The following is a 69477-nucleotide window of genomic DNA, read 5'->3' as shown; positions in this document are numbered from 1 at the left end:
TAGTAATATAATGTGGAGGCTGTAATATAATGTGCAGGCCGGTAATGTAATATGGAGGCTGTATTATAATTTGGAGTCTGTAATGTGATGCAGAGGCTGGTAATATGAAGGCTGTAATATAATGTTGAGGCTGTGATGTAGTATGGAGGCTGTAATGTGGAGGCTGTGATGTAATATGGAGGCTGTAACATAATGTTTATGCTGTGATGTAATGTATATGACGGTAATATAATGTGGAGGCCAGTAATGTAACATGGAGGCTGTAATATAATATGGAGGCTATAATGTAATGTAGAGGCTGAAAATATGAAGGCTGTAATATAATGTTGAGATTGATAATACAAAATGGAGACTGTAATGTAAAATAGAGGCTGTGATGTAATGTGGAGGCTGGTAATATTATGTGGAGGCTGGTAATATGGAGGCTGTAATGCGGAGGCTGGTAGTATGGAGGCTGTAATATAATGTGGAGGTTGATAATATATTATAGAGGCTTTAATATAATGTAATATGGAGGCTGGAAAATGAAAACCACCAGCACTTCTGAGTTCAGCCAATCAGAGCGGGAGGGCGGGGCCTGGTGTTCAGGCACAGCCCCGCCCCCAGAAAGGCGGCCTCTCCGTGTAGTTCTCCTCCAGGTCCGCCCATGCTCCATATAAAGGAGGGCTCTGGGCTGAGCAGTCACTGCTTTATGCTCACTCCTAGAAGATGTCTGGTCGCGGTAAAGGAGGGAAAGGGCTCGGGAAAGGCGGCGCCAAGCGGCACAGGAAGGTGCTCCGTGATAACATCCAGGGCATCACCAAGCCTGCCATCCGCCGTCTAGCTCGCAGGGGAGGCGTCAAGCGCATCTCCGGCCTCATCTATGAGGAGACCCGCGGGGTGCTGAAAGTCTTCCTGGAGAACGTCATCCGGGACGCCATCACCTACACCGAGCACGCCAAGAGGAAGACCGTCACCGCCATGGACGTGGTCTACGCACTCAAGCGCCAGGGCCGCACTCTCTACGGCTTTGGGGGTTAATGCTGCCTCGTCCTCACAACACAAAGGCTCTTCTCAGAGCCGCCCACATCTTCCCGGGGAGAAGCTACAATTCCTTCTGCGCTCAGCGACTGAGGGGTTAACACCGCCCGCACATCAGGGATCGGAGAGCCGGACAATTGTCCGAGATCAGCGACGCCCTGTGCTCAGTACAGCCGGAGCTCTACAATACAGAAAGCCCCAGTAATCTAAATCCCGAGTCCCGAGTGTTCTCCACCGCTCCTGTCCCCGCAGCTACAAGACGAGCTGTGCTCGGAGACTAAGAGGTTAATCCGTCCCGGAGCTGCAGAGACAAAGACGCCAATGAGTGGCGCTGGTACGGGTCACATGACCGGCTCCTCCTGTAGATCAGCAGCTCAACTATAGGCGGGAAATTCAAATGAGCGACGAGATCCTGAGCTCTCCCAGCCAATAGGAGCAGAGCTCTGGACCCCTCAGCCGTTATGTGCCCGTAAGAGCGGAGCCTCGTCCTCCTGTCCTGAGCGGCCGCACAGCCTGTCCCCAGGGAGCGCCACACTGAGAAGGATGATCGGAGTAGTGAATGGGCATGGAGGAGGATGATGGGTGTAGTAAATGGGCATGGAGCAGGATAGCTTGTATTGTAAATTCCACTAGCGTTACCGCATCTCATCTAGCTGACAGTGAGGGAAACCGCAGCCACTGTGAGAACGGGGAGACACGGGAGCAGCTCCGCTGGAGACAGGGTGGGGGCTCTGAGAAGAGCCTTTGGGTCCGGAGAGTGGGGGGCGCTCACTTGGCGCTGGTGTACTTGGTGACGGCCTTGGTGCCCTCGGAGACGGCGTGCTTGGCCAGCTCTCCGGGCAGCAGCAGGCGCACGGCGGTCTGGATCTCCCGGGAGGTGATGGTGGAGCGCTTGTTGTAGTGAGCCAGGCGGGAGGCTTCCCCTGCGATGCGCTCAAAGATGTCGTTGACGAAGGAGTTCATGATGCCCATGGCCTTGGAGGAGATGCCGGTGTCGGGGTGGACCTGCTTCAGCACCTTGTAAACGTAGATGGCATAGCTCTCCTTCCTGCTCTTTCTCCGCTTCTTGCCGTCCTTCTTCTGAGCCTTGGTGTCGGCTTTCTTGGAGCCCTTTTTGGGCGCTGGGGCGGACTTGGTTGGCTCGGGCATGATGGGAGCTCGGTTGTCACTGCTGCCGGAGATCAGTAATGAAGAGAAGCCCCGCGCAGCTCCTTTTATTGCGGCCGCAGGTAAGGTGGGCTGGAGAGAGACGGCTTCCTATTGGTGGAGAAGAGGGGGCGTGCCCCCAGTGTCATTTCCAGATGATCCGCTCATTGGCGCTGATTTCTGGTTCCCTGATGAAGAAATTCAGTAATTTCGAAACGCGTTGGAGGTATTCTGGTCCTAGAGAGCATCCATCCTGAGTGTGACGTCGCACGAAAGCAGCGTCCTCGTGGATCACCAGCCTGGGTTCACCTCACGTGCACGCGTCACCGTCCGGGACCGTGCGCGTTCGTAAGTGGAAACCTAAAGATGCAGCTATCATAACCACCCTTCGAGAAGTTCGGCCAAACTTCCCGGAAATGTTCAGGATCCGAACTTCGTCCCGAACCCTATTGAAGTCAATGGGGACCCAAACTTTCCAACACTAAAAAGGCTGTAAAACAGCCCAGGAAAGGGCTAGAGGGCTGCAAAAGGCAGCAACATGTAGGTAAATCCCCTGCAAACAAATGTGCATAGGGAAATGAATAAAAAAATAAAATAATTAACCAATATCAATTGGAGAGAGATCCCATAGCATAGAATCATGCTTCACGTCACCCACCACTGTAACAGTCCATTGTCATATATTTAGGCCCAGGCACCCAGGCAGAGGAGAGAGGTCCTGTAACAGAGAATCTGGCTTCATGTCAGCAGAGAATCAGTCTTCATATCATAGCAGAGAATCATGCTTCACGTCACCCACCACTGTAACAGTCCATTGTCATATATTTAGGCCCCGGCATCCAGACAGAGGAGAGAGGTCCCGTAACAGAGAATCTGGCTTCATATCAGCAGAGAATCAGTCTTCATATCATAGCAGAGAATCATGCTTAATGTCACCCAACACTGGAACAGTCCATTGTCAGATATTTAGGCCCAGGCAGAGGAGAGAGGTCCCATAACAGAGAATCTAGCTTCATGTCAGCAGAGAAACAGTCTACATGTCATAGCAGAGAATCATGCTTCACGTCACCCACCACTGTAACAGTCCATTGTCATAAATTTAGGCCCCGGCACCCAGGCAGAAGAGAGAAGTCCCGTAACAGAGAATCTGGATTCATTTCAGCAGAGAATCATGCTTCACGTCACCCAACACTGGAACAGTCCATTGTCAGATTTTTAGGCCCAGGCACCCAGGCAGAGGAGAGAGGTCCCGTAACAGAGAATCTGGCTTCATGTCAGCAGAGAATCAGTCTTCATATCATAGCAGAGAATCATGCTTCACATCACCCAACACTGGAACAGTCCATTGTCAGATATTTAGGCCCCGGCACCCAGGCAGAGGAGAGAGGTCCCGTAAAAGAGAATCTGGATACATGTCAGCAGAGAATCAGTCTTCTTATCATAGCAGAGAATCAGGCTTCACATCACCGACCACTGTAACAGTCCATTGTCAGATATTTAGGCCCCGGCACCCAGGCAGAGGAGAGAGGTCCCGTAAAAGAGAATCTGGATACATGTCAGCAGAGAATCAGTCTTCATATCATAGCAGAGAATCATGCTTCACGTCACCCAACACTGGAACAGTCCATTGTCAGATATTTAGACCCAGGCAGAAGAGAGAAGTCCCGTAACAGAGAATCTGGATTCATTTCAGCAGAGAATCATGCTTCACGTCACCCAACACTGGAACAGTCCATTGTCAGATTTTTAGGCCCAGGCACCCAGGCAGAGGAGAGAGGTCCCGTAACAGAGAATCTGGCTTCATGTCAGCAGAGAATCAGTCTTCATATCATAGCAGAGAATCATGCTTAATGTCACCCACCACTGGAACAGTCCATTGTCAGATATTTAGGCCCAGGCACCCAGGCAGAGGAGAGAGGTCCTGTAACAGAGAATCTGGCTTCATGTCAGCAGAGAATCAGTCTACATGTCATAGCAGAGAATCATGCTTCACGTCACCCACCACTGGAACAGTCCATTGTCAGATATTTAGGCCCCGGCACCCAGGCAGAGGAGAGAGGTCCCGTAACAGAGAATCTGGCTTCATGTTAGCAGAGAATCAATCTTCATGTCATAGCATAGAATCATGCTTTACGTCACCCAACACTGGTACAGTCCATTGTCAAAAATTTAGGTCCCGGCACCCAGGCAGAGGAGAGAGGTCCCGTAACAGGGAATCTGGCTTCATGTCACAGGAGAATCAGTCTTCATGTCATAGCATAGAATCATGCTTCACGTCACCCAACACTGGAACAGTCCATTGTCAGATATTTAGGCCCAGGCAGAGGAGAGAGGTCCCGTAACAGAGAATCTGGCTTCATGTCACCAGAGAATCAGTCTTCATGTCATAGCATAGAATCATGCTTCACGTCACCCAACACTGGAACAGTCCATTGTCAGATATTTAGGCCCAGGCAGAGGAGAGAGGTCCCATAACAGAGAATCTGGCTTCATGTCAGCAGAGAATCAGTCTGCATGTCATAGCAGAAAATCATGCTTCACGTCACCCACCACTGTAACAGTCCATTGTCATATATTTAGACCCAGGCAGAGGAGAAAGGTACTGTAACAGAGAATCTGGCTTCATGTCATCAGAGAATCAGTCTTCATATCATAGCAGAGAATCATGCTTCACGTCACCCACCACTGTAACAGTCCATTGTCATAAATTTAGGCCCCGGCACCCAGGCAGAGGAGAGAGGTCCCGTAACAGAAAATGTGGCTTCATGTCAGCAGAGAATCAGGCTTCACGTCAGCCAACACTGGAACAGTCCATTGTCAGATATGAAGGCCCAGGCAGAGGAGAGAGGTCCCGTAATTGAGAATCTGGCTTCATGTCAGCAGAGAATCAGTCTACATGTCAGAGTAGAGAATCATGCTTCACGTCACCCACCACTGTAACAGTCCATTGTCATAAATTTAGGCCCCGCCACCCAGGCAGAAGAGAGAGGTCCCGTAACAGAGAATCTGGCTTTATATCAGCAGAGAATCAGTCTTCATATCATAGCAGAGAATCATGCTTCACGTCACCTAACACTGGAACAGTCCATTGTCAGATATTTAGGCCCAGGCACCCAGGCTGATGAGAGAGGTCCCGTAACAGAGAATCTGTCTTCATGTCTGCAGTGAATCAGTGTGCATGTCATAGCAGAGAATCATGCTTCACATCACCCACCACTGTAACAGTCCATTGTCATAAATTTAGGCCCCGGCACCCAGGCGGAGGAGAGAGGTCCCGTAACAGAGAATCTGGCTTCATGTCAGCAGAGAATCAGTCTTCATATCATAGCAGAGAATCATGCTTCACGTCACCCAACACTGGAACAGTCCATTGTCAGATATTTAGGCCCAGGCAGAGGAGAGAGGTCCCTTAACAGAGAATCTGGCTTCATGTCACCAGAGAATCAGTCTTTATGTCATAGCAGAGAATCATGCTTCACGTCACCTACCACTGTAACAGTCAATTGTCATAAATTTAGGCCACGGCACCCAGGCAGAGGAGAGAGGTCCCGTAACAGAGAATCTGGCTTCATGTCAGCAGAGAATCAGTCTTCATATCATAGCAGAGAATCATGCTTCACGTCACCCACCACTGGAACAGTCCATTGTCAGATATTTAGGCCCCGGCACCCAGGCAGTGGAGAGAGGTCCCGTAACAGAGAATCTGGCTTCATGTCAGCAGAGAATCAGTCTTCATATCATAGCAGAGAATCATGCTTCATGTCACCCACCACTAGAACAGTCCATTGTCATAAATTTAGGCCCCAGCAACCAGGCAGAGGAGAGAGGTCCCGTAACAGAAAATGTGGCTTCATGTCAGCAGAGAATCGGTCTTCATATCATAGCAGAGAATCATGCTTCACGTCACCCAACACTGGAACAGTCCATTGTCAGATATTTAGGCCCAGGCAGAGGAGAGAGGTCCCGTAACAGAGAATCTAGCTTCATTTCAGCAGAGAATCAGTCTACATGTCATAGCAGAGAATCATGCTTCACGTCACCCACCACTGTAACAGTCCATGGTCATAAATTTAGGCCCCGGCACCCAGGCAGAAGAGAGAGGTCCCGTAACAGAGAATCTGGCTTTATGTCAGCAGAGAATGAGTCTTCATATCATAGCAGAGAATAATGCTTCACGTCACCCAACACTGGAACAGTCCATTGTCATAAATTTAGGCCCCGGCACCCAGGCAGAGGAGAGAGGTCCCGTAACAGAGAATCTGGATTCATTTCAGCAGAGAATCATGCTTCACGTCACCCAACACTGGAACAGTCCATTGTCAGATATTTAGTCCCTGGCACCCAGGCAGAGGAGAAAGGTCCCGTAACAGAGAATCTGGCTTTATGTCAGCAGAGAATCAGTCTTCATATCATAGCAGAGAATCATTCTTCACGTCACCCACCACTGTAACAGTCCATTGTCAGATATTTAGGCCCCGGCACCCAGGCAGAGGAGAGAGGTCCCGTAAAAGAGAATCTGGATACATGTCAGCAGAGAATCAGTCTTCATATCATAGCAGAGAATCATGCTTCACGTCACCCAACACTGGAACAGTCCATTGTCAGATATTTAGGCCCAGGCACCCAGGCAGAGGAGAGAGGTCCCGTAACACAGAATCTGGCTTCATGTCAGCAGAGAATCAGTCTTCATATCATAGCAGAGAATCATGCTTAATGTCACCCACCACTGGAACAGTCCATTGTCAGATATTTAGGCCCAGGCAGAGGAGAGAGGTCCCGTAACAGAGAATCTGGCTTCATGTCAGCAGAGAATCAGTCTTCATATCATAGCATAGAATCAAGCTTCACGTCACCCAAGACTATAACAGTCCATTGTAAGATATTTAGGCCCAGGCACCTAGGCAGAGGAGAGAGGTCCAATAACAGAGATTCAGGCTTCATGTCAGCAGAGAATCAGTCTTCATATAATAGCAGAGAATCATGCTTCACGTCACCCAACACTGGAACAGTCCATTGTCAGATATTTAGGCCCCGGCAACCAGGCAGAGGAGAATGGTCCCTTAACAGAGAATCTGGCTTCATGTCAGCAGAGAATCAGTCTTCATATCATAGCAGAGAATCATGCTTCATGTCACCCACCACTGGAACAGTCCATTGTCAGATATTTAGGCCCAGGCAGAGGAGAGAGGTCCCCTAACAGAGAATCTGGCTTCATGTCAGCAGAGAATCAGTCTTCATATCATAGCATAGAATCAAGCTTCACGTCACCCAAAACTATAACAGTCCATTGTAAGATATTAAGGCCCAGGCACCTAGGCAGAGGAGAGAGGTCCAATAACAGAGATTCAGGCTTCATGTCAGCAGAGAATCAGTCTTCATATCATAGCAGAGAATCATGCTTCACGTCACCCAACACTGGAACAGTCCATTGTCAGATATTTAGGCCCCGGCACCCAGGCAGAGGAAAGAGGTCCCGTAACAGAGAATCTGGCTTCATGTCAGCAGAGAATCAGTCTGCATGTCATAGCATAGAATCATGCTTCACGTCACCCAACACTGGAACAGTCCATTGTCAGATATTTAGGCCCCGGCACCCAGGCAGAGGACAGAGGTCCCATAACAGAGAATCTGGCTTCATGTCAGCAGAGAATCAGTCTGCATGTCATAGCAGACATTCATGCTTCACGTCACCCACCACTGTAACAGTCCATTGTCATATATTTAGACCCAGGCAGAGGAGAAAGGTACTGTAACAGAGAATCTGTCTTCATGTCATCAAAGAATCAGTCTTCATATGATAGCAGAGAATCATGCTTCACGTCACCCAACACTGGAACAGTCCATTGTCATACATTTTGGCCCGGCACCCAGGCAGAGGAGAGAGGTCCAGTAACAGAAAATGTGGCTTCATGTCAGCAGAGAATCAGTCTTCATATCATAGCAGAGAATCATGCTTCACGTCACCCAACACTGGAACAGTCCATTGTCAGATATTTAGGCCCAGGAAGAGGAGAGAGGTCCCGTAACAGAGAATCCGGCTTTATGTCAGCCGAGAATCAGTCTTCATATCATAGCAGAGAATCATGCTTCACGTCACCCAACACTGGAACAGTCCATTGTCATAAATTTAGGCCCCCGCACCCAGGCAGAGGAGAGAGGTCCCGTAACAGAGAATCTGGATTCATTTCAGCAGAGAATCATGCTTCACGTCACCCAACACTGGAACAGTCCATTGTCAGATTTTTAGGCCCAGGCACCCAGGCAGAGGAGAGTGGTCCCGTAACAGAGAATCTGGCTTCATGTCAGCAGAGAATCAGTCTTCATATCATAGCAGAGAATCATGCTTCACGTCACCCAACACTGGAACAGTCCATTGTCAGATATTTAGGCCCCGGCACCCAGGCAGAGGTGAGAGGTCCCGTAACAGAGAATCTGGCTTTATGTCAGCAGAGAATCAGTCTTCATGTCATACCATAGAATCATGCTTTACGTCACCCAACACTGGTACAGTCCATTGTCAAAAATTTAGGTCCCGTCACCCAGGCAGAGGAGAGAGGTCCCGTAACAGAGAATCTGGCTTCTTGTCAGCAGAGAATCAGTCTTCATATCAAAGCAGAGAATCATGCTTCATGTCACCCACCACTGGAACAGTCCATTGTCATAAATTTAGGCCCCGGCACCCAGACAGAGGAGAGAGGTCCCGTAACAGAGAATCTGGCTTCGTGTCAGCAGAGAATCAGTCTTCATATCATAGCAGAGAATCATGCTTCACGTCACCCACCATGGGAACAGTCTATTGTCAGATATTTAGGCCCCGGCACCCAGGCAGAAGAGAGAGGTCCCGTAACAGAGAATCTGGCTTCATGTCACCAGAGAATCAGTCTTTATATCATAGCAGAGAATCATGCTTCATATCATAGCAGAGAATCATGCTTCACGTCACCCAACACTGGAACAGTCCATTGTCAGATATTTAGGCCCCGGCACCCAGGCAGATGAGAAAGGTTCTGTAACAGAGAATCTGGCTTTATGTCAGCAGAGAATCAGTCTTCATATAATAGCAGAGAATCATGCTTTACGTCACCCAACACTGGTACAGTCCATTGTCAAAAATTTAGGTCCCATCACCCAGGCAGAGGAGAGAGGTCCCGTAACAGAGAATCTGGCTTCATGTCAGCAGAGAATCAGTCTTCATGTCATAGCAGAGAATCATGCTTTACGTCACCCAACACTGGTACAGTCCATTGTCAAAAATTTAGGTCCCGTCACCCAGGCAGAGGAGAGAGGTCCCGTAACAGAGAATCTGGCTTCATGTCAGCAGAGAATCAGTCTTCATATCAAAGCAGAGAATCATGCTTCATGTCACCCACCACTGGAACAGTCCATTGTCATAAATTTAGGCCCCGGCACCCAGACAGAGGAGAGAGGTCCCGTAACAGAGAATCTGGCTTCGTGTCAGCAGAGAATCAGTCTTCATATCATAGCAGAGAATCATGCTTCACGTCACCCACCATGGGAACAGTCTATTGTCAGATATTTAGGCCCCGGCACCCAGGCAGAAGAGAGAGGTCCCGTAACAGAGAATCTGGCTTCATGTCACCAGAGATTCAGTCTTTATATCATAGCAGAGAATCATGCTTCACGTCACCCACCACTGTAACAGTCCGTTGTCATAAATTTAGGCCCCGGCACCCAGGCAGTGGAGAGAGGTCCCGTAACAGAGAATCTGGCTTCATTTCAGCAGAGAATCAGTCTTCATATCATAGCAGAGAATCATGCTTCATGTCACCCACCACTGGAACAGTCCATTGTCATAAATTTAGGCCCCGGCAACCAGGCAGAGGAGAGAGGTCCCGTAACAGAAAATGTGGCTTCATGTCAGCAGAGAATCAGTCTTCATATCATAGCAGAGAATCATGCTTCACGTCACCCAACACTGGAACAGTCCATTGTCAGATATTTAGGCCCAGGCAGAGGAGAGAGGTCCCGTAACAGAGAATCTAGCTTCATGTCAGCAGAGAATCAGTCTACATGTCATAGCAGAGAATCATGCTTCACGTCACCCACCACTGTAACAGTCCATTGTCAGATATCCCTTGACTGCGGAGACAGGAGATGACTGGCCGTAGGAGTTTGGTGAAGCACAGGGGGCCGAAGAAAGTCCGAAAGGTAGACATGTGAATCTCCATATCTCCGAGCCCCAGAGAAAACGAAGAAGATCCCTGGACGACTCGGCTACCGGCACTGTCAGGTAGGCATCTTTCAGGTCTAGTTTGACCATCCAGTCGCCATTATATCATAGCAGAGAATCATGCTTCATATCATAGCAGAGAATCATGCTTCACGTCACCCAACACTGGAACAGTCCATTGTCAGATATTTAGGCCCCGGCACCCAGGCAGATGAGAAAGGTCCCGTAACAGAGAATCTGGCTTCATGTCAGCAGAGAATCAGTCTTCATGTCATAGCAGAGAATCATGCTTTACGTCACCCAACACTGGTACAGTCCATTGTCAAAAATTTAGGTCCCGTCACCCAGGCAGAGGAGAGAGGTCCCGTAACAGAGAATCTGGCTTCATGTCAGCAGAGAATCAGTCTTCATATCAAAGCAGAGAATCATGCTTCATGTCACCCACCACTGGAACAGTCCATTGTCATAAATTTAGGCCCCGGCACCCAGACAGAGGAGAGAGGTCCCGTAACAGAGAATCTGGCTTCGTGTCAGCAGAGAATCAGTCTTCATATCATAGCAGAGAATCATGCTTCACGTCACTTACCATGGGAACAGTCTATTGTCAGATATTTAGGCCCCGGCACCCAGGCAGAAGAGAGAGGTCCCGTAACAGAGAATCTGGCTTCATGTCACCAGAGATTCAGTCTTTATATCATAGCAGAGAATCATGCTTCACGTCACCCACCACTGTAACAGTCCGTTGTCATAAATTTAGGCCCCGGCACCCAGGCAGTGGAGAGAGGTCCCGTAACAGAGAATCTGGCTTCATTTCAGCAGAGAATCAGTCTTCATATCATAGCAGAGAATCATGCTTCATGTCACCCACCACTGGAACAGTCCATTGTCATAAATTTAGGCCCCGGCAACCAGGCAGAGGAGAGAGGTCCCGTAACAGAAAATGTGGCTTCATGTCAGCAGAGAATCAGTCTTCATATCATAGCAGAGAATCATGCTTCACGTCACCCAACACTGGAACAGTCCATTGTCAGATATTTAGGCCCAGGCAGAGGAGAGAGGTCCCGTAACAGAGAATCTAGCTTCATGTCAGCAGAGAATCAGTCTACATGTCATAGCAGAGAATCATGCTTCACGTCACCCACCACTGTAACAGTCCATTGTCAGATATCCCTTGACTGCGGAGACAGGAGATGACCGGCCGTAGGAGTTTGGTGAAGCACAGGGGGCCGAAGAAAGTCCGAAAGGTAGACATGTGAATCTCCATATCTCCGAGCCCCAGAGAAAACGAAGAAGATCCCTGGACGACTCGGCTACCGGCACTGTCAGGTAGGCATCTTTCAGGTCTAGTTTGACCATCCAGTCGCCATGGAGTAGCAAATCCCTGAGAAGGTGAATGCCCTCCATCTTGAAGTGCCGATACCGCACGAAAGCGTTTAGGGCCCGAAGGTTGATTACGGGGCGCATTTGACCTCCTTTTTTGGCCACCAGGAACATACTGCTTAGGATTCCCTCCGTGGATACGGGAGCTCGCTCTATGGCACCCTTCTGACATAGCGCCGTCAGTTCCTGATGTAACAGCCTGCGCGTTAAGGACGGGAGGACTACAGGATGTGGGGGGGGAATTTGGATCTGCGAACAAATCAGTTCTATGTGGAATCCCCGTACAGTAGAAAGAACCCATGGGTCGGCCGTGATGGTTGACCAGACATGGGAAAAAATACGGAGTCTGCCCCCTACCCAAGGGGTCAAAGAAGATGTTGGAAGTTGACTTACCGAAAGGTCGTCGGTTAGATGAACCCCTGGCTCCGCGGGAACGCCAAGTTGATCCTCGGGTGGGGAAGAAGGCGGGTGGCTGTCGGAACTCTTGAGTGTAGTGACGATAGGGGAAGGAGCCTCGACCCGAACCACGGGTCTGGAAGGAAGAACGGCCGGACAGGCGGCCCCTGGAGCTGCCGGCCCTGTGAGAGACCCTGCCCTGGAATACTCGTTTCATCGAGGTCTGAGCCTTGTCAAGGGCAGTGAAGGCTCCTACGAACCGGGACAGGTCCTTTATAAAGGAGTCCCCAAACAGTAATCCCTGGGCCTCTTTACCAGCCTCTGTGAGGGCTAAATTGGAGAGTTTGGGTTCTATTTTGAAAAGAATCGCCTTTCTTCTCTCTATGGATAGTGACGTATTAACGTTGCCTGTTATGCACACAGCCCGCTGAACCCATCCCCGGAGTTCCTCCGGATCCACCAGTGAATTCTGGGATTTGGCTGACTCAGCCATTTCGAAAATTTTTGTTAGTGGGCCCAATAGGTCTAACAGTTTGTCCTGACAGGACTTTAAGGCCGACTCTAAACCCTTCTTTGGGTTCCAGCCCGATTTAGCGAGGAACTGACACATTTTCGGGTCAACGATAGGTGTCTCACATACTTTATTTGGAATTATGGGTCTGGGGCACTCAGCTTTCATTTTATTGCGCGCCTCCTTAGAAAGAGGCTGGCGCACTCGGGCTACTAGGTACTTTGCCACATGTGAGGACGGGAGCCACTCTGCAGACCTTGGGTGATGTAATGTATCGGGATCAAATAGGGGTTCACCCTCGGGATCTAAAATGGCTGAGGATTCTATAGGAACCTCCGTGGAAGCAGACCGTGGCGTGATAGATCTGGAGGATGGACCTGGAAGGTCCGAATCCAAAAGATCGTCCTCCTCCAAGTCCTCAAATTCAATAGAACAATACTGAGCCTCCTCATCTGAGTCGGGTTCAGAGCCCGAAACATAATCTTGTAGCGCTCTAGTGCTTTTCCACTGCCTCGCCTTTTCTGCCTGGCGGGCATAGGCTCTTTTGCGTGAACGGGGCACGCCATCTTGGGTGGCTTCAGTTCCACCAGTCTTAATGGTTCTGGAGGCAGGTAGTAAGGTCTCAGATGGATGGGACCTAGAAGTTTTGGAGGAGGAGGGGCCGGCCATAAGGGCTTCAGAAATTGATGTGGATATGGCCGTGGACATAGACCCCATGGCAGCCTGGATAGCTGCAGTCACTGAACGCTGAATAGCCGAAGTTTGTGCCTCTACAGACATGGCGGCTTGTTCCTGTGTATTAGAGGGCACCTCTACAATTTCAGGGGAAGATTCACACCCACCCATATTCACTTTGGACATTGTATCAAAGACAGGGTATTATTAATAGAGCCTAACGTGGCTTATCAACCAAGGGCTAATATTAATCGGCTAAAATTAATAGGGCCTAATGTGGGTTATAAGCAGTCTAAGAATATAGCCCAAAGAGCGACAAAAAAACCTAAATTCTAGGTATCTATGAGGTAGCAGATATACTCTGATATACTCTGATGCTCCTGCAGCTCTTCTGAGGAGAATCGGCGCAAATCTCGCGAAATCCCGCGAGATCACGCTCGATTCAGAGGAGAGAGCGGGATGCGCGCGAAAAGACGTCGGAGGTAAAATGGCGGCCGAAATCTCGCGAGATCTCGGCCGCCCAGAAGGAAGAAGCAGCGGAGCGGTGCAGAGGTGGCGGTGGGTGACGGGAGAGTTTTGGAGCGGCGAAATGGCCGCACAGGGAGTGGGGACGAACCCAGCAGCGCTACAGGTGGGAAAATGAAGCCTAAAAAGGGAAAAACTTGTGCCTATGGGAAAAAAGCAATAAGGGCAGAAAGGAAAGGGTGGGAAGGAATGACACACCAAAATGAAGGCTACCAGGCATAAAATATATATATCACATATAATATATAACATATAATATATAACATATACCTAATACCATAATACAATAATACTAATAATCCTAATAACGCTCAGCCCACAGACAATAAGACCACTGTACTTATCTGTGAGGAGAGCAGCAAAGAAAGAGGAGGAGTCGACAGTGACTAGGACTGTTATACTGGCACAGTGGGGAGGAGTCAGTTGCCATGGTTTCCACTTTGATTGATTTGTTCGTTTTTTGCTGCTATACGATTTTAGTAAAGAAAGAGATAGCAATAGGAGCCTCCGTGTCATGTAATAAAATCATGCTTAATGTCACCCACCACTGGAACAGTCCATTGTCAGATATTTAGGCCCAGGCACCCAGGCAGAGGAGAGAGGTCCCGTAACAGAGATTCAGGCTTCATGTCAGCAGAGAATCAGTCTTCATATCATAGCATAGAATCATGCTTCACGTCACCCAAAACTATAACAGTCCATTGTCAGATATTTAGGCCCAGGCACCTAGGCAGAGGAGAGAGGTCCAATAACAGAGATTCAGGCTTCATGTCAGCAGAGAATCAGTCTTCATATCATAGCAGAGAATCATGCTTCACGTCACCCACCACTGGAACAGTCCATTGTCAGATATTTAGGCCCCGGCACCCAGGCAGAGGAGAATGGTCCCTTAACAGAGAATCTGGCTTCATGTCAGCAGAGAATCAGTCTTCATATCATAGCAGAGAATCATGCTTCACGTCACCCAACACTGGAACAGTCCATTGTCAGATATTTAGGCCCCGGCACCCAGGCAGAGGAGAGAGGTCCCGTAAAAGAGAATCTGGATACATGTCAGCAGAGAATCAGTCTTCATGTCGTAGCAGAGAATCAGGCTTCACGTCACCCAATACTGGAATAGTCCATTGTCAGATATTTAGGCCCAGGCACCCAGGCAGAGAAGAGAGGTCCAATAACAGAGATTCAGGCTTCATTTCAGCAGAGAATCAGTCTTCATATCATAGCAGAGAATCATGCTTCACGTCACCCAAAACTGGAACAGTCCATTGTCAGATATTTAGGCCCCGGCACCCAGGCAGAGGAAAGAGGTCCCGTAACAGAGAATCTGGCTTCATGTCAGCAGAGAATCAGTCTGCATGTCATAGCTTAGAATCATGCTTCACGCCACCCAACACTGGAACAGTCCATTGTCAGATATTTAGGCCCCGGCACCCAGGCAGAGGACAGAGGTCCCATAACAGAGAATCTGGCTTCATGTCAGCAGAGAATCAGTCTGCATGTCATAGCAGACATACATGCTTCACGTCACCCACCACTGTAACAGTCCATTGTCATATATTTAGACCCAGGCAGAGGAGAAAGGTACTGTAACAGAGAATCTGTCTTCATGTCATCAAAGAATCAGTCTTCATATGATAGCAGAGAATCATGCTTCACGTCACCCAACACTGGAACAGTCAATTGTCATAAATTTTGGCCCGGCACCCAGGCAGAGGAGAGAGGTCCCGTAACAGAAAATGTGGCTTCATGTCAGCAGAGAATCAGTCTTCATATCATAGCAGAGAATCATGCTTCACGTCACCCAACACTGGAACAGTCCATTGTCAGATATTTAGGCCCAGGAAGAGGAGAGAGGTCCCGTAACAGAGAATCTGGCTTTATGTCATCAGAGAATCAGTCTTCATATCATAGCAGAGAATCATGCTTCACGTCACCCAACACTGGAACAGTCCATTGTGATAAATTTAGGCCCCCGCACCCAGGCAGAGGAGAGAGGTCCCGTAACAGAGAATCTGGATTCATTTCAGCAGAGAATCATGTTTCACGTCACCCAACACTGGAACAGTCCATTGTCAGATTTTTAGGCCCAGGCATCCAGGCAGAGGAGAGTGGTCCCGTAAGAGAGAATCTGGCTTCATGTCAGCAGAGAATCAGTCTTCATATCATAGCAGAGAATCATGCTTCACGTCACCCAACACTGGAACAGTCCATTGTCAGATATTTAGGCCCCGGCACCCAGGCAGAGGAGAAAGGTCCCGTAACAGAGAATCTGGCTTTATGTCAGCAGAGAATCAGTCTTCATATCATAGCAGAGAATCATGCTTTACGTCACCCAACACTGGTACAGTCCATTGTCAAAAATTTAGGTCCCGTCACCCAGGCAGAGGAGAGAGGTCCCGTAACAGAGAATCTGGCTTCATGTCAGCAGAGAATCAGTCTTCATGTCATAGCATAGAATCATGCTTTACGTCACCCAACACTGGTACAGTCAATTGTCAAAAATTTAGGTCCCGTCACCCAGGCAGAGGAGAGAGGTCCAATAACAGAGATTCAGGCTTCATTTCAGCAGAGAATCAGTCTTCATATCATAGCAGAGAATCATGCTTCACGTCACCCAAAACTGGAACAGTCCATTGTCAGATATTTAGGCCCCGGCACCCAGGCAGAGGAAAGAGGTCCCGTAACAGAGAATCTGGCTTCATGTCAGCAGAGAATCAGTCTGCATGTCATAGCTTAGAATCATGCTTCACGCCACCCAACACTGGAACAGTCCATTGTCAGATATTTAGGCCCCGGCACCCAGGCAGAGGACAGAGGTCCCATAACAGAGAATCTGGCTTCATGTCAGCAGAGAATCAGTCTGCATGTCATAGCAGACATACATGCTTCACGTCACCCACCACTGTAACAGTCCATTGTCATATATTTAGGCCCAGGCAGAGGAGAAAGGTACTGTAACAGAGAATCTGTCTTCATGTCATCAAAGAATCAGTCTTCATATGATAGCAGAGAATCATGCTTCACGTCACCCAACACTGGAACAGTCAATTGTCATAAATTTTGGCCCGGCACCCAGGCAGAGGAGAGAGGTCCCGTAACAGAAAATGTGGCTTCATGTCAGCAGAGAATCAGTCTTCATATCATAGCAGAGAATCATGCTTCACGTCACCCAACACTGGAACAGTCCATTGTCAGATATTTAGGCCCAGGAAGAGGAGAGAGGTCCCGTAACAGAGAATCTGGCTTTATGTCATCAGAGAATCAGTCTTCATATCATAGCAGAGAATCATGCTTCACGTCACCCAACACTGGAACAGTCCATTGTGATAAATTTAGGCCCCCGCACCCAGGCAGAGGAGAGAGGTCCCGTAACAGAGAATCTGGATTCATTTCAGCAGAGAATCATGCTTCACGTCACCCAACACTGGAACAGTCCATTGTCAGATTTTTAGGCCCAGGCACCCAGGCAGAGGAGAGTGGTCCCGTAAGAGAGAATCTGGCTTCATGTCAGCAGAGAATCAGTCTTCATATCATAGCAGAGAATCATGCTTCACGTCACCCAACACTGGAACAGTCCATTGTCAGATATTTAGGCCCCGGCACCCAGGCAGAGGAGAAAGGTCCCGTAACAGAGAATCTGGCTTCATGTCAGCAGAGAATCAGTCTTCATATCAAAGCAGAGAATCATGCTTCATGTCCCCCACCACTGGAACAGTCCATTGTCATAAATTTAGGCCCCGGCACCCAGACAGAGGAGAGAGGTCCCGTAACAGAGAATCTGGCTTCGTGTCAGCAGAGAATCAGTCTTCATATCATAGCAGAGAATCATGCTTCACGTCACCCACCATGGGAACAGTCTATTGTCAGATATTTAGGCCCCGGCACCCAGGCAGAAGAGAGAGGTCCCGTAACAGAGAATCTGGCTTCATGTCACCAGAGAATCAGTCTTTATATCATAGCAGAGAATCATGCTTCACGTCACCCACCACTGTAACAGTCCGTTGTCATAAATTTAGGCCCCGGCACCCAGGCAGTGGAGAGAGGTCCCGTAACAGAGAATCTGGCTTCATTTCAGCAGAGAATCAGTCTTCATATCATAGCAGAGAATCATGCTTCATGTCACCCACCACTGGAACAGTCCATTGTCATAAATTTAGGCCCAGGCAGAGGAGAGAGGTCCCGTAACAGAGAATCTAGCTTCATGTCAGCAGAGAATCAGTCTTCATATCATAGCAGAGAATCATGCTTCACGTCACCTAACACTGGAACAGTCCATGGTCATATATTTAGGCCCCGGCATCCAGACAGAGGAGAGAGGTCCCGTAACAGAGAATCTGGCTTTATGTCAGCAGAGAATCAGTCTTCATATCATAGCAGAGAATCATGCTTCACGTCACCCAACACTGGAACAGTCCATTGTCAGATATTTAGGCCCAGGCAGAGGAGAGAGGTCCCGTAACAGAGAATCTAGCTTCATGTCAGCAGAGAATCAGTCTTCATATCATAGCAGAGAATCATGCTTCACGTCACCTAACACTGGAACAGTCCATGGTCATATATTTAGGCCCCGGCATCCAGACAGAGGAGAGAGGTCCCGTAACAGAGAATCTGGCTTCATGTCAGCAGAGAATCAGTCTTCATATCATAGCAGAGAATCATGCTTAATGTCACCCAACACTGGAACAGTCCATTGTCAGATATTTAGGCCCAGGCAGAGGAGAGAGGTCCCGTAACAGAGAATCTGGCTTCATGTCACCAGAGAATCAGTCTTCATGTCATAGCATAGAATCAGGCTTCACGTCACACACCTCTGTAACAGTCCATTGTCATAAATTTAGGCCCCGGCACCCAGGCAGAGGAGAGAGGTCCCGTAACAGAGTATCTGGCTTCATGTCACCAGAGAATCAGTCTGCATGTCATAGCAGAGAATCATGCTTCACGTCACCCACCACTGTAACAGTCCATTGTCATATATTTAGACCCAGGCAGAGGTGAAAGGTCCTGTAACAAAGAATCTGGCTTCATGTCATCAGAGAATCAGTCTTCATATGATAGCAGAGAATCATGCTTCACGTCACCCAACACTGGAACAGTCCATTGTCATAAATTTAGGCCCCGGCACCCAGGCAGAGGAGAGAGGTCCCGTAACAGAGAATCTGGCTTCATGTCAGCAGAGAATCAGTCAGCATCTAATAGCAGAGAATCAGGCTTCACGTCACCCACCACTGTACCAGTCCATTGTCAGATATTTAGGCCCCGGCACCCAGACAATGGAGAGAGGTCCCGTAACAGAGAATCTGGCTTCATGTCAGCAGAGAATCAGTCTTCATGTCATAGCATAGAATCATGCTTTACGTCACCCAACACTGGTACAGTCCATTGTCAAAAATTTATGTCCCGGCACCCAGGCAGAGGAGAGAGGTCCCGTAACAGAGAATTTGTCTTCAGGTCAGCAGAGAATCAGTCTGCATCTCATAGCAGAGAATCAGGCTTCACGTCACCCACCACTGTACCAGTCCATTGTCAGATATTTAGGCCCCGGCACCCAGGCAGAGGAGGGAGGTCCCGTAACAGAGATTCTGGCTTCATGTCAGCAGAGAATCAGTCTTCATATCAAAGCAGAGAATCATGTTTCATGTCACCCACCACTGGAACAGTCCATTGTCATAAATTTAGGCCCCGGCACCCAGACAGAGGAGAGAGGTCCCGTAACAGAGAATCTGGCTTCATGTCAGCAGAGAATCAGTCTTCATGTCATAGCATAGAATCATGCTTTACGTCACCCAACACTGGAACATTCCATTGTCAGATATTTAGGCCACGGCACCCAGGCAGAGGAGAGAGGTCCCATAACAAAGATTCAGGCTTCATCTCAGCAGAGAATCAGCCTTCATGTCGTAGCAGAGAATCGTGCTTCACGTCACCCAACACTGGAACAGTCCATTGTCATAAATTTAGGCCCCGGCACCCAGACAGAGGAGAGAGGTCCCGTAACAGAGAATCTGGCTCCATGTCAGCAGAGAATCAGTCTTCATATTATAGCAAAGAATCATGCTTCACGTCACCCAACACTGGAACAGTCCATTTTCAGATATTTAGGCCCCGGCACCCAGTCAGAGGAGAGAGGTCCCGTAACAGTGAATCTGGCTTCATTTCAGCAGAGAATCAGTCTTCATAACATAGCATAGAATTATGCTTTACGTCACCCAACACTGGTACAGTCCATTGTCAAAAATTTAGGTCCCGGCACCCAGGCAGAGGAGAGAGGTCCTGTAACAGAGAATCTGGCTTCATGTCAGCAGAGAATCAGTCTTCATATCATAGCAGAGAATCATGCTTCACGTCACCCACCACTAGAACAGTCCATTGTCAGATATTTAGGCCCCGGCAACCAGGCAGAGGAGAGAGGTCCCGTAACAGAGAATTTGGCATCATGTCACCAGAGAATCATTCTTCATGTCATAGCATAGAATCATGCTTCACGTCACCCAACACTAGAACAGTCCATTGTCATAAATTTAGGCCCCGGCACCCAGGCAGAGGAGAGAGGTCCCGTAACAGAGAATCTGGCTTCATGTCAGCAGAGAATCAGTCTGCATGTCATAGCAGAGAATCATGCTTCACGTCACCCACCACTGTAACAGTCCATTGTCATATATGTAGGCCCAGGCACCCAGGCAGAGGAGAGAGGTCCTGTAACAGAGAATCTGGCTTCATGTCAGCAGGGAATCAGTCTTCATATCATAGCAGAGAATCATGCTTTACGTCACCCAACACTGGTACAGTCCATTGTCATAAATTTAGGTCCCGGCACCCAGGCAGAGGAGAGAGGTCCCGTAACAGTGAATCTGGCTACATGTCAGCAGAGAATCAGTCTGCATGTTATAGCAGAGAATCAGGCTTCACGTCACCCACCACTGTAACAGTCCATTGTCATAAATTTAGGGCCCGGCACCCAGGCAGTGGAGAGAGGTCCCGTAACAGAAATTCAGGCTTCATGTCAGCAGAGAATCAGTCTTCATATCATAGCAGAGAATCATGCTTAATGTCACCCAACACTGGAACAGTCCATTGTCAGATATTTAGGCCCAGGCAGAGGAGAGAGGTCCCGTAATTGAGAATCTGGCTTCATGTCAGCAGAGATTCAGTCTGCATGTCATAGCAGAGAATCATGCTTCACGTCACCCACCACTGTAACAGTCCATGGTCATAAATTTAGGCCCCGGCACCCAGGCAGAAGAGAGAGGTCCCGTAACAGAGAATCTGGCTTTATGTCAGCAGAGAATGAGTCTTCATATCATAGCAGAGAATCATGCTTCCGTCACCCACCACTGTAACAGTCCATTGTCATATATGTAGGCCCAGGCACCCAGGCAGAGGAGAGAGGTCCTGTAACAGAGAATCTGGCTTCATGTCAGCAGAGAATCAGTCTTCATATCATAGCAGAGAATCATGCTTCACGTCACCCAACACTGGAACAGTCCATTGTCAGATATTTAGGCCCAGGCACCCAGGCAGAGGAGAGAGAAACCGTAACAGAGAATCTGTCTTCATGTCTGCAGAGAATCAGTGTGCATGTCATAGCAGAGAATCATGCTTCACGTCACCCACCACTGTAACAGTCCATTGTCATAAATTTAGGCCCCGGCACCCAGGCAGAGGAGAGAGGTCCCGTAACAGAGAATCTGGCTTCATGTCAGCAGAGAATCAGTCTGCATGTCATAGCAGAGAATCAGGCTTCACGTCACCCACCACTGTAACCGTCCATTGTCATATATGTAGGCCCAGGCACCCAGGCAGAGGAGAGAGGTCCCGTAACAGAGAATCTGGCTTCATGTCAGCAGTGATTCAGTCTTCATATCATAGCAGAGAATCATGCTTTACGTCACCCAACACTGGTACAGTCCATTGTCATAAATTTAGGTCCCGGCACCCAGGCAGAGGAGAGAGGTCCCGTAATAGAGAATCTGGCTTCATGTCAGCAGAGAATCAGTCTTCATATTATAGCAGAGAATCATGCTTCACGTCACCCACCACTGGAACAGTCAATTGTCACAAATTTAGGCCCTGGCACCCAGGCAGAAGAGAGAGGTCCCGTAACAGAGAATCTGGCTTCATGTCAGCAGAGAATCAGTCTTCATGTCGTAGCAGAGAATCATGCTTCACATCACCCAACACTGGAACAGTCCATTGTCAGATATTTAGGCCCAGGCAGAGGAGAGAGGTCCCGTAATTGAAAATCTGGCTTCATGTCAGCAGAGAATCAGTCTGCATGTCATAGCAGAGAATCATGCTTCACGTCACCCACCACTGTAACAGTCCATTGTCATATATGTAGGCCCAGGCACCCAGGCAGAGGAGAGAGGTCCCGTAACAGAGAATCTGGCTTCATGTCAGCAGGGAATCAGTCTTCATGTCGTATCAGAGAATCATGCTTTACGTCACCCAACACTGGTACAGTCCATTGTCATAAATTTAGGTCCCGGCACCCAGGCAGAGGAGAGAGGTCCTGTAATAGAGAATCTGGCTTCATGTCAGCAGAGAATCAATCTTCATATTATAGCAGAGAATCATGCTTCACATCACCCACCACTGGAACAGTCAATTGTCATAAATTTAGGTCCTGGCACCCAGGCAGAAGAGAGAGGTCCTGTAACAGAGAATCTGGCTTCATGTCAGCAGAGAATCAGTCTTCATGTCGTATCAGAGAATCATGCTTCACGTCACCCAACAGTGGAACAGTCCATTGTCAGATATTTAGGCCCAGGCACCCAGGCAGAGGAGAGAGGTCCCATAAAAGATATTCAGGCTTCATGTCAGCAGAGAATCAGTCTTCATGTCATAGCAGAGAATCGTGCGTCACGTCAGCCAACACTGGAACAGTTCATTGTCATAAATTTAGGCCCCGGCACCCAGACAGAGGAGAGAGGTCCCGTAACAGAGAATCTGGCTTCATGTCAGCAGAGAATCAGTCTTCATGTCATAGCAGAGAATCAGGCTTCATCACAGCAGAGAATCAGTCTGCATGTCATAGCAGAGAATCAGGCTTCATGTCACCCAACATTGGAACAGTCCACTGGCATATATTTAGGCCCCGGCACCCAGACAGAGGAGAGGTTCATTCAACTTTGGGTTGCCCCGCAATATAATGGTAAAATGAAAATAAAAATAGGATTGAATGAGGAAGTGCCCTGGAGTACAATAATATATGGTTAAGGGGAGGTAGTTAAATCCCAGAGCTGCAACGAGATTTCGCCCATTATCACACACCACCAGGCCGGGCTTGAGGCTCACCGGCAGCAACCACTCGTCGGTCTGCTGTTCTATACCCCGCCACAACTCCTGTGCGGTGTGGGGCCTGTCCCCCAAACAGATGAGTTTCAGAATGGCCTGCTGACGTTTACCCCGGGCTGTGCTGAAGTTGGTGGTGAAGGTGTGTGGCTGACTGGATGAGCAGGTGGAAGAAGAGGAGGAGGAGGAAGCCGAGGAGGAGGAGGTGGCAACAGGAGGCAAAGAATGTTGCCCTGCGATCCTTGGCGGCGGAAGGACGTGTGCCAAACAGCTCTCCGCCTGGGGCCCAGCTGCCACTACATTTACCCAGTGTGCAGTTAGGGAGATATAGCGTCCCTGGCCGTGCTTACTGGTCCACGTATCTGTGGTTAGGTGGACCTTGCCACAGATGGCGTTGCGCAGTGCACACTTGATTTTATCGGATACTTGGTTGTGCAGGGAAGGCACGGCTCTCTTGGAGAAGTAGTGGCGGCTGGGAACAACATACTGTGGGACAGCAAGCGACATGAGCTGTTTGAAGCTGTCTGTGTCCACCAGCCTGAATGACAGCATTTCATAGGCCAGTAGTTTAGAAATGCTGGCATTCAGGGCCAGGGATCGAGGGCGGCTAGGTGGGAATTTACGCTTTCTCTCAAATGTTTGTGAGATGGAGAGCTGAAGGCTGCCGTGTGACATGGTTGAGACGCTTGCTGACGGAGGTGGTGTTGGTGTTGGTGGTACATCCTCTGTTTGCTGGGCGGCAGGTGCCAACGTTCCTCCAGAGGCGGAGGAAGAGGCCGAGGCGGCAGCAGCAGAAGAGGCCGAGGCGGCAGCAGCAGAAGAGGCCGAGGCGGCAGCAGCAGAAAAGGCCGAGGCGGCAGCAGCAGAGGCCGAGGCGGCAGAAGAGGCCGAGGCGGCAGCAGCAGAAGAGGCCGAGGCGGCAGCAGCAGAAGAGGCCGAGGCGGCAGCAGCAGGAGAGGCCGAGGCGGCAGCAGCAGAAGAGGCCGAGGCGGCAGCAGCAGAAGAGGCCGAGGCGGCAGCAGCAGAAGAGGCCGAGGCGGCAGCAGCAGAAGAGGCCGAGGCGGCAGCAGCAGAAGAGGCCGAGGCGGCAGCAGCAGAAGAGGCCGATGCGGCAGCAGCAGAAGAGGCGGCGGCGGCAGCTGAAGAGGCAGAGGCGGCAGCAGCAGAAGAGGCCGAGGCGGCAGCAGCAGAAGAGGTAGCAGGGGGAGCCTGAGTGACTTCCTTGGTTTTAAGGTGTTTACTCCACTGCAGTTCATGCTTTGCATGCAGGTGCCTGGTCATGCAGGTTGTGCTCAGGTTCAGAACGTTAATGCCTCGCTTCAGGCTCTGATGGCACAGCGTGCAAACCACTCAGGTCTTGTCGTCAGCACATTGTTTGAAGAAGTGCCATGCCAGGGAACTCCTTGAAGCTGCCTTTGGGGTGCTCGGTCCCAGATGGCGGCGGGCAGTAGCAGGCGGAGTCTCTTGGCGGCGGGTGTTCTGCTTTTGCCCACTGCTCCCTCTTTTGCTACGCTGTTGGCTCGGTCTCACCACTGCCTCTTCCTCCGAACTGTGAAAGTCAGTGGCACGACCTTCATTCCATGTGGGGTCTAGGACCTCATCATCCCCTGCATCGTCTTCCACCCAGTCTTGATCCCTGACCTCCTGTTCAGTCTGCACACTGCAGAAAGACGCAGCAGTTGGCACCTGTGTTTCGTCATCATCAGAGACATGCTGAGGTGGTATTCCCATGTCCTCATCATCAGGAAACATAAGTGGTTGTGCGTCAGTGCAGTCTATGTCTTCCAACGCTGGGGAAGGGCTGGGTGGATGCCCTTGGGAAACCCTGCCAGCGGAGTCTTCAAACAGCATAAGAGACTGCTGCATGACTTGAGGCTGAGACAGTTTCCCTGATATGCATGGGGGTGATGTGACAGACTGATGGGCTTGGTTTTCAGGCGCCATCTGTGCGCTTTCTGCAGAAGACTGGGTGGGAGATAATGTGAACGTGCTGGATCCACTGTCGGCCACCCAATTGACTAATGCCTGTACCTGCTCAGGCCTTACCATCCTTAGAACGGCATTGGGCCCCACCATATATCGCTGTAAATTCTGGCGGCTACTGGGACCTGAGGTAGTGGGTACAATAGGACGTGTGGCTGTGGCAGACCGGCCATGTCCTCTCCCAGCACCAGAGGGTCCACTAACACCACCACAACCATGTCCACGTCCGCGTCCCTTACTAGATGTTTTCCTCATTGTTATCGTTCACCACAACAACAAAAATATTATTTGGCCCAATGTATTGTATTCAAATTCAGGCCTTTTTTTTGCAGACACCTGACACTATCTGGCATCTATTTAGGTCCCGTATTACACTAATACAGGCACAGCAGTAACCACAGATTTAGCTGACTATGAATTTGAGGCCTAGTATTTAGGCGCTGGGTGACAGGTATACGTTTACAGACAGAATTAGACTGGGATATGCACGGTAGCGTGTGTGTGAAGTTATTGAGGATGACCCTATCAGCACCTTGAATCTGATATACCCTTTTAGGGATAGATTTAAAGTTGGCCTGATACAGCAGAAACCTTTGGTTAGGAATTGTATTTCAACCCAGAACAAAAAATGTGCTTTGACGGACACTAAATAACTTGCCCAGCCACAGCAATAACCACAGATTTAGCTGGATATAAACTTGAGGCCTAGTATTTAGGCGCTGGGTGACAGGTATAGGTTTACTGACAGAATTAGACTGGGATATGGCCAAAAAATAACCACACTATTGATGGTTAAATGCACTTGGTGTGACAGCTTGACCAACCACACTACTGAGGGTTAAATGCACTTGGTGACAGGCGCAGCTTGCCCCTGATGTAGTATATGGCCAAAAAATAAACAGACTATTGCTAGTTAAATGCACTTGGTGTGACAGCTTGACCAACCACACTACTGAGGGTTAAATGCACTTGGTGACAGCTTGACCAACCACATTACTGAGGGTTAAATGCACTTGGTGACAGCTTGCCCCTGATGTAGTATATGGCCAAAAAATAAACAGACTATTGATGGTTAAATGCACTTGGTGACAGCTTGACCAACCACACTACTGAGGGTTAAATGCACTTGGTGACAGCTTGACCCTGATGTAGGCTTTAGCCAAAAAACAACCACACCATTGATGGTTAAATGCACTTGGTGACGGGCGCAGCTTGCCCCTGATGTAGGATATAGCCAAAAAATAAACAGACTATTGATGGTTAAATGCACTTGGTGACAGCTTGACCCTGATGTAGGCTTTAGCCAAAAAAGAACCACACCATTGAGGGTTAAATGCACTTGGTGGCAGCTTGTGCTGGCGCAACACAAAACACAAAATGGCCGCCGATCACCCCAGAAAAAAGTGACAGAAAAACGCTCTGGGCAGCCTAAAAACAGTGAGCAATTCAATAGCAGCAGTTCAATCATCCACAGCTGCAGATCGATCACTGGATGGAGTCTTTTGGAGGAGTTAATCAGCCTAATCTCGCCCTAACGTCGCAGCCGCAACCTCTCTCTACGCTAATCAGAGCAGTGTGACGGGCGGCGCTACGTGACTCCAGCTTAAATAGAGGCTGGGTCACATGGTGCTCTGGCCAATCACAGCCATGCCAATAGTAGGCATGGCTGTGACGGCCTCTTGGGGCAAGTAGTATGACGCTTGTTGATTGGCTGCTTTGCAGCCTTTCAAAAAGCGCCAAGAAAGCGACGAACACCGAACCCGAACCCGGACTTTTACGAAAATGTCCGGGTTCGGGTCCGTGTCACGGATACCCCACAATTCGGTACGAACCAGAACTATACAGTTTGGGTTCGCTCATCCCTATTCGCCACCTCGCGGTAAGGAACGGCTCTCCCTTTTTTGCACCATTTTGGGTCAAATTCTTATTCTGTTGTCTGTTTCTTAGGCAAATCTACCCAGAAGCAGAAGCATCTCGCCTGCTCCAGCTGCAGCACCCCATTACCGAATTCATACGAATTCCACCGATGCCCAGGCTGCCGTCCCAGACCAGTGGACCCAGAACCAACGGTGGTGGATATGTTCTCATGGATGAAACAGTTCATGGATACGTCCATTGCCGAGATCAAGGGAGCAGTCTCTAACAAGAGGCCCAGAAAGGCTTCTCCTGGTCCTGTTCCCATGTCTGAAGACGTCGTCTCCATTGAGGACCATTCTTCCTCTAAGGAAGAGAGTTCGGCCTTCCTCTTTCCAGCCGAAAAAACGCAAAGACTGTTACGCTCCATCAGGTCGAGGGACAATGATGTTGAGCAAGGGGAAGCTCCACAGTCCACCTCTAGGGGGCCAGGGGCCTTTAAAGTGGACGAGTCTTTAAAGAAGTTAATGGCAACCGAGTGGAAACACCCGGAGAAGGGTCCAGTGTTAACAAAAAGATTTAAACTAATGCTCCCTCTACAGGATGCGGATTCCTTATTTTGGGTTCCACCTCCAATGGTGGATATGGCCATATCGAAGCTCTCCAAGAGAACTCTAGTCCCCTCAGACGACGGCAGCAACCTAAAGGACCCCCTAGACAGACTAGCAGAGTGCACACTTAGACGCAACTACTCGGCTGCCTCCGCTTCTGCCTCGGATGCTATAGCGTGCTCTGAAGTGTCAGAATTTATCCGTGCGCGCACTCTCAGAATCCAATCAGACTTGGATTCTGGGGTTGCCCGGGACGACATCCTAAACCAATTCCAAACCCTCTTACTGGGGATCGATTTCCTAACAGATTTCTCCCAACAACAATTAAAACTAGCGGCCAAGTCTATGGCGCTTTCCTCAGCCAGTAGGCGCCCACTCTGGTTAAAGCCATGGGCGGCGGACAACACGTCCAAATTTAACCTTTGCTCCCTTCCCTATGAACCAGGTAGATTATTCGGTTCTGAGTTAGATTCTCTCATGGAGAACCTAGCGGACAAGAAGGGTAAATCCCTCCCCCAGCAGTCCTTTAGGGGTCGAGGAAGGGGTAGAGGAGGAGGAAGATTTCAGGGGGGAGACAGAACCCAGAGGCGTTCTGAAAGTAGTAAGAGAGGTAGGGGTCGCGGTCGTGGAAACCGCAGGGCTGATCTATGACTCTCTAAAGCCCGTCAATCCCCCTCCCCACGATGTCCCAGAGGAAGGACCAGTTTTCAGTTTCCCAGTCGGTGGACGTTTGAGTCTATTCAAAAATTTTGGGATGTAAAAGATTCCAGACCCTTGGGTGCTACAAGTGATAGCGTCAGGGTACACAATAGATTTAATTTCCCTTCCTCGGGACAAGTTCGTCCTATCAAGGGCTTTAGCACCCGACAAACAATCAATCCTGGAAGACTCGGTTCTCCAGTATATACAGAAAGGAGCATTAGAGGAGGTTCCTCCTCACGAATGGCGGCATGGGGTTTATTCCCCCATCTTTCTGGTACCAAAACCATCAGGAGACTGGCGGATGATCATCGATTTACGTTACTTAAATCGCTTCATCAGGAAGAAGCGTTTCTGGATTGAAACCATTCGCTCTGTATTAAACATTTTGAACCCAGGAGATATGATGGTAACTATAGACCTGAAGGATGCTTACCTTCATGTTCCTATCTGTCCAGCACACAGGAAATATCTCAGAGTTGCTGTGGCCTTGCAAGGGGTAGTGAAGCACTAGCAGTTTGCTGTATTGCCCTTCGGCATATCCTCAGCTCCGCACACCTTCACAAAGGTAGTGGCTCCCGTGGTCGCCCATTTAAGACTTCTTGGGCTAGAGGTCGTACCGTACCTGGACGATTGGCTTTTAAAAGCCGCAAACGCAGACGTCCTGCAGAGTCAGCTTCAACAAGCTCTCCAGATTCTCCAGCGTCTGGGTTGGTTGATAAATTGGGACAAGTCGCACTTAGTCTCGTCAACCACGAGAACGTTTTTGGGGTTTGTGATCGATTCACAACTGATGACCCTATACCTGTCACCACAGAGGAGGGACAGAGTAATAAAAGCCGCACAGTCTCTTATACCTCCCAGACGAGTCTCCATAAGAGTTCTTATGAGGATGTTAGGCCACATGTCAACATCTGCAGAGGCAGTTCCTTGGGCCTTATGGCACTTACGCCCTCTTCAGGAGGAGGTCTTAGTAGCTTGGAGTCGCAAGCCCAAAGACCTAGACAGAATGCACTCCCTATCGGTAGAAGTCCGTTCTTGGCTCAAGTGGTGGAAGAACCTAAAGGATGGGAGGTCTCTGATCCAACCTCATTGGGTCACATTGACCATGGACGCTTCTCTGCTGGGCTGGGGGGCCCATCTGGAGGACAACCCAGTACGAGGTACTTGGAATCCCCAGGAGAAAATCCTCTCATCCAACTGGAGAGAGCTGAGAGCGGTCAAACTAGCCCTCCTTCATTTTGCTCCCCTCATCCGCGGTCAGGCGGTGAGAGTCCGGACAGACAACACTACTGTGGTCGCTTACCTAAACAGACAGGGAGGGACGAAATCCCAAACCCTCCTGAGGGAGGTGGGTTCTATTCTTTCTTGGGCAGAGATCAACCTATCCCACCTAATGGCAGTCCATATCAAAGGGGATCTCAATGTTGTGGCAGATCGCCTGAGTCGGGGTCTACCAGTTCCAGGGGAATGGTCCCTGAACAAGAGCATCTTCTCTATGACTGTCCAGCTGTGGGGCACCCCGGAAATCGACCTGATGGCTACCTGATTGAACGCCAAGGTGAGCAGGTTCTGTTCCCTTTACAGGGAGGACAACCCGGTAGCGATAGACGCTCTGTCCATAACGTGGAGGTTCAGGCTGGCATACATCTTCCTTCCAATTTCCATGATACCGAGGGTATTGATGAAGATCAAGCAAGACCAGAAGACCTCGGTGATTGCCATCATGCCATTCTGGCCAAAGAGGTCTTGGTTCACCCAGCTCATGAAGATGAGTCAGGGCAATTATTGGAGACTTCCCCTAATACAGGACCTTGTGTATCAGGACACAGGTCCCTGTCTAGATCTGAGGAGGCTCAATCTGACAGCCTGGAGATTGACAGGTCCCTTCTAGAAGCTAGAGGGTTATCTGTGGAGGTCCTGAGAACAATTTCTCACTCCAGAGCGGAATCTACAAGCAAGAAGTATTCTAGAATCTACAGAATATTCCTGCAATGGTGCAATAACAGAGAGGTAGTTGCCTCAGACCCTCCTCTCTCCGCTATTCTACAATTCCTCCAGGATGGTCTAGACAAGGGTCTAAGCCCATCCACACTCAGAGCTCACGTCTCTGCCTTATCGGCATGCCTTAGCAGACCGATTTCTCAGGACCCCCTAATCAAGAGGTTCCTGAAGGGAGCCGAAAGACTTAAACCCAGAATCCTGAGACCAATCCCACAGTGGGACTTAACGGTGGTTCTAAAAGGGTTATGTGTCCCCCCTTTTGAGCCTTTGAATGAGGTGGACTTGAGGTTCCTATCCCTAAAGATCACATTCTTACTAGCTATCACATCAGCTAAGAGAGTTGGGGAACTTCAGGCTCTGGGGGCTTCTGAGCACTATTTAAAAATCCTTCAGGACAAGGTCCTGTTAAGGTTTTTGCCAACCTTTTTACCAAAGGTTCCTACCTTTTCTAATATCAATCAGACGATATGTCTGCCCACCTTTTCACCGGCTGCGACTTCTCCCGAGGAGTAAAGGCTCCGTACATTGGACATCTCAAGAGGTCTTAAAATATATTTGGACAGAACAAGCGAATTTAGAAGATCGGAAAACCTCCTTCTGACCTATGCAGGGAAAAACAGGGGTCTGAAGGCCTCCAAACCCACTCTGAGCAGTGGATTAAAGAAGCTATCCGTCTGGCCTTTCTGTCCCAAGACTTGACGCCTCCTTCCTTTGTCTCCGCCCATTCTACCAGGGCTGTATCCACCTCTTATGCAGAGAAGAAACTGATCCCCTTAGATCAGATTTGTGCAGCCGCTTCTTGGAGTTCTCTGAACACCTTCATCTCGCATTATCGTCTAGAGTCTAGACAGGTGGAGGGAATGGCCTTTGGACAATCCGTTTTAAGTGCCGCCCTCTCCTGAGAGGGGAGTAGGGAGCCCTCCCAATTTGGGTGAGGTTCTTGCTACTTCCCCACTTGTGCTGCTGGTTAGGACGAAAGGGAAGCGTCAATTTTGACGTAAATTTGTTTTCCCCTAGTCCTAACAGCAGCACACAAATTTCCCTCCCCTTGTATGATTTATTGTCAGTTACTTGTTATAAAGCAGCCCCGTCCAGTTGGGGCCGGGTTATATGGGGCAGGGGCTCAATTAGCTAATTACTAATTAGGGTACTTAGCCAGAAATTTTTGTTCATTAAAAATTCTGCCTGTCCTGACCAGTTTCACGGGGGCAAGTACCCCACTTGTGCTGCTGTTAGGACTAAGGGAAAACAAATTTACGTCAAAATTGATGCTTCTTCAGAGGGAGGCTGAAGAAAGCTGCTCATTATAGACGGAAGTTGTTGCATATGGAGCTGGTGATGCTTCTACCCCCCCCCCCCCCCCCCAGTAAGACCTTAATGAGGACCGGCTGGTAATATGGAGGCCTTACTATAGTGTGAAGGCTGAAATCTGTAGGCTGTGGAGGCTGTAATGTAATGTGGAGGCTGTAATAAAATGTGGAGTCTGTAATATAATATGGAGGCTGTAATATCATGTGGAGGCTGCAATACAATGTGGAGGCTGTAATATAATGTAAAGGATGTAATATAATGTGGACGCTGTAATATCATGTGGAGGCTGTAATATCATGTGGAGACTGGTAATATGGAGGCTGTAATATAATGTGGAGGCTATAATGTAATGTGGAGGCTGTAATATAATGTGGACGCTGCAATATAATGTGGAGGCTATAATGTAATGTAGAGGCTGAAAATATGAAGGCTGCAATATAATGCTGAGGATGATAATGTAAAATGGAGGCTGTAATGTAATATAGAGGCTGCGATGTAATGTGGAGGCTGGTAGTATGGAGGCTGTAATATAATGTGGAGGCTGTAATGTAAGGTGGAGGCTGGTAGTATGAAGGCTGAAATGTAATGTAGAGGCTTGTAATATGGAGGCTGTGATGAAATGTGGAGGCTGAAAATATGCAGGCTGGTAATGTAATATGGAGACTGTAATGTAGAGGCCGGTAATACGGAGGCAGTAATATTATGTGGAGGCGGGTAATGTAATATGGAAGCTGTAAAGTAATGCAGAGGCCGGTAATATGAAGGATGTAATATAATGTGGCGGCTGTAATGTAATGTAGAGGCCGGTAATATGGAGCCTGTAATATAATGTGGAGGCTGGTAATATGGAGGCTGTTATATAATGTGGAGGCTGTAATATGGATGCTGTCATATAATGTGGAGGTCTGTAATATAATATGGAGACTGCAATGTAGAGGCCGGTAAGATAATATTGAGGCTGTAATGTAATGTGGAGACTGTTAATATAATATGGAGGCTGGTAATATGGAGGCTGTAATATAATGTTAAGGTTGATAATTTAATATGTAGGCTTTAATATAATGCGCATATAATGTGCAGGCCGGTAATGTTATATGGAGGCTGTAATATAATTTGGAGTCTGTAATGTAATGCAGAGGCTGGTACTATGAAGGCTGTAATATAATGTGGAGGCTGTAAATAATGCGGAGGATATAATGTAATTTACAGGCTGGTAATATGGAGGCTGGAAAATAATGTGGAGGCTGGTAGTATGGAGGCTGTAATATAATGTTGAGGTTGATAATATAATATAGAGGCTGTAATATAATGTGGAGGATATGATGTAATTTACAGGCTGGTAATATGGAGGCTGTAATAGATAACTAGATGTAATGTGGAGGCTATAATGTAATGCAGAGGCTGGTAGTATGGAGGCTGTAATATAATGTGGAGGCTATAATGTTGAGGTTGATAATATAATATAGACGATTTAATATAATGTAATTTACAGTCTTGAAAAAACATAGAGGCCGGTAATGTTAAGTGGAGGCTGTAATGTAATGCAGAGGCTGGTAATATGAAGGCCGTAATATAATGTGGAGGCTGGTAGTATAGAGACTGTAATGTAATGTAGAGGCTAGTAATATGGAGGCTGTCATATAATGTGGAGGCTGAAAATATGGAGGCTGTAGCATAATGTTTAGGCTGTGATGTAATGTAGAGGATGATAATATGAAGTCTATAAAATAATATGGAGGCCGGTAATGTAACATAGAGACTGTAATGTAGAGGCGGTAATATTATGTGGAGGCCGGTAATGTTAAGTGGAGGCTGGTAATATGGAGGCTGTAATATAATTTATAGACTGTAATGTAATGCAGGGGCTGGTAATATGAAGCCTGTAATATAATGTGGAGGCTGGCAGTATGGAGTCTGTAATATATAGTGGAGGCCGGTAAGGTAACATGGAGACTTCAATGTAGAAGCCAGTAATACGGAGGCTGGTAATGTAACATGGAGGTTGTAATCTAATGTAGAGGCTGGTAAAAAAGAGGCTGTAATATATTGTGGAGGCTATAATGTAATGTAGTGGCTGAAAATATGAAGGCTGCAATATAATGCTGAGGTTGATAATATAAAATGGAGGCTGTAATGTAATATAGAGGCTGCGATGTAATGTGGAGGCTGGTAGTATGGAGGCTGTAATATAATGTGGAGGCTGATAATATTATGTGGAGGCTGTAATGTAAGGTGGAGGCTGGTAGTATGAAGGCTGAAATGTAATGTAGAGGCTTGTAACATGGAGGCTGTGATGAAATGTGGAGGCTGAAAATATGAAGGCTGGTAATGTAATATGGAGACTGTAATGTAGAGGCCGGTAATACGGAGGCAGTAATATTATGTGGAGGCGGGTAATGTAATATAGAGGCTGTAATGTAATGTAGAGGCCGGTAATATGGAGCCTGTTATATAATGTGGAGGCTGGTAATATGGAGCCTGTTATATAATGTGGAGGCTGGTAATATGGAGGCTGTTATATAATGTGGAGGCTGTAATATGGATGCTGTCATATAATGTGGAGGTCTGTAATATAATATGGAGGCTGCAATGTAGAGGCCGGTAAGATAATATTGAGGCTGTAATGTAATGTGGAGACTGTTAATATAATATGGAGGCTGGTAATATGGAGGCTGTAATATAATGTTAAGGTTGATAATTTAATATATAGGCTTTAATATAATGTGCATATAATGTGCAGTCCGGTAATGTTAAATGGAGGCTGTAATATAATTTGGAGTCTGTAATGTAATTCAGAGGCTGGTACTAGGAAGGCTGTAATATAATGTGGAGGCTGTAAATAATGCGGAGGATATAATGTAATTTACAGGCTGGTAATATGGAGGCTGGTAGTATGGAGGCTGTAATATAATGTTGAGGTTGATAATATAATATAGAGGCTGTAATATAATGCGGAGGATATGATGTAATTTACAGGCTGGTAATATGGAGGCTGTAATAGATAACTAGATGTAATGTGGAGGCTATAATGTAATGCAGAGGCTGGTAGTATGGAGGCTGTAATATAATATGGAGGCTATAATGTTGAGGTTGATAATATAATATAGACCAGGGATGGGCAACCTGAGGTTCTCCAGCTGTTGCAAAACTACAACTCCCAGCATGCCCAGACTGCCTACAGGTATCAGCCTACAGCAAAGCATGGTGGGAGTTGTAGTTTTACAACAGCTGGAGAGCCACAGGTTGGCCAGCCCTGATATAGACGCTTTAATATAATGTAATTTACAGTCTTGAAAATGAAAGCCACCAGCACTTCTGAGCTCAGCCAATCACAGCTGGAGGGCGGGGCCTGGTGTTCAGGAACAGCCCCGCCCCCAGAAATGCGACCTCTCCGTGCAGTTCTCCTCCAGGTCCGCCCATGCTCCATATAAAGGAGGGCTCTGGGCTGAGCAGTCACTGCTTTCTGCTCACACCTAGAAGATGTCTGGTCGCGGTAAAGGAGGGAAAGGGCTCGGGAAAGGCGGCGCCAAGCGGCACAGGAAGGTGCTCCGTGATAACATCCAGGGCATCACCAAGCCTGCCATCCGCCGTCTAGCTCGCAGGGGAGGCGTCAAGCGCATCTCCGGCCTCATCTATGAGGAGACCCGCGGGGTGCTGAAAGTCTTCCTGGAGAACGTCATCCGGGACGCCGTCACCTACACCGAGCACGCCAAGAGGAAGACCGTCACCGCCATGGACGTGGTCTACGCGCTCAAGCGCCAGGGCCGCACTCTCTACGGCTTCGGGGGTTAATGCTGCCTCCGTCCTCACAGCACAAAGGCTCTTCTCAGAGCCGCCCACATCTTCCCGGGGAGAAGCTACAATTCCTTCTGCGCTCAGCCACTGAGGGGTTAACACCGCCCGCACATCAGGGGACTGAGAGCCGGACAATTGTCAGAGATCAGCGGCGCCCTGTGCTCAGTACAGCCGGAGCTCTACAATACAGAAAGCCCCAGTAATCTAAATCCCGAGCCCCGGGTGTTCTCCACCTCTCTCCTGCCCCCGCAGCCGCAAGACGAGCTGTGCTCGGGTTAATCCATCCCAATAATGAGAGGCGCTGGTACACGTCACATGACCGGCTCAACTATAGGCGGGAAATTCAAATGAGCGACGAGATCCTGAGCTCTCCTGTCCTCAGCCGTTATGTCCCCGTAGGAGCGGAGCCTCGTTCCCCTGTCCTGAGCGGCAGCACAGCCTGTCCCCAGGGAGCGCCACACCGAGGAGGATTGGAGCAGTGAATGGGCATGGAGGAGGATGATGGGAGCAGTGAATAGACATCGAGAAGGATAATGAGAGTAGTGAATGGGCATGGAGGAGGATGATCGGAGTAGTGAATGGGCATGGAGGATGATGGGAGTAGTAAATGGGCATGGAGCAGGATAGCTTGTATTGTAACTTCCACTAGCGGTACCGCATCTCATCTAGCTGACAGTGAGGAAACCGCAGCCACTCTGAGAACGGGGAGACGCGGGAGCAGCTCCGCTGGAGACAGGGTGGGGGCTCTGAGAAGAGCCTTTGGGTCCGGAGAGCGGGGGGCGCTCACTTGGCGCTGGTGTACTTGGTGACGGCCTTGGTGCCCTCGGAGACGGCGTGCTTGGCCAGCTCTCCGGGCAGCAGCAGGCGCACGGCGGTCTGGATCTCCCGGGAGGTGATGGTGGAGCGCTTGTTGTAGTGAGCCAGGCGGGAGGCTTCCCCTGCGATGCGCTCGAAGATGTCGTTGACGAAGGAGTTCATGATGCCCATGGCCTTGGAGGAGATGCCGGTGTCGGGGTGGACCTGCTTCAGCACCTTGTAGACGTAGATGGCATAGCTCTCCTTCCTGCTCTTCCGCCGCTTCTTGCCGTCCTTCTTCTGGACCTTGGTGACGGCTTTCTTGGAGCCCTTCTTGGGCGCTGGGGCGGACTTGGCGGGCTCGGGCATTGTGACTGAAGACACAATCTCGTCTGTTCGCCTCCTCCCACCGCAGCGGTATTTATACACGGGCCATGCAAATGAGCTGCCGCTGACTGCGCGCTGATCTACTGGAGGAGAGGGTCACGTGGTGTCTCCACTTCTCCCAATTGGCAGCCTCACATCCATCCAGCTGAGCCGGGGGCGGAGCAAACAGGGGGGCGGGGCTCACATCTCTCCTCAGTCTATCAAGGCCTCTCTGCTCGGCTGATACCCGCCCCGCCCCTCACTGCGCCCCGCCCCTCACTGCGCCCCGCCCTCTGCCGGTAGTGATGCCGCCGCTGAGTGTACTGTGCGTGCAGGGGGATCGTGCGCTCTATCCCTGGACACCAGCGCAGCGATGGAGCTGCTCTTCTCCGCGCAGTGAATACGGGACTGTTCTCCGGTGGGGAGCGGGAGAAGGCGGCCACTGACGGGTTAATACTGAGCAGGCTATGGGGGCGGGGCTATAGAACTAGTACAATGGCTTTTTGAAATTCCCGCTCATTACCGTCCGTAAGAATTCAGCGGGCGTGGAGAAGCTCCGCCCCCAGCTCATCTGAATGGATGGATGTGAGCCTCGCCCCTCCTGCTGCTCCGCCCTTCGGCTCAACTGAATGGTTATATGTGAGCCCCTTCCCTCTTTCTGCTCCGCCCCACGGCTCAGTAAATTGAAAGATGCGAGCCCCGCCCCTTCTGCTGCTCCGCCCCCCGGCTCAGCTGAATGGATGATTTGAGCCCCTCCCCTCCTGCTGCTCCGCCCCCCGGCTCAGCTGAATAGATGAATGAATGTGAGCCCCTCCCCTTCTGCTGCTCCGCCCCCCGCTCCTGCTCTTCTCAGAGCCCCCACCTTCTCTAGGACGGAACTGTCACATTGTGTTAATGCATGGAAGCCTCATGTCCGAGGCGGATTATTCCCTCATTATAGACCACTGATCGGGAGGATGAGGGGAGTAGTGATAGTATACTCAGGAGGATGAGGGGAGTAGTGATCGGCCAAAGAGAAGGATGGGGGGAGAGTGATGACACTGAGGATGGGGGGAGTGATGATCGGCCAGAGATCAGTTGGTCAATGAGGAGAATGAGTGAAGTAGTTATATGGTATTGAGGATGATTAGGGGAGTAGTGGTCAGCCAGTGAGGAGAATGAGGGAAGTAGTGATCTGCTAATGTATGGATGGGAGCCCCGCCGTGCGCTCTATCCCTGGACACCAGCGCAGAGACTGGAGAAGGGGGTGGAGCTATAGAACAAGTGCTTTACAGTGATTGGCTGATCTCTGGCTTTTGAAATTCCCGCTCAATTACAGTCCGGTTAGAATTCAGCGGCCGTGGAGGAGCAGTCCATTACACACAGGGGGACGAACCCTCTACAGCAGCAATGTACTCGCCGCATGTCAGGAGCGGTAAGTGCCCCTGTGTGACGCCTCCACAGCGGAGATCAGCGGCATCGCCAGCTCAGTCGTACAGACTGTGAACGATGATTGGTAACGGACGTTTTGGCGGACACATCATTGTACGAATAAACCAATAGGGATGTAGGGGTGTGGTTTACATGAGCCAATGAGGACGAGGCCGGGAGTATAAATGATCTGCACGGTCCGCTCCTTGCCTCATTCTCTTGCTGTGTACAGATCTCTGCAGAGCCATGGCCAGAACCAAGCAGACAGCGCGTAAGTCCACCGGCGGGAAAGCTCCCCGCAAGCAGCTGGCCACTAAGGCCGCCAGGAAGAGCGCCCCCGCCACTGGCGGAGTCAAGAAGCCTCACCGCTACCGGCCCGGGACCGTCGCTCTCCGGGAGATCCGGCGCTACCAGAAGTCCACCGAGCTGCTCATCCGGAAGCTGCCCTTCCAGCGCCTGGTCAGAGAGATCGCCCAGGACTTCAAGACCGACCTTCGCTTCCAGAGCTCGGCCGTCATGGCCCTGCAGGAGGCCAGCGAGGCTTACCTGGTCGGGCTCTTCGAGGACACCAACCTCTGCGCCATCCACGCCAAGAGGGTCACCATCATGCCCAAGGATATCCAGCTGGCCCGCAGGATCCGTGGGGAGAGGGCTTAGATCTGCGCCCCGCACCCAACAAAGGCTCTTCTCAGAGCCACCACCTCCTCCTCAGACGAGCTCCACTCCGCCCTTCACCTCTGCTCACAGGAGGCGGGTTAACCCTTTCAGCACTGTGATTAGTAAGAGCAGTTCCTTTATCCAGAAGGCGCTCTCTCTGTATCTCCCCCCGTCTATCAGGGACTCGCTGACCGTGACCGATAACCGCCTCCATCCTCCCTGCCCACCGCTATCTCCACTCAGCGCTGCAGGGGTAGCGGGAGAAGGGGGCGGAGCTATAGGACAAGTGCTTTACAGTGATTGGCTGATCTCTGGCTTTTGAAATTCCCGCTTAATTACAGTCCGGTTAGAGATCAGCGGCCAAACCCTCTCCAGCAGCAATGTCTGCCCGCACTATGTCCGGAGTAGTGCTGTCCGATCCGTGTCCGAGCAGCAGGGGGAGCGGAGGCGCACACAGTACAGGGGGTCGTGCGCTGAGGCTAAGAATCCCATCATCCTACTGACTTATAGACTCCTCCTATTCTCTGAGTCACTAGAGCAGCGCACGGAGTCTAGGACCAGGCTGCAGCGGTATAAAGCCCTCCCAGTGCTGTCCATATAATAGGACGCCTCCAGCAGTGCCCCCCACTCAGTATAATGCCCAGACCAGTGCCCCCAGCTCCCCCTCTAGTCCTCCGTCAGGTCACCACTGGTCTAACACTTATTACCTCTCCGGGTCACTGGTCAGCCCGAGTCAGCAACTGAAGCCAAAGACTCCATTCATGTAAAACTTCCCATCTCTAGTCAGGAGCGGTAAGTGCCCCTGTGTGACGCCTCCACAGCGGAGATCAGCGGCATCGCCAGCTCAGTCGTACAGACCATGTGGGGGGCTCTTAGAAGAGCCTTTGGTTTGGGGCGGGGCAGAGCCGGGCTCACTTGCTCTTGGCCGGCTTGCTGCTCTCGGTCTTCTTGGGCAGCAGCACGGCCTGGATGTTGGGCAGGACGCCGCCCTGGGCGATGGTGACTCCGCCCAGCAGCTTGTTGAGCTCCTCGTCGTTGCGCACGGCCAGCTGCAGGTGACGGGGGATGATGCGGGTCTTCTTGTTGTCGCGGGCGGCATTGCCGGCCAGCTCCAGGATCTCGGCGGTGAGATACTCGAGCACAGCGGCCAAGTAGACGGGAGCGCCGGCGCCCACCCTCTGGGCGTAGTTGCCCTTGCGGAGGAGCCTGTGCACACGGCCGACCGGGAACTGGAGCCCTGCCCGGGATGAGCGGGTCTTGGCCTTAGCCCGCACTTTGCCTCCTTGTTTGCCGCGTCCAGACATCGTTCTCTTCTCTGTACAGATGAGACTGACAGCCCCGCTCCGCCCGTCACCTCTTATATCCGGGTGGCGCAGGGGGAACTCCTCTGTGATTGGCTGAATCCAAATCCGGTTTTCAGCGCCAAATCCTACAGCCAATGAGGAAGCAGATGACCTGAAAAGGCTCGTGAGGACACGCCCTCTTTGCTCCACCAATTGCCGGCCGCCCCCCCATAGCACAGTGTCCCGGTGTATCCCCGAGTGCCCGGCTCTGTGGGTCCATCCAGCCGCTCGTCCTTCACTGCCTCCTCCTCCTCAAGTGCCCAATCACTACTCCCCCCATCCTCCTCAAGTGTCCAATCACTACTCCCCCCACCCTCCTCAAGTGTCCAATCACTACTCCCCCCATCCTTCTCTCTGGCCGATCACTACTCCCCCCATCCTTCTCTCTGGCCGATCATTACTCCCCCCCATCCTCAGTGTCCAATCACTACTTCCCCCATCCTTCTCTTTGGCCGATCACTACTCCCCTCATCCTCCCGAGTATACGATCACTGCTCCCCTCATCCTCCCGATCAGTGGTCTATAATGAGGGAATAATCCGCCTCGGACATGAGGCTTCCATGTATTCACACAATGCGGCAGCTCCGTCCTAGAGAAGGGGGGGGCTCTGAGAAGAGCAGGAGCGGGGGGCGGAGCAGCAGGAGGGGAGGGCTCACATCATCCATTCAGCTGAGCCGGCGGCGGAGCAGCAGGAGGGGCGGGGCTCACAAATATTCATTCAAAAGAGCCGGGGCGGAGGAACAGGAGGGGAGTGGCTCACAACATCCATTCAGCTGAGACGGGGGGCAGGGCTCACAACTATTTATTCAAAAGAGCCGGGGGGCGGAGCAGGAGGGGAGGCGGGGCTCACATCCATCCATTTAGATGAGTCGGGGGCGGAGCTTGTCCACGGCCGCTGAATTCTTACCGGACGGTAATTGAGCGGGTATTTTAAAAGCCATGGTACTAGTTCTATAGCCCCGCCCCCCATAGCCTGCTCAGTAATAACCCGTCAGTGGCCGCCTTCTCCCGCTCCCCAACGGAGAACAGTCCCGTAGTCTCTGTGCAGAGAAGAGCGGCTCCATCGCTGCGCTGGTGTCCAGGGATAGAGCGCACGATCCCCCTGCACGCACAGTACACTCAGCGGCGGCATCACCACCAGCAGAGGGCGGGGCGCAGTGAGGGGCGGGGCGGGTATCAGCCGAGCCCTGATAGACTGAAGAGAGCGGCGCTGACAGGGTTAACCCGCCCCCTATTCCTTCCCGCAGAGGAGCCGGAGCCCCCGCCCGCCGTGAGCGGAAAACGAGGGCAGAAGGGCGGAGTGGAGCTCGTCTGAGGAGGAGGTGGTGGCTCTGAGAAGAGCCTTTGGGAGAGAAGTGCGGGCGGCGCCGGTTACTTCTTGGCCGCGCTCTTCTTGGCTTTCGCCGCTTTCTTAGCCGGACTCTTGGCAGCCTTGGGTTTGGCCGCCTTCTTAGCCGGACTCTTGGCCAGCTTCTTGGGCTTGGGGGCAGCCTTCGGCTTCTTGGCTGCTTTCTTGGCCGCGTCTGGTTTCTTGGTCTTTTTCGGGCTCTTGGCCGGAGCCTTCTTGGGCTTCTTCGGGGATTTAGCGGGTTTCTTGGCCGCAGTAGCTGCAGGTTTCTTGGCCGCCGGCTTCTTCTTGGCCGCCTTGTCCTTGGTCTCCTGCTGCTTCTTGTTGAGCTTGAAGGAGCCGGAGGCGCCGCTGCCCTTCACCTGGGTGAGGGTCCCCTTGGTGACCAGAGCCCTGATGGCCACCTTGATGCGGCTATTATTCTTCTCCACATCGCACCCTCCTGCAGCCAGAGCCTTCTTCAGGGCGGCCAGAGACACCCCGCTGCGCTCCTTGGAGGCGGACACGGCTGTGACGAGGAGCTCGGACACGCTGGGACCGGACGGCTTCTTGCTTTTCTTGGCGCCCCCTGCAGCGGCGGATTTCTTCGGCTGCCTCTTGGACTTGGCGGCCGCTTCGGCGGGAGGAGGAGCGGCGGCTGCTGGCGCGGTCTCTGCCATCTTGTGTGGGACGTAAATACAAATACTTCTGTAGAAAACACTGAGGCCGGAGCCGGGGCCGCCTCTTATATGTGGAGCGCTGCGCAGTGATTGGCTGCTGAGCTCCGCCCTCCTGCGCGTCTATTGGCTGACACTAGACACAGGCCCCGCCTTCACCCCTCTCAGCCCGGCTGCAGCTCCGCTCTCCCCTTGTGCTTCCCTGCCCGGGAGAAGAGCCCTTTCGCGGCTAGAACCGGACAGGAGAGGCCGCCTTCTCCGCGCCTGCCTCCTCCCGGACATCCCCCCTCACCGTGTGCCGCCGTCTGTGGCGGAGGAGGCAGGAGCAGGCCCCGGGATCTCCGCCACAGTCCTCCCGCTCTGCCTGACGTTCTGCACATCCGGCTGGATCCGGCCCGATGGCTCCGCTGCGGGGGCTCGTTCCCTCTCTTCCCGGCCCTCGTCCCCATCCCAGGGCTCTTCCCCACAAGGTGGGGCCGCAGGAAGCTGCTCGGACGCTGCGGGGAGGAGCTGGAGCCGCGGAGAGCACGGGAGGGTAACACAGGCGGCGGCCTCCGCTCCCTGCCGGCTCCCGGGCTCCAGTGCTCCGTGTCCCCGCACATTCCCCGCTGCAGTGATGCCGCCTCATGTGTGTACAGGGCTCTCAGGGAGCAGAGATGCGTCTTGTGGCCAGGGCTGCAGCAGAGGGGGTGCCGGTACAATGGGGCAGAGTATGGACCCCGCTTTACTGACCCCCGGAAATATTCTGGGGAGTAATAAATGTGGAGAAAACTGCCCCTATAATCCCCCTCATTGCACCTCCGTAACCTCAGGACAATACGGCAAAGTACAGTATAGAACAGTATAGTACAGCAAAGTATAGTATAGCATAGTACAGCAAAGTATAGTATAGTGCAGCACAATATAGTACAGCACAGTATAGTACAGCACAGTATGGTATAGGACAGTATAGTATGGAGGCTGGTAATATAATGTGGACGCTGTAATATAATGTGGATGCTTTAATGTAGAGGCCCATAATATGGAGGCTGTCATATAATGTGGAGGCCGGTAATATAATATGGAGGCTGTAATGTAGAGGCGGGTAATATTGAGGCTGTCATATAATGTAGAGGCTGGTAATATAGTACAGAGGCTATAATGTAATGTTGAGGTTGGTAATACAGAGGCTGTAATATAATGTTTAGGATATAATGTAATGTAGAGGCTGGTAATGTGGAGGCTAGTTATATGGAGGCTGTCATATAATGTGGAGGCTGTAACAATGTTTAGGCTGTGATGTAATGTAGAGAACGGCAATATGGAGTCTGTAATATAATGTGGAGGCTGGTAATGTAGCACGTAGACTGTAATGTAGAGGCCATAAATACAGAGGCTGTAATATAACATGAAGGCCGGCAATGTTAAATGGAGGCTGTAATATAATGTGGAGGCTAGTAGTATAGAGACTGTAATGTAGAGGCTAGTAATATGGAGGCTGTAGAAGACGATAATATGAAGTCTGTAATATAATGTGGAGGCCGGTAATGTAACATAGAGACTGTAATGTAGAGGCGGTCATACGGAAGCTGTAATATTATTTGGATTCCGGTAATGTTACATAGAGGCTGGTAATATGGAGTCTGTAATATCATTTGGAGAATGGCAGTATAGAGGCTGTAATTTAGATGATAGTAATATGGAGGCTGTAACATAATGTTTAGGCTGTGATGTAATGTAGAGGACGGTAATATGGAGTCTGCAATATAATGTGGAGGCTGGTAATGTAACATGGAGACTAATGTAGAGGCCGGTAATATGAAGGCTGGAAATGTAACATGGAGGCTGTAATATAATATGGAGGCTGTTATATAATGTGGACGTTGGTAATGTAATATGGAGGCTGTAATATAATGTGGATGCTTTAATGTAGATTCCCATAATATGGAGGCTGTCCTATATTGTGCAGGCTGTAATGTAGAGGCGGGTAATATTGAGGCTGTCATATAATTTAGAGGCTGGTAATATAATACAGAGGCTGTAATGTAATGTGGAGGTTGGTAATATAGATGCTGTAATATAATGTGGAGGCTATAATGTAATGTAGAGGCTGGTAATGTGGAGGCTAGTTATATGGAGGCTGTCATATAATGTGGAGGCTGAAAATATAGAGGCTGTAACATAATGTTTAGGCTGTGATGTAATGTAGAGGACGGTAATATGGAGTCTGTAATATAATGTGGAGGCTGGTAATGTAACATGTATACTGTAATGTAGAGGCCAGTAATACAGAGGCTGTAATGTAACATGGAGGCCGGTAATGTAACATAGAGACAGGTAATGTTAAGTGGAGGCTGGTAATATGGAGGCTGTAATATAATTTGGATGCTGTAATTTAATGCAGAGGCTGGTAATATGAAGGCTGTAATATATTGTGGAAGCAGTGATGCAATGTGGAGAACGGTAATATGGAGGCTGGTAATGTAACATGTAGACTGTAATGTAGAGGCCAGTAATACAGAGGCTGTAATATAACACGGAGGTCGGCAATTTAAAATGTAAGCTGGTAATGTGGAGGCTGGTAGTATAGAGACTGTAATGTAGAGGCAAGCAATATGGAGGCTGTAACATAATCTTTAGGCTGTGATGTAATGTATAGGCTGATAATATGAAGTCTGTAATATAATGTGAAGGCCGGTAATGTAACATGGAGACTGTAATGTAGAGGCCGGTAATACGAAGGCTGGAAATGTAACATGGTGGCTGTAATCTAATGTGGAGGCTGGTAATATAGAGGCTGTAATATGATGTGGAGGCTATAATGTAACGTAGAGGCTTAAAATATGAAGGCTTCAATAAAATGCTGAGGTTGATAATATAAAATGGAGGCTGAAATGTAATATAGAAGCTGCAATGTAATGTGGAGGCTGGTAGTATGGAGGCTGGTAGCATGAAGGCTGAAATGTAATGTAGAGGCTTATAATATGGAGGCTGTAAATATGGACATTGGTAATGTAATATGGAGACTGTAATGTAGAGGCCGGTAATAGGGAGCAGTAATATAATGTGGAGGCGGGTAATGTAATATTGAGGCTGTAATGTAATGCAGAGGCCGGTAATATGAAGGATGTAATATAATGTGGAGGCTGTAATATAATATGGAGGCTGTTATATAATGTGGAGGCTGTTATATAATGTGGATACTGGTAATGTAATATGAAGGCTGTAATGTAGAGGCCGGTAATGTTATGACTGTTAATATAATATGGAGGCTGTAATATAATATAGATACTTTAATATAATGCAGAGGATATAATGTGCAGGCCAGTAATGTTATATGGAGGCTGTAATATAATTTGGAGTCTGTAATGTAATGTGGAGGCTGGTAGTATGGAGGCTGTAATGTAATGTAGAGGCTAGTAATATAATGTGCAGGCCGGTAATGTAATATGGAGGCTGTAATATAATTTGGAGTCTGTAATGTAATGCAGAGGATGGTAATATGAAGGCTGTAATATAATGTGGAGGCTGGTATGTAATGTAGAGGCTAGTAATATAATGTGGAGGCTGTGATGTAATGTGGAGGCTGAAAATATGGAGGCTGTAACATAATGTTTATGCTGTGATGTAATGTAGATGACGGTAATATAATGTGGAGGCCGGTAATGTAACATAGAGGCTGTAATATAATATGGAGGCTATAATGTAATGTAGAGGCTGAAAATATGAAGGCTTTAAAATAATGTTGAGATTGATAATACAAAATGGAGGCTGTAATGTAAAATAGAGGCTGTGATGTAATGTGGAGGCTGGTAGTATTATGTGGAGGCTGTGATGTAATGTGGAGGTTGGTAGTATGGAGGCTGTAATGTAATTTAGAGGCTGTGATGTAATGTAGAGGCCGGTAATATGGAGGCTGTAATATAATGTGGAGGTCGGTAATGTAACATGGAGGCAGTAAAGTAATGTGGAGGCTATACTGTAATGTAGAGGCCGGTAATATAATATGGAGGCTGTAATGTAATGCAGAGGCTGGTAGTATGGAGGCTGTAAAATAATGTGGAGGCTATAATGTTGAGGTTGATAATATATTATAGCGGCTTTAATCTTTAATATAATGTAATTTACAGGCTGGTAATACGGGGGCTGGAAAATGAAAACCACCAGCACTTCTGAGCTCAGCCAATCAGAGCGGGAGGGCGGGGCCTGGTGTTCAGGCACAGCCCCGCCCCCAGAAAGGCGGCCTCTCCGTGTAGTTCTCCTCCAGGTCCGCCCATGCTCCATATAAAGGAGGGCTCTGGGCTGAGCAGTCACTGCTTTCTGCTCACACCTAGAAGATGTCTGGTCGCGGTAAAGGAGGGAAAGGGCTCGGGAAAGGCGGCGCCAAGCGGCACAGGAAGGTGCTCCGCGATAACATCCAGGGCATCACCAAGCCTGCCATCCGCCGTCTAGCTCGCAGGGGAGGCGTCAAGCGCATCTCCGGCCTCATCTAAGAGGAGACCCGCGGGGTGCTGAAAGTCTTCCTGGAGAACGTCATCCGGGACGCCGTCACCTACACCGAGCACGCCAAGAGGAAGACCGTCACCGCCATGGACGTGGTCTACGCGCTCAAGCGCCAGGGCCGCACTCTCTACGGCTTCGGGGGTTAATGCTGCCTCCGTCCTCACAGCACAAAGGCTCTTCTCAGAGCCGCCCACATCTCCCCGGGGAGAAGCTACAATTCCGTCTGCGCTCAGCCACTGAGGGGTTAACACCGCCCGCACATCAGGGGACTGAGAGCCGGACAATTGTCAGAGATCAGCGGCGCCCTGTGCTCAGTACAGCCGGAGCTCTACAATACAGAAAGCCCCAGTAATCTAAATCCCGAGCCCCGGGTGTTCTCCACCGCTCCTGTCCCCGCAGCTACAAGACGAGCAGTGCTCGGAGACTGAGGGGTTAATCCGTCCCGGAGCTGCAGAGACAAAGACGCCAATGAGCGGCGCTGGTACGGGTCACATGACCGGCTCCTCCTGTAGATCAGCGGCTCAACTATAGGCGGGAAATTCAAATGAGCGACGAGATCCTGAGCTCTCCCAGCCAATAGCAGAGCTCTGGACCCCTCAGCCGTTATGTGCCCGTAGGAGCGGAGCCTCGTCCTCCTGTCCTGAGCGGCCGCACAGCCTGTCCCGCGGTAGCGCCACACTGAGAAGGATGATCGGAGTAGTGAATGGGCACGGAGGAGGATGATGGGAGTAGTGAATGGGCATGGAGGAGGATGATAGGAGTAGTGAACGGACATGGAGGAGGATGATGGGAGTAGTGAATGGGCATGGAGCAGGATAGCTTGTATTGTAACTTCCACTAGCGGTACCGCATCTCATCTAGCTGACAGTGAGGAAACCGCAGCCACTGTGAGAACGGGGAGACGCGGGAGCAGCTCCGCTGGAGACAGGGTGGGGGCTCTGAGAAGAGCCTTTGGGTCCGGAGAGCGGGGGGCGCTCACTTGGCGCTGGTGTACTTGGTGACGGCCTTGGTGCCCTCGGAGACGGCGTGCTTGGCCAGCTCTCCGGGCAGCAGCAGGCGCACGGCGGTCTGGATCTCCCGGGAGGTGATGGTGGAGCGCTTGTTGTAGTGAGCCAGGCGGGAGGCTTCCCCTGCGATGCGCTCGAAGATGTCGTTGACGAAGGAGTTCATGATGCCCATGGCCTTGGAGGAGATGCCGGTGTCGGGGTGCACCTGCTTCAGCACCTTGTAGACGTAGATGGCATAGCTCTCCTTCCTGCTCTTCCTCCGCTTCTTGCCGTCCTTCTTCTGGACCTTGGTGACGGCTTTCTTGGAGCCCTTCTTGGGCGCTGGGGCGGACTTGGCGGGCTCGGGCATTCTGACTGAAGACACAATCTCGTCTGTTCGCCTCCTCCCACCGCAGCGGTATTTATACACGGGCCATGCAAATGAGCTGCTGACTGCGCGCCGATCTACTGGAGGAGAGGGTCACGTGGTGTCTCCACTTCTCCCAATTGGCAGCCTCACATCCATCCAGCTGAGCCGGGGGCGGAGCAGCAGGAGGGTGGGTCTCATAGCTATGCATTCTGCTAATGAGGGGCAGAACTTCCATCCATTCAGCTGAGCCGGGAGGGGCGGAGAGGCGGAGCTAACATTTCTATTCAGTCTATCAGGGCCTCTCTGCTCGGCTGATACCCGCCCCTCCCCTCACTGCGCCCCGCCCTCTGCTGGTAGTGATGCCGCCGCTGAGTGTACTGTGCGTGCAGGGGGATCGTGCGCTCTATCCCTGGACACCAGCGCAGCGATGGAGCCGCTCTTCTCCGCCCAGTGAATACGGGACTGTTCTCCCCTTCTCCGGTGGGGAGCTTGAGAAGGCGGCCACTGACGGGTTAATACGGAGTAGGCTATGGGGGCGGGGCTATAGAACTAATACCGTGGCTTTTGAAATTCCCGCTCAATTACCGTCCGTTAGGAATTCAGCGGGCGTGGCCAAGCCCCGCCCACCAGGATGGATGGATGTGAGCCGCTCCTGCTCTTCTCAGAGCCCCCACCTTCTCTAGGACGGAGCTGCCGCATTGTGTGAATACATGGAAGCCTCATGTCCGAGGCGGATTATTTTCTCATTATAGACCACTGATCAAGCGGATGAGGGGAGCAGTGATCGTATACTCGGGAGGATGAGGGGAGTAGTGATAGAACACTGAGGATGGGGGGGGAGTAGTGATTGAACACTGAGGATTGGGGGGGAGTAGTGATTGAACACTGAGGATGGGGGGAGTAATGATCGGCCAGAGATCAGTTGGTCAATTAGGAAAATGAGTGAAGTAGTTATATGGTATTGAGGATGATTAGGGGAGTAGTGGTCAGCCAGTGAGGAGAATGAGGGAAGTAGTGATCTGCTAATGGATGGATGTGAGCCCCGCCGTGCGCTCTATCCCTGGACACCAGCGCAGAGACTGGAGAAGGGGCGGAGCTATAGAACAAGTGCTTTACAGTGATTGGCTGATCTCTGGCTTTTGAAATTCCCGCTCAATTACAGTCCGGTTAGAATTCAGCGGCCGTGGAGGAGCAGTCCATTACACACAGGGGGACGAACCCTCTACAGCAGCAATGTACTCGCCGCTTGTCAGAAGCGGTAAGTGCCCCTGTGTGACGCCTCCACAGCGGAGATCAGCGGCATCGCCAGCTCAGTCGTACAGACCATGTGGGCGGCTCTTAGAAGAGCCTTTGGTTCGGGGCGGGGCAGAGCCGGGCTCACTTGCTCTTGGCCGGCTTGCTGCTCTCGGTCTTCTTGGGCAGCAGCACGGCCTGGATGTTGGGCAGGACGCCGCCCTGGGCGATGGTGACTCCGCCCAGCAGCTTGTTGAGCTCCTCGTCGTTGCGCACGGCCAGCTGCAGGTGACGGGGGATGATGCGGGTCTTCTTGTTGTCGCGGGCGGCATTGCCGGCCAGCTCCAGGATCTCGGCGGTGAGATACTCGAGCACAGCGGCCAAGTAGACAGGAGCGCCGGCGCCCACTCTCTCGGCGTAGTTGCCCTTGCGGAGGAGCCTGTGCACACGGCCGACCGGGAACTGGAGCCCTGCCCGGGATGAGCGGGTCTTGGCCTTAGCCCGCACTTTGCCTCCTTGTTTGCCGCGTCCAGACATCGTTCTCTGCAGAGCACAAACCAGCAACGAAGACTCTGATGTGTGTGATCCGGAGGAACCGCCGCCTTTATAAGCTGCTGCTCCGCCCCCAGCGCCGCTCATTGGGTGGATTAGAAGCCTCCACCGGAGACAAGACTCGTGGAGAAGCCAATGAGCGGCGCTGGGCGTGGCTTATGACACGGGTACAGCTCACATGACCGGCTCCTCCTGTAGATCAGCAGCTCATTTGCATTTGGGAACTATAGGCGGGAAATTCAAATGAGCGACGAGATCCTGAGCTCTCCCGGCCAATAGGAGCAGAGCTCAGGGCCCCCTCCCTCAGCCGTTATGTGCCCGTAGGGGCGGAGCCTCGTCCTCCCGCCCTGCACTGAGCAGCCGCACAGCTCGCTGATGCGCAGCCATTCATAGCGGGAGCAGAGCTCAGCTGCAGTGTATAAGGGGAGCAGTGATCGGGCACTAAGTATGAGGGAAGTAGTTATATGCTATTGAGGATGATGAGGGGAGTAGTGGTCAGCCAGTGAGGAAAATTAGGGAAGTAGTGATCTTCTATTAATGAGGGGAGTGGTGATTGGGCACTGGGGAGGATAAGGGGAGCACTGGTAATATAATATGAAGGCTGTAATATAATGTGGAGGTTGATAATATAATATAGAGGCTTTAATATAATGCGGAGGATATAATGTAATTTGCAGGCTGGTAATATGGAGGCTGTCAATGTGGAGGCGGTAATGTAATATGGAGGCTAATATAATTTGAAGTCTGTAATGTAATGCAGAGGCTGGTAATGTTGAGGCTAGTAATATAATGTGGAGGCTGTAATATAATGTGCAGGCCGGTAATGTAATATGGAGGCTGTATTATAATTTGGAGTCTGTAATGTGATGCAGAGGCTGGTAATATGAAGGCTGTAATATAATGTTGAGGCTGTGATGTAGTATGGAGGCTGTAATGTGGAGGCTGTGATGTAATATGGAGGCTGTAACATAATGTTTATGCTGTGATGTAATGTATATGACGGTAATATAATGTGGAGGCCAGTAATGTAACATGGAGGCTGTAATATAATATGGAGGCTATAATGTAATGTAGAGGCTGAAAATATGAAGGCTGTAATATAATGTTGAGATTGATAATACAAAATGGAGACTGTAATGTAAAATAGAGGCTGTGATGTAATGTGGAGGCTGGTAATATTATGTGGAGGCTGGTAATATGGAGGCTGTAATGCGGAGGCTGGTAGTATGGAGGCTGTAATATAATGTGGAGGTTGATAATATATTATAGAGGCTTTAATATAATGTAATATGGAGGCTGGAAAATGAAAACCACCAGCACTTCTGAGTTCAGCCAATCAGAGCGGGAGGGCGGGGCCTGGTGTTCAGGCACAGCCCCGCCCCCAGAAAGGCGGCCTCTCCGTGTAGTTCTCCTCCAGGTCCGCCCATGCTCCATATAAAGGAGGGCTCTGGGCTGAGCAGTCACTGCTTTCTGCTCACTCCTAGAAGATGTCTGGTCGCGGTAAAGGAGGGAAAGGGCTCGGGAAAGGCGGCGCCAAGCGGCACAGGAAGGTGCTCCGTGATAACATCCAGGGCATCACCAAGCCTGCCATCCGCCGTCTAGCTCGCAGGGGAGGCGTCAAGCGCATCTCCGGCCTCATCTATGAGGAGACCCGCGGGGTGCTGAAAGTCTTCCTGGAGAACGTCATCCGGGACGCCATCACCTACACCGAGCACGCCAAGAGGAAGACCGTCACCGCCATGGACGTGGTCTACGCACTCAAGCGCCAGGGCCGCACTCTCTACGGCTTTGGGGGTTAATGCTGCCTCGTCCTCACAACACAAAGGCTCTTCTCAGAGCCGCCCACATCTTCCCGGGGAGAAGCTACAATTCCTTCTGCGCTCAGCGACTGAGGGGTTAACACCGCCCGCACATCAGGGATCGGAGAGCCGGACAATTGTCCGAGATCAGCGACGCCCTGTGCTCAGTACAGCCGGAGCTCTACAATACAGAAAGCCCCAGTAATCTAAATCCCGAGTCCCGAGTGTTCTCCACCGCTCCTGTCCCCGCAGCTACAAGACGAGCTGTGCTCGGAGACTAAGGGGTTAATCCGTCCCGGAGCTGCAGAGACAAAGACGCCAATGAGTGGCGCTGGTACGGGTCACATGACCGGCTCCTCCTGTAGATCAGCAGCTCAACTATAGGCGGGAAATTCAAATGAGCGACGAGATCCTGAGCTCTCCCAGCCAATAGGAGCAGAGCTCTGGACCCCTCAGCCGTTATGTGCCCGTAAGAGCGGAGCCTCGTCCTCCTGTCCTGAGCGGCCGCACAGCCTGTCCCCAGGGAGCGCCACACTGAGAAGGATGATCGGAGTAGTGAATGGGCATGGAGGAGGATGATGGGTGTAGTAAATGGGCATGGAGCAGGATAGCTTGTATTGTAAATTCCACTAGCGTTACCGCATCTCATCTAGCTGACAGTGAGGGAAACCGCAGCCACTGTGAGAACGGGGAGACACGGGAGCAGCTCCGCTGGAGACAGGGTGGGGGCTCTGAGAAGAGCCTTTGGGTCCGGAGAGTGGGGGGCGCTCACTTGGCGCTGGTGTACTTGGTGACGGCCTTGGTGCCCTCGGAGACGGCGTGCTTGGCCAGCTCTCCGGGCAGCAGCAGGCGCACGGCGGTCTGGATCTCCCGGGAGGTGATGGTGGAGCGCTTGTTGTAGTGAGCCAGGCGGGAGGCTTCCCCTGCGATGCGCTCAAAGATGTCGTTGACGAAGGAGTTCATGATGCCCATGGCCTTGGAGGAGATGCCGGTGTCGGGGTGGACCTGCTTCAGCACCTTGTAAACGTAGATGGCATAGCTCTCCTTCCTGCTCTTTCTCCGCTTCTTGCCGTCCTTCTTCTGAGCCTTGGTGTCGGCTTTCTTGGAGCCCTTTTTGGGCGCTGGGGCGGACTTGGTTGGCTCGGGCATGATGGGAGCTCGGTTGTCACTGCTGCCGGAGATCAGTAATGAAGAGAAGCCCCGCGCAGCTCCTTTTATTGCGGCCGCAGGTAAGGTGGGCTGGAGAGAGACGGCTTCCTATTGGTGGAGAAGAGGGGGCGTGCCCCCAGTGTCATTTCCAGATGATCCGCTCATTGGCGCTGATTTCTGGTTCCCTGATGAAGAAATTCAGTAATTTCGAAACGCGTTGGAGGTATTCTGGTCCTAGAGAGCATCCATCCTGAGTGTGACGTCGCACGAAAGCAGCGTCCTCGTGGGTCACCAGCCTGGGTTCACCTCACGTGCACGCGTCACCGTCCGGGACCGTGCGCGTTCGTAAGTGGAAACCTGAAGATACAGCTATCATAACCACCCTTCGAGAAGTTCGGCCAAACTTCCCGGAAATGTTCAGGATCCGAACCCGACCCGAACTTCGTCCCGAACCCTATTGAAGTCAATGGGGACCCAAACTTTTCGGCACTAAAAAGGCTGTAAAACAGCCCAGGAAAGGGCTAGAGGGCTGCAAAAGGCAGCAACATGTAGGTAAATCCCCTGCAAACAAATGTGCATAGGGAAATGAATAAAAAAAAAAAATAATTAACCAATATCAATTGGAGAGAGATCCCATAGCATAGAATCATGCTTCACGTCACCCACCACTGTAACAGTCCATTGTCATATATTTAGGCCCAGGCACCCAGGCAGAGGAGAGAGGTCCTGTAACAGAGAATCTGGCTTCATGTCAGCAGAGAATCAGTCTTCATATCATAGCAGAGAATCATGCTTCACGTCACCCACCACTGTAACAGTCCATTGTCATATATTTAGGCCCCGGCATCCAGACAGAGGAGAGAGGTCCCGTAACAGAGAATCTGGCTTCATATCAGCAGAGAATCAGTCTTCATATCATAGCAGAGAATCATGCTTAATGTCACCCAACACTGGAACAGTCCATTGTCAGATATTTAGGCCCAGGCAGAGGAGAGAGGTCCCATAACAGAGAATCTAGCTTCATGTCAGCAGAGAAACAGTCTACATGTCATAGCAGAGAATCATGCTTCACGTCACCCACCACTGTAACAGTCCATTGTCATAAATTTAGGCCCCGGCACCCAGGCAGAAGAGAGAAGTCCCGTAACAGAGAATCTGGATTCATTTCAGCAGAGAATCATGCTTCACGTCACCCAACACTGGAACAGTCCATTGTCAGATTTTTAGGCCCAGGCACCCAGGCAGAGGAGAGAGGTCCCGTAACAGAGAATCTGGCTTCATGTCAGCAGAGAATCAGTCTTCATATCATAGCAGAGAATCATGCTTCACATCACCCAACACTGGAACAGTCCATTGTCAGATATTTAGGCCCCGGCACCCAGGCAGAGGAGAGAGGTCCCGTAAAAGAGAATCTGGATACATGTCAGCAGAGAATCAGTCTTCTTATCATAGCAGAGAATCAGGCTTCACATCACCCACCACTGTAACAGTCCATTGTCAGATATTTAGGCCCCGGCACCCAGGCAGAGGAGAGAGGTCCCGTAAAAGAGAATCTGGATACATGTCAGCAGAGAATCAGTCTTCATATCATAGCAGAGAATCATGCTTCACGTCACCCAACACTGGAACAGTCCATTGTCAGATATTTAGACCCAGGCAGAGGAGAGAGGTCCCGTAACACAGAATCTGGCTTCATGTCAGCAGAGAATCAGTCTTCATATCATAGCAGAGAATCATGCTTAATGTCACCCACCACTGGAACAGTCCATTGTCAGATATTTAGGCCCAGGCACCCAGGCAGAGGAGAGAGGTCCTGTAACAGAGAATCTGGCTTCATGTCAGCAGAGAATCAGTCTACATGTCATAGCAGAGAATCATGCTTCACGTCACCCACCACTGGAACAGTCCATTGTCAGATATTTAGGCCCCGGCACCCAGGCAGAGGAGAGAGGTCCTGTAACAGAGAATCTGGCTTCATGTTAGCAGAGAATCAATCTTCATGTCATAGCATAGAATCATGCTTTACGTCACCCAACACTGGTACAGTCCATTGTCAAAAATTTAGGTCCCGGCACCCAGGCAGAGGAGAGAGGTCCCGTAACAGGGAATCTGGCTTCATGTCACAGGAGAATCAGTCTTCATGTCATAGCATAGAATCATGCTTCACGTCACCCAACACTGGAACAGTCCATTGTCAGATATTTAGGCCCAGGCAGAGGAGAGAGGTCCCGTAACAGAGAATCTGGCTTCATGTCACCAGAGAATCAGTCTTCATGTCATAGCATAGAATCATGCTTCACGTCACCCAACACTGGAACAGTCCATTGTCAGATATTTAGGCCCAGGCAGAGGAGAGAGGTCCCATAACAGAGAATCTGGCTTCATGTCAGCAGAGAATCAGTCTGCATGTCATAGCAGAAAATCATGCTTCACGTCACCCACCACTGTAACAGTCCATTGTCATATATTTAGACCCAGGCAGAGGAGAAAGGTACTGTAACAGAGAATCTGGCTTCATGTCATCAGAGAATCAGTCTTCATATCATAGCAGAGAATCATGCTTCACGTCACCCACCACTGTAACAGTCCATTGTCATAAATTTAGGCCCCGGCACCCAGGCAGAGGAGAGAGGTCCCGTAACAGAAAATGTGGCTTCATGTCAGCAGAGAATCAGGCTTCACGTCAGCCAACACTGGAACAGTCCATTGTCAGATATGAAGGCCCAGGCAGAGGAGAGAGGTCCCGTAATTGAGAATCTGGCTTCATGTCAGCAGAGAATCAGTCTACATGTCAGAGTAGAGAATCATGCTTCACGTCACCCACCACTGTAACAGTCCATTGTCATAAATTTAGGCCCCGCCACCCAGGCAGAAGAGAGAGGTCCCTGTAACAGAGAATCTGGCTTCATGTCATCAGAGAATCAGTCTTCATATGATAGCAGAGAATCATGCTTCACGTCACCTAACACTGGAACAGTCCATTGTCAGATATTTAGGCCCAGGCACCCAGGCTGATGAGAGAGGTCCCGTAACAGAGAATCTGTCTTCATGTCTGCAGAGAATCAGTGTGCATGTCATAGCAGAGAATCATGCTTCACGTCACCCACCACTGTAACAGTCCATTGTCATAAATTTAGGCCCCGGCACCCAGGCGGAGGAGAGAGGTCCCGTAACAGAGAATCTGGCTTCATGTCAGCAGAGAATCAGTCTTCATATCATAGCAGAGAATCATGCTTCACGTCACCCAACACTGGAACAGTCCATTGTCAGATATTTAGGCCCAGGCAGAGGAGAGAGGTCCCTTAACAGAGAATCTGGCTTCATGTCACCAGAGAATCAGTCTTTATGTCATAGCAGAGAATCATGCTTCACGTCACCTACCACTGTAACAGTCAATTGTCATAAATTTAGGCCACGGCACCCAGGCAGAGGAGAGAGGTCCCGTAACAGAGAATCTGGCTTCATGTCAGCAGAGAATCAGTCTTCATATCATAGCAGAGAATCATGCTTCACGTCACCCACCACTGGAACAGTCCATTGTCAGATATTTAGGCCCCGGCACCCAGGCAGTGGAGAGAGGTCCCGTAACAGAGAATCTGGCTTCATGTCAGCAGAGAATCAGTCTTCATATCATAGCAGAGAATCATGCTTCATGTCACCCACCACTAGAACAGTCCATTGTCATAAATTTAGGCCCCAGCAACCAGGCAGAGGAGAGAGGTCCCGTAACAGAAAATGTGGCTTCATGTCAGCAGAGAATCGGTCTTCATATCATAGCAGAGAATCATGCTTCACGTCACCCAACACTGGAACAGTCCATTGTCAGATATTTAGGCCCAGGCAGAGGAGAGAGGTCCCGTAACAGAGAATCTAGCTTCATTTCAGCAGAGAATCAGTCTACATGTCATAGCAGAGAATCATGCTTCACGTCACCCACCACTGTAACAGTCCATGGTCATAAATTTAGGCCCCGGCACCCAGGCACAAGAGAGAGGTCCCGTAACAGAGAATCTGGCTTTATGTCAGCAGAGAATGAGTCTTCATATCATAGCAGAGAATAATGCTTCACGTCACCCAACACTGGAACAGTCCATTGTCATAAATTTAGGCCCCGGCACCCAGGCAGAGGAGAGAGGTCCCGTAACAGAGAATCTGGATTCATTTCAGCAGAGAATCATGCTTCACGTCACCCAACACTGGAACAGTCCATTGTCAGATATTTAGTCCCTGGCACCCAGGCAGAGGAGAAAGGTCCCGTAACAGAGAATCTGGCTTTATGTCAGCAGAGAATCAGTCTTCATATCATAGCAGAGAATCATTCTTCACGTCACCCACCACTGTAACAGTCCATTGTCAGATATTTAGGCCCCGGCACCCAGGCAGAGGAGAGAGGTCCCGTAAAAGAGAATCTGGATACATGTCAGCAGAGAATCAGTCTTCATATCATAGCAGAGAATCATGCTTCACGTCACCCAACACTGGAACAGTCCATTGTCAGATATTTAGGCCCAGGCACCCAGGCAGAGGAGAGAGGTCCCGTAACACAGAATCTGGCTTCATGTCAGCAGAGAATCAGTCTTCATATCATAGCAGAGAATCATGCTTAATGTCACCCACCACTGGAACAGTCCATTGTCAGATATTTAGGCCCAGGCAGAGGAGAGAGGTCCCGTAACAGAGAATCTGGCTTCATGTCAGCAGAGAATCAGTCTTCATATCATAGCATAGAATCAAGCTTCACGTCACCCAAGACTATAACAGTCCATTGTAAGATATTTAGGCCCAGGCACCTAGGCAGAGGAGAGAGGTCCAATAACAGAGATTCAGGCTTCATGTCAGCAGAGAATCAGTCTTCATATAATAGCAGAGAATCATGCTTCACGTCACCCAACACTGGAACAGTCCATTGTCAGATATTTAGGCCCCGGCAACCAGGCAGAGGAGAATGGTCCCTTAACAGAGAATCTGGCTTCATGTCAGCAGAGAATCAGTCTTCATATCATAGCAGAGAATCATGCTTCATGTCACCCACCACTGGAACAGTCCATTGTCAGATATTTAGGCCCAGGCAGAGGAGAGAGGTCCCCTAACAGAGAATCTGGCTTCATGTCAGCAGAGAATCAGTCTTCATATCATAGCATAGAATCAAGCTTCACGTCACCCAAAACTATAACAGTCCATTGTAAGATATTTAGGCCCAGGCACCTAGGCAGAGGAGAGAGGTCCAATAACAGAGATTCAGGCTTCATGTCAGCAGAGAATCAGTCTTCATATCATAGCAGAGAATCATGCTTCACGTCACCCAACACTGGAACAGTCCATTGTCAGATATTTAGGCCCCGGCACCCAGGCAGAGGAAAGAGGTCCCGTAACAGAGAATCTGGCTTCATGTCAGCAGAGAATCAGTCTGCATGTCATAGCATAGAATCATGCTTCACGTCACCCAACACTGGAACAGTCCATTGTCAGATATTTAGGCCCCGGCACCCAGGCAGAGGACAGAGGTCCCATAACAGAGAATCTGGCTTCATGTCAGCAGAGAATCAGTCTGCATGTCATAGCAGACATTCATGCTTCACGTCACCCACCACTGTAACAGTCCATTGTCATATATTTAGACCCAGGCAGAGGAGAAAGGTACTGTAACAGAGAATCTGTCTTCATGTCATCAAAGAATCAGTCTTCATATGATAGCAGAGAATCATGCTTCACGTCACCCAACACTGGAACAGTCCATTGTCATACATTTTGGCCCGGCACCCAGGCAGAGGAGAGAGGTCCCGTAACAGAAAATGTGGCTTCATGTCAGCAGAGAATCAGTCTTCATATCATAGCAGAGAATCATGCTTCACGTCACCCAACACTGGAACAGTCCATTGTCAAAAATTTAGGTCCCGTCACCCAGGCAGAGGAGAGAGGTCCCGTAACAGAGAATCTGGCTTCATGTCAGCAGAGAATCAGTCTTCATATCAAAGCAGAGAATCATGCTTCATGTCACCCACCACTGGAACAGTCCATTGTCATAAATTTAGGCCCCGGCAACCAGGCAGAGGAGAGAGGTCCCGTAACAGAAAATCTGGCTTCATGTCACCAGAGATTCAGTCTTTATATCATAGCAGAGAATCATGCTTCACGTCACCCACCACTGTAACAGTCCGTTGTCATAAATTTAGGCCCCGGCACCCAGGCAGTGGAGAGAGGTCCCGTAACAGAGAATCTGGCTTCATTTCAGCAGAGAATCAGTCTTCATATCATAGCAGAGAATCATGCTTCACGTCACCCAACACTGGAACAGTCCATTGTCAGATATTTAGGCCCAGGAAGAGGAGAGAGGTCCCGTAACAGAGAATCCGGCTTTATGTCAGCCGAGAATCAGTCTTCATATCATAGCAGAGAATCATGCTTCACGTCACCCAACACTGGAACAGTCCATTGTCATAAATTTAGGCCCCCGCACCCAGGCAGAGGAGAGAGGTCCCGTAACAGAGAATCTGGATTCATTTCAGCAGAGAATCATGCTTCACGTCACCCAACACTGGAACAGTCCATTGTCAGATTTTTAGGCCCAGGCACCCAGGCAGAGGAGAGAGGTCCCGTAACAGAGAATCTGGCTTCATGTCAGCAGAGAATCAGTCTTCATATCATAGCAGAGAATCATGCTTCACGTCACCCAACACTGGAACAGTCCATTGTCAGATATTTAGGCCCCGGCACCCAGGCAGAGGAGAGAGGTCCCGTAACAGAGAATCTGGCTTCTTGTCAGCAGAGAATCAGTCTTCATATCAAAGCAGAGAATCATGCTTCATGTCACCCACCACTGGAACAGTCCATTGTCATAAATTTAGGCCCCGGCACCCAGACAGAGGAGAGAGGTCCCGTAACAGAGAATCTGGCTTCGTGTCAGCAGAGAATCAGTCTTCATATCATAGCAGAGAATCATGCTTCACGTCACCCACCATGGGAACAGTCTATTGTCAGATATTTAGGCCCCGGCACCCAGGCAGAAGAGAGAGGTCCCGTAACAGAGAATCTGGCTTCATGTCACCAGAGAATCAGTCTTTATATCATAGCAGAGAATCATGCTTCATATCATAGCAGAGAATCATGCTTCACGTCACCCAACACTGGAACAGTCCATTGTCAGATATTTAGGCCCCGGCACCCAGGCAGATGAGAAAGGTTCTGTAACAGAGAATCTGGCTTTATGTCAGCAGAGAATCAGTCTTCATATCATAGCAGAGAATCATGCTTTACGTCACCCAACACTGGTACAGTCCATTGTCAAAAATTTAGGTCCCATCACCCAGGCAGAGGAGAGAGGTCCCGTAACAGAGAATCTGGCTTCATGTCAGCAGAGAATCAGTCTTCATGTCATAGCAGAGAATCATGCTTTACGTCACCCAACACTGGTACAGTCCATTGTCAAAAATTTAGGTCCCGTCACCCAGGCAGAGGAGAGAGGTCCCGTAACAGAGAATCTGGCTTCATGTCAGCAGAGAATCAGTCTTCATATCAAAGCAGAGAATCATGCTTCATGTCACCCACCACTGGAACAGTCCATTGTCATAAATTTAGGCCCCGGCAACCAGGCAGAGGAGAGAGGTCCCGTAACAGAAAATCTGGCTTCATGTCACCAGAGATTCAGTCTTTATATCATAGCAGAGAATCATGCTTCACGTCACCCACCACTGTAACAGTCCGTTGTCATAAATTTAGGCCCCGGCACCCAGGCAGTGGAGAGAGGTCCCGTAACAGAGAATCTGGCTTCATTTCAGCAGAGAATCAGTCTTCATATCATAGCAGAGAATCATGCTTCATGTCACCCACCACTGGAACAGTCCATTGTCATAAATTTAGGCCCCGGCAACCAGGCAGAGGAGAGAGGTCCCGTAACAGAAAATGTGGCTTCATGTCAGCAGAGAATCAGTCTTCATATCATAGCAGAGAATCATGCTTCACATCACCCAACACTGGAACAGTCCATTGTCAGATATTTAGGCCCAGGCAGAGGAGAGAGGTCCCGTAACAGAGAATCTAGCTTCATGTCAGCAGAGAATCAGTCTACATGTCATAGTAGAGAATCATGCTTCACGTCACCCACCACTGTAACAGTCCATGGTCATAAATTTAGGCCCCGGCACCCAGGCAGAAGAGAGAGGTCCCGTAACAGAGAATCTGGCTTTATGTCAGCAGAGAATGAGTCTTCATATCATAGCAGAGAATCTGGCTTTATGTCAGCAGAGAATCAGTCTTCATATCATAGCAGAGAATCATTCTTCACGTCACCCACCACTGTAACAGTCCATTGTCAGATATTTAGGCCCCGGCACCCAGGCAGAGGAGAGAGGTCCCGTGAAAGAGAATCTGGATACATGTCAGCAGAGAATCAGTCTTCATATCATAGCAGAGAATCATGCTTCACGTCACCCAACACTGGAACAGTCCATTGTCAGATATTTAGGCCCAGGCACCCAGGCAGAGGAGAGAGGTCCCGTAACACAGAATCTGGCTTCATGTCAGCAGAGAATCAGTCTTCATATCATAGCAGAGAATTGCATGATTTCCCTATCTTATGACGTAAAGTCATGATTTTATTAAAGACACGGAGGCGAGTATTGCTATCTCTTTCTTTACTAAAATCGTATAGCAGCAAAAAACGAACAAATCAATCAAAGTGGAAACCATGGCAACTGACTCCTCCCCACTGTGCCAGTATAACAGTCCTAGTCACTGTCGACTCCTCCTCTTTCTTTGATGGTGATAGTCCACTGGAAAAACTGATCTCGATGATTAAAAGTCCATAGAAACTGAAGATCAATCAACTCTTTAACCGAAGGATAAAAACTGGAAACTGAAACGATAGCAGCAGCTGGGAAGTAGTAAATTCATCCTATGAAAGGAAAAAAGACAAAAGGTAGAAAAACGTCTAAATGAAGGTAACAATCATCAGTAACGCATTGCAGTGTACATATAGTACTATAACTGTCAGATGTAGATATAATATAAAAAACCACAGTTATTCAAATCCCAAAACCTCAGGGGGGGAAATAGGGCGGGGCAATACTCGCCTCCGTGTCTTTAATAAAATCATGACTTTACGTCATAAGATAGGGAAATCATGCAATTTTATTACATGACACGGAGGCTCCTATTGCGAGTTCAAAGCTGACTTACCACAGAAGAAAAAACATGAACCGGAGGCCGGAAATAGAATTCACGAAAGGTAGAAACTCGTGACCAATCCGCTAATTTCATAATGTCCTCCAAACGGGCGCCTGCCATAGTCATTGAGGTTGCCGAAGCCCCTCTAGTGGAATGTGCGGTGAAAATTTCCGTATTCACACCTGCCAAGGACATAACCCACTTCACCCAACGGGCTAGAGTGATTGTTGATACCGGACCAAAAGGGCGACGGTATGATAGAAAAAGCTGAGGACAATTAGGTGAACGAAAAGGGAGAGTACGTATCTCATATTCCCGAAGGCAGGTCACTGGGCAGAGGGCAGGGGAGTCCGGAAAACATGGATAAGAAACGGACCTGATACTAGTCTTGGTGCGTCGTGTGATATTGAACACAACCCCATTGGGAGTGAAGGATCTAGCGTCGTAATCCAAAGCGCGGACGTCGGATACCCTCTTGCAGGAGATCAAACAAAACAAGGAAACCAGCTTAGCCGAAAGCTGGCGAAGGGTAAGGTCCGTATTAGAAGGCCAGGAGGAAAAAAGGGACAGCACAGAGGAGACATCCCACGTAGAGGAAAAATGAGGTCTGGGCGGACGGGAAAGACGGGAACCTCTAAGAAGACGGCAAACAAGGGGATGCTGACCCGCCGGGCACCCCCCAAACCCGTGGTGAAAAGCAGAAATAGCAGAGCGGTACAAGTTGATGGTACGGTAAGCTTTACCGTCCTCAAAAAGTGAAGTAAGAAATTGAAGCATGTCTGTTACAGGGGCTGAAACGGGATCCAGGTGCCTAGCCAGGCACCAATCAGTCCAAGATCTCCAGGCTGACCGATAAGACCGTCTGGTCCCTGGAGCCCATGCCTCGTCCAATAGGCGTCTAGCTGAGTCCGAAATTCCAGCGATGTTCCAGGGTTCCCTGAAATTCTGCACGCCAGAAGTTGGAGGGAGCCCTCGAGGATAAGAGGATGTCCGAGCCCCGAAGGATCTAACAAGAGGTCCGGGAAAAGCGGAAGAAGTAGAGGACACTGAATTAAGCACTCCAGAAGTTGGGGAAACCACGACTGGGTGGTCCAAAACGGGACTATAAGAACAAGGTCCGCTCCCTGAAGGCGGGTTAGAGTTAAGACCGGCGGGATCAGAGCGAACGGAGGGAAGGCGTAGGAGATGTGACCTGTCCAATCTTGAAGGAATGCATCTACCGCCTCTGCGTCTGGATCCGGACGCCAGCTGTAAAATCGTGGAAGTTGGGAGTTCAGGCGAGACGCAAAAAGGTCTAGATAGAAAGGACCCCAACGGGATGAAATGGATGAGAAGACTGTGGTGTCTAATCTCCAATCGCTGGAGTCCGACAGAAAACGAGAGCTCCAGTCCGCATGGGTATTGTGTAGGCCCGGTATATATTCTGCCGACACCGTGATCTCCCTGGCAAGGCAGAAAGTCCAGAAATCCCGCGCCAGGTGGGATAGGGTTGTAGAATGCGTGCCCCCCATGGCATTGACATACCTGACTGCAGAGATGTTGTCCATCCGTAATCTGATGCAAGCCTTGGTCAGGTTGCTCGCGAAACTGCGAACTGCAAAAGAACCCGCCAGCAGTTCTAAGGCGTTGATGTGAAGGGTTGACTCCTCTACCGACCAACGACCTCCAGTAGACACACCGTTGCTGTAAGCTCCCCAGCGTAGAAGGCTGGCATCTGACTCTATCGTGATATCCGGACGGGGACGAAAAATCGCCTTCCCATTCCACACTTCCAGGTTGTGGATCCACCAAGATAACTCGACTCTGGTGTCCTCGTCCAAGGTGATCAAATCCGCGTAGGATGCTCCCGATTGAAGGTGGGCAATCTTGAGCCTCTGCAAGGCCCGATAATGTAGAGGAGCTGGGAACACTGCTTGGATGGACGAAGAGAGAAGGCCTATTATACGGGCCAGGTGGCGTAGGGAGACTTGTGGAAGAGAGAGGGCATGAAGGAGCTCCTTGCGAATGGCTCGCACTTTGGAAGGAGGGAGACTGAGGGTCTCCGTGGACGAATTGATGGTGAAGCCTAGAAACTCTATGGACTGGGCCGGAGTCAAAGTCGATTTCTCTAGGTTGAGAAGAAAACCCAGTCGAGATAATAGGTCCATGGAACATTGCAGATGTGCAAGCAGGGTGGAAGGGCACTGGGCCATGATGAGGATATCGTCTAGATAAATAATCAGACGAATCCCTTGACTGCGGAGACAGGAGATGACCGGCCGTAGGAGTTTGGTGAAGCACCAGGGGGCCGAAGAAAGTCCGAAAGGTAGACATGTGAATCTCCATATCTCCGAGCCCCAGAGAAAACGAAGAAGATCCCTGGACGACTCGGCTACCGGCACTGTCAGGTAGGCATCTTTCAGGTCTAGTTTGACCATCCAGTCGCCATGGAGTAGCAAATCCCTGAGAAGGTGAATGCCCTCCATCTTGAAGTGCCGATACCGCACGAAAGCGTTTAGGGCCCGAAGGTTGATTACGGGGCGCATTTGACCTCCTTTTTTGGCCACCAGGAACATACTGCTTAGGATTCCCTCCGTGGATACGGGAGCTCGCTCTATGGCACCCTTCTGACATAGCGCCGTCAGTTCCTGATGTAACAGCCTGCGCGTTGAGGACGGGAGGACTACAGGATGTGGGGGGGGAATTTGGATCTGCGAACAAATCAGTTCTATGTGGAATCCCCGTACAGTAGAAAGAACCCATGGGTCGGCCGTGATGGTTGACCAGACATGGGAAAAAATACGGAGTCTGCCCCCTACCCAAGGGGTCAAAGAAGATGTTGGAAGTTGACTTACCGAAAGGTCGTCGGTTAGATGAACCCCTGGCTCCGCGGGAACGCCAAGTTGATCCTCGGGTGGGGAAGAAGGCGGGTGGCTGTCGGAACTCTTGAGTGTAGTGACGATAGGGGAAGGAGCCTCGACCCGAACCACGGGTCTGGAAGGAAGAACGGCCGGACAGGCGGCCCCTGGAGCTGCCGGCCCTGTGAGAGACCCTGCCCTGGAATACTCGTTTCATCGAGGTCTGAGCCTTGTCAAGGGCAGTGAAGGCTCCTACGAACCGGGACAGGTCCTTTATAAAGGAGTCCCCAAACAGTAATCCCTGGGCCTCTTTACCAGCCTCTGTGAGGGCTAAATTGGAGAGTTTGGGTTCTATTTTGAAAAGAATCGCCTTTCTTCTCTCTATGGATAGTGACGTATTAACGTTGCCTGTTATGCACACAGCCCGCTGAACCCATCCCCGGAGTTCCTCCGGATCCACCAGTGAATTCTGGGATTTGGCTGACTCAGCCATTTCGAAAATTTTTGTTAGTGGGCCCAATAGGTCTAACAGTTTGTCCTGACAGGACTTTAAGGCCGACTCTAAACCCTTCTTTGGGTTCCAGCCCGATTTAGCGAGGAACTGACACATTTTCGGGTCAACGATAGGTGTCTCACATACTTTATTTGGAATTATGGGTCTGGGGCACTCAGCTTTCATTTTATTGCGCGCCTCCTTAGAAAGAGGCTGGCGCACTCGGGCTTCTAGGTACTTTGCCACATGTGAGGACGGGAGCCACTCTGCAGACCTTGGGTGATGTAATGTATCGGGATCAAATAGGGGTTCACCCTCGGGATCTAAAATGGCTGAGGATTCTATAGGAACCTCCGTGGAAGCAGACCGTGGCGTGATAGATCTGGAGGATGGACCTGGAAGGTCCGAATCCAAAAGATCGTCCTCCTCCAAGTCCTCAAATTCAATAGAACAATACTGAGCCTCCTCATCTGAGTCGGGTTCAGAGCCCGAAACATAATCTTGTAGCGCTCTAGTGCTTTTCCACTGCCTCGCCTTTTCTGCCTGGCGGGCATAGGCTCTTTTGCGTGAACGGGGCACGCCATCTTGGGTGGCTTCAGTTCCACCAGTCTTAATGGTTCTGGAGGCAGGTAGTAAGGTCTCAGATGGATGGGACCTAGAAGTTTTGGAGGAGGAGGGGCCGGCCATAAGGGCTTCAGAAATTGATGTGGATATGGCCGTGGACATAGACCCCATGGCAGCCTGGATAGCTGCAGTCACTGAACGCTGAATAGCCGAAGTTTGTGCCTCTACAGACATGGCGGCTTGTTCCTGTGTATTAGAGGGCACCTCTACAATTTCAGGGGAAGATTCACACCCACCCATATTCACTTTGGACATTGTATCAAAGACAGGGTATTATTAATAGAGCCTAACGTGGCTTATCAACCAAGGGCTAATATTAATCGGCTAAAATTAATAGGGCCTAATGTGGGTTATAAGCAGTCTAAGAATATAGCCCAAAGAGCGACAAAAAAACCTAAATTCTAGGTATCTATGAGGTAGCAGATATACTCTGATATACTCTGATGCTCCGGCAGCTCTTCTGAGGAGAATCGGCGCAAATCTCGCGAAATCCCGCGAGATCACGCTCGATTCAGAGGAGAGAGCGGGATGCGCGCGAAAAGACGTCGGAGGTAAAATGGCGGCCGAAATCTCGCGAGATCTCGGCCGCCCAGAAGGAAGAAGCAGCGGAGCGGTGCAGAGGTGGCGGTGGGTGACGGGAGAGTTTTGGAGCGGCGAAATGGCCGCACAGGGAGTGGGGACGAACCCAGCAGCGCTACAGGTGGGAAAATGAAGCCTAAAAAGGGAAAAACTTGTGCCTATGGGAAAAAAGCAATAAGGGCAGAAAGGAAAGGGTGGGAAGGAATGACACACCAAAATGAAGGCTACCAGGCATAAAATATATATATATCACATATAATATATAACATATAATATATAACATATACCTAATACCATAATACAATAATACTAATAATCCTAATAACGCTCAGCCCACAGACAATAAGACCACTGTACTTATCTGTGAGGAGAGCAGCAAAGAAAGAGGAGGAGTCGACAGTGACTAGGACTGTTATACTGGCACAGTGGGGAGGAGTCAGTTGCCATGGTTTCCACTTTGATTGATTTGTTCGTTTTTTGCTGCTATACGATTTTAGTAAAGAAAGAGATAGCAATAGGAGCCTCCGTGTCATGTAATAAAATCATGCTTCACGTCACCCAACACGGGAACAGTCCATTGTCAGATATTTAGGCCCCGGCACCCAGGCAGAGGAGAAAGGTCCCGTAACAGAGAATCTGGCTTCATGTCAGCAGAGAATCAGTCTGCATATCATAGCGGAGAATCATGCTTCACGTCACCCACCACTGTAACAGTCCATTGTCAGATATTTAGGCCCAGGCACCCAGGCAGAGGAAAGAGGTCCCGTAACAGAGATTCAGGCTTCATGTCAGCAGAGAATCAGTCTTCATATCATAGCATAGAATCAAGCTTCACGTCACCCAAAACTATAACAGTCCATTGTAAGATATTTAGGCCCAGGCACCTAGGCAGAGGAGAGAGGTCCAATAACAGAGATTCAGGCTTCATGTCAGCAGAGAATCAGTCTTCATATCATAGCAGAGAATCATGCTTCACGTCACCCACCACTGGAACAGTCCATTGTCAGATATTTAGGCCCCGGCAACCAGGCAGAGGAGAATGGTCCCTTAACAGAGAATCTGGCTTCATGTCAGCAGAGAATCAGTCTTCATATCATAGCAGAGAATCATGCTTCACATCACCCAACACTGGAACAGTCCATTGTCAGATATTTAGGCCCCGGCACCCAGGCAGAGGAGAGAGGTCCCGTAAAAGAGAATCTGGATACATGTCAGCAGAGAATCAGTCTTCATGTCGTAGCAGAGAATCAGGCTTCACGTCACCCAATACTGGAATAGTCCATTGTCAGATATTTAGGCCCAGGCACCCAGGCAGAGAAGAGAGGTCCAATAACAGAGATTCAGGCTTCATTTCAGCAGAGAATCAGTCTTCATATCATAGCAGAGAATCATGCTTCACGTCACCCAAAACTGGAACAGTCCATTGTCAGATATTTAGGCCCCGGCACCCAGGCAGAGGAAAGAGGTCCCGTAACAGAGAATCTGGCTTCATGTCAGCAGAGAATCAGTCTGCATGTCATAGCTTAGAATCATGCTTCACGTCACCCAACACTGGAACAGTCCATTGTCAGATATTTAGGCCCCGGCACCCAGGCAGAGGACAGAGGTCCCATAACAGAGAATCTGGCTTCATGTCAGCAGAGAATCAGTCTGCATGTCATAGCAGACATACATGCTTCACGTCACCCACCACTGTAACAGTCCATTGTCATATATTTAGACCCAGGCAGAGGAGAAAGGTACTGTAACAGAGAATCTGTCTTCATGTCATCAAAGGATGTCTTCATATGATAGCAGAGAATCATGCTTCACGTCACCCAACACTGGAACAGTCCATTGTCATAAATTTTGGCCCGGCACCCAGGCAGAGGAGAGAGGTCCCGTAACAGAAAATGTGGCTTCATGTCAGCAGAGAATCAGTCTTCATATCATAGCAGAGAATCATGCTTCACGTCACCCAACACTGGAACAGTCCATTGTCAGATATTTAGGCCCAGGAAGAGGAGAGAGGTCCCGTAACAGAGAATCTGGCTTTATGTCAGCAGAGAATCAGTCTTCATATCATAGCAGAGAATCATGCTTCACGTCACCCAACACTGGAACAGTCCATTGTGATAAATTTAGGCCCCCGCACCCAGGCAGAGGAGAGAGGTCCCGTAACAGAGAATCTGGATTCATTTCAGCAGAGAATCATGCTTCACGTCACCCAACACTGGAACAGTCCATTGTCAGATTTTTAGGCCCAGGCACCCAGGCAGAGGAGAGTGGTCCCGTAAGAGAGAATCTGGCTTCATGTCAGCAGAGAATCAGTCTTCATATCATAGCAGAGAATCATGCTTCACGTCACCAACACTGGAACAGTCCATTGTCAGATATTTAGGCCCCGGCACCCAGGCAGAGGAGAAAGGTCCCGTAACAGAGAATCTGGCTTTATGTCAGCAGAGAATCAGTCTTCATATCATAGCAGAGAATCATGCTTTACGTCACCCAACACTGGTACAGTCCATTGTCAAAAATTTAGGTCCCGTCACCACGGCCCGAGGAGAGAGGTCCCGTAACAGAGAATCTGGCTTCATGTCAGCAGAGAATCAGTCTTCATGTCATAGCATAGAATCATGCTTTCGTCACCCAACACTGGTACAGTCCATTGTCAAAATTTAGGTCCCGTCACCCAGGCAGAGGAGAGAGGTCCCCGTAACAGAGAATCTGGCTTCATGTCAGCAGAGAATCAGTCTTCATATCAAAGCAGAGGAATCATGCTTCATGCACCCACCACTGGAACAGTCCATTGTCAATAAATTTAGGCCCCGGCACCCAGACAGAGGAGAGAGGTCCCGTCAACGAGAATCTGGCTTCGTGTCAGCAGAGAATCAGTCTTCATATCATAGCGAGAATCATGCTTCACGTCACCCACCATGGGAACAGTCTATTGTCAGATATTTAGGCCCCGGCACCCCAGGCGAAGAGAGGAGGTCCCGTAACAGAGAATCTGGCTTCATGTCACCAGAGAATCAGTCTTTATACTCATAGCAGAGATCATGCTTCACGTCACCACACCACTGTAACAGTCACGTTGTCATAAATTTAGGCCCCGGCACCAGGCAGTGGAGAGAGGTCCCGTAACAGAGAATCTGGCTTCATTTCAGCAGAGAATCAGTCTCATATCATAGCAGAGAATCATGCTTCATGTCACCCACCACTGGAACAGTCCATTGTCATAAATTTAGGCCCCGGCAACCAGGCA

The 69477-nt window shown here is 50.1% G+C and overlaps 8 protein-coding genes across 10 annotated transcripts in view; 2 read left to right on the top strand and 6 right to left on the bottom strand.

Moving 5' to 3' along the window:
• Positions 1-1020, top strand: part of LOC122923512 — a 5574-nt gene extending 4554 nt beyond the window's left edge. Inside the window, exon 4 of the mRNA XM_044274339.1 lies at positions 706-1020. Within this exon, the coding sequence (XP_044130274.1) occupies positions 706-1020 (315 nt within the window). The remainder of the gene's footprint in view (positions 1-705) is intronic.
• Positions 1021-1784: 764 nt separating this feature from the next.
• Positions 1785-2169, bottom strand: LOC122923531 (histone H2B type 1-M). Its single transcript, XM_044274359.1, has one exon. The coding sequence runs from the start codon at positions 2167-2169 to the stop codon at positions 1789-1791; it is 381 nt and encodes a 126-aa protein (XP_044130294.1). The 3' UTR covers positions 1785-1788.
• Positions 2170-34868: 32699 nt separating this feature from the next.
• On the top strand, positions 34869-51389 carry LOC122923529. Its single transcript, XM_044274357.1, has 4 exons — positions 34869-35375; positions 37938-37971; positions 38206-38551; positions 51075-51389. Exons 1-4 carry the CDS (start codon positions 35078-35080, stop codon positions 51387-51389), a joined length of 993 nt encoding a protein of 330 aa, XP_044130292.1. The 5' UTR covers positions 34869-35077.
• Positions 36138-36572, bottom strand: LOC122923528 (histone H2B 1.1). The gene has a single exon (XM_044274355.1). The coding sequence runs from the start codon at positions 36554-36556 to the stop codon at positions 36176-36178; it is 381 nt and encodes a 126-aa protein (XP_044130290.1). The 5' UTR covers positions 36557-36572; the 3' UTR covers positions 36138-36175.
• Positions 39404-41970, bottom strand: LOC122923524 (histone H1B-like). 3 transcript variants are annotated; one of them, XM_044274350.1, is made up of 2 exons: positions 41339-41970; positions 39404-39564 (listed from the first exon to the last, which is right to left on the bottom strand). In XM_044274350.1, the coding sequence occupies exons 1-2, from the start codon at positions 41968-41970 to the stop codon at positions 39465-39467; spliced, it is 732 nt and encodes a 243-aa protein (XP_044130285.1). In that variant the 3' UTR covers positions 39404-39464. The 3 variants fall into 3 exon arrangements, with proteins under 3 accessions (XP_044130285.1, XP_044130286.1, XP_044130287.1); XM_044274351.1 differs by having other exon boundaries at positions 39404-39558; XM_044274352.1 differs by lacking the exon at positions 39404-39564 and having other exon boundaries at positions 41335-41970.
• Positions 47387-47850, bottom strand: LOC122923527 (histone H2B 1.1). Its single transcript, XM_044274354.1, has one exon. It carries the CDS (start codon positions 47803-47805, stop codon positions 47425-47427), a length of 381 nt encoding a protein of 126 aa, XP_044130289.1. The 5' UTR covers positions 47806-47850; the 3' UTR covers positions 47387-47424.
• LOC122923526 (histone H2A type 1) lies at positions 49036-49575 on the bottom strand. Its single transcript, XM_044274353.1, has one exon. The coding sequence runs from the start codon at positions 49573-49575 to the stop codon at positions 49183-49185; it is 393 nt and encodes a 130-aa protein (XP_044130288.1). The 3' UTR covers positions 49036-49182.
• A 764-nt stretch (positions 51390-52153) lies between the features above and the next one.
• On the bottom strand, positions 52154-52538 carry LOC122923530 (histone H2B type 1-M). Its single transcript, XM_044274358.1, has one exon. The coding sequence runs from the start codon at positions 52536-52538 to the stop codon at positions 52158-52160; it is 381 nt and encodes a 126-aa protein (XP_044130293.1). The 3' UTR covers positions 52154-52157.
• Between the last annotated feature and the right edge of the window lie 16939 nt (positions 52539-69477).

Source organism: Bufo gargarizans, unplaced genomic scaffold (genome assembly GCF_014858855.1).
Source record: "Bufo gargarizans isolate SCDJY-AF-19 unplaced genomic scaffold, ASM1485885v1 original_scaffold_1687_pilon, whole genome shotgun sequence".
In the NCBI taxonomy this organism is placed as follows: domain Eukaryota; kingdom Metazoa; phylum Chordata; class Amphibia; order Anura; family Bufonidae; genus Bufo; species Bufo gargarizans.
This window is presented reverse-complemented; position numbering and strand designations above follow the sequence as displayed.

Coding starts and splice junctions, on each gene's coding strand:
- LOC122923531 (XM_044274359.1), bottom strand. CDS start 2,169: ATGCCCGAGCCAACCAAGTCCGCCCCAGCGCCCAAAAAGGGCTCCAAG.
- LOC122923529 (XM_044274357.1), top strand. CDS start 35,078: ATGTCTGGTCGCGGTAAAGGAGGGAAAGGGCTCGGGAAAGGCGGCGCC. Junction 35,376..37,937: donor CCAGGGCCGCACTCTCTACG/GCTTCGGGGGTT, acceptor AACCCTCTACAG/CAGCAATGTACTCGCCGCAT. Junction 37,972..38,205: donor CCGCATGTCAGGAGCGGTAA/GTGCCCCTGTGT, acceptor AGATCTCTGCAG/AGCCATGGCCAGAACCAAGC.
- LOC122923528 (XM_044274355.1), bottom strand. CDS start 36,556: ATGCCCGAGCCCGCCAAGTCCGCCCCAGCGCCCAAGAAGGGCTCCAAG.
- LOC122923524 (XM_044274350.1), bottom strand. CDS start 41,970: ATGGCAGAGACCGCGCCAGCAGCCGCCGCTCCTCCTCCCGCCGAAGCG. Junction 39,565..41,338: donor AAGAAGAGCGCGGCCAAGAA/GTAACCGGCGCC, acceptor CTGCCCAAGAAG/ACCGAGAGCAGCAAGCCGGC.
- LOC122923527 (XM_044274354.1), bottom strand. CDS start 47,805: ATGCCCGAGCCCGCCAAGTCCGCCCCAGCGCCCAAGAAGGGCTCCAAG.
- LOC122923526 (XM_044274353.1), bottom strand. CDS start 49,575: ATGTCTGGACGCGGCAAACAAGGAGGCAAAGTGCGGGCTAAGGCCAAG.
- LOC122923530 (XM_044274358.1), bottom strand. CDS start 52,538: ATGCCCGAGCCAACCAAGTCCGCCCCAGCGCCCAAAAAGGGCTCCAAG.